Below are 68,885 nucleotides of genomic sequence, written 5' to 3' on the forward strand. Positions count from 1 at the left end.
TAGTGGGGCCCTGGTTTTGATATCCTTCCAGCACCCGAACGCAACAGAGGGAATGCTGGAGGAGGAGGTGGAAAACGCTGTCGCTCCGTTGGTGGAATTCCTGGGAAATGGAAAGCAGCAGAAGCAGCAAGAACAGAGTTGGAAGCAGGCTCCAGCCGGGTAAGGCAGACACCAAATCCTTTGGAATTAGAACTGGGCAGGGGTGGGAAGAATTAATTCTTACATTCCCATGGATTCCTGAGCAGGATCCTGGCAGGGAAGACTGCAGGGATCGGCCTGGGGACTGTTCCCGGCTGGGGGCAGCGAGGCTTGGAATTGGCTGAAGGGAAGAAAGAGGGATCCTTTGAGCACAAGGATCAGCTGTGAAATGTGGAGATGGCATCAGACAATTCCTCGGGAGGGTTCGGTTCCTGGGCCAAATGGATCTCCTGCCTTGTGAAGGAGCTCAGAGATCTGGGAATCTCCCTGGCTATTCCCTGTGTGAGCCTTCATCTCCATCCCGCCTCATCCCGATCAAATAAGGGCCCGAGATGTGTTTAGCAGCAAATGCATTCCTGTAAAGAAAGCCAAGAGCAAAGAGCATCCAGATGCAGAGAAGTCTTTAGAAAAGCATTCCAGACGTGCAAATGAGGGATGTGTCTTCCTGCATCTCCCGTTGTTTTGCTCTGTCAGGTTTTGGAGGGGTTTCTCTCCGTGATTTCCCGCAGTCCAGGTGCGTCCCTTCTTTTGTCCAAATCCAGTGCCAGAGGATTGAACAGCTGATGAGGGGGGTCTGGGATGAAAATGGTTCTCCTAAAATGAGGGAAACAATGCTGGAAGAGAAATGAGCATCCTTTTAATGCCTGGAATAAAAATGCTGGAATGCTGAGGCGTCCCAGGGAAGGCTGAGGCGTCCCCTGCCCGGGGCACTCGGCAGCAAATCCCTGATGTTGAGCGGAAAAAGGAAAGTTCTGGGTTAGTGGGAGGAGGTTTCTGGAATGGAATTGGGACAGGTGCTGATCCACGCAAGGAAAAAGGAAAGTTCTGGGTTAGTGGGAGGAGGTTTCTGGAATGGAGTTGGGACAGGTGCTGATCCACGCAAGGAATCACGGGGTGGTTTGGCTTGGAAGAGCCACCGAGATCGTTTACGCTCTGTTTGTTGTCCGATTCCACAGCAAAGAACATCCAGAACTGGCACCTCACCCTCACGGACAGCAGGAATGTCTTGCATAGCTGTTGTTTTGGAATGGGAAGGGCCGTTGGGAGCTCTGGCAGGACCAGGTAAGAACAGAAATGGGATCATTCCGGCTGCTGCTGGAGGTGGTTTTCTGCTTTCAGGCTGTTCTTCTGACTGATCCTTTCACAGCACTGTTCGAGGGCACATTTGAGGGTAATTCCAGGAATTTCAAAGCAGATGAAAACTGGTGGGGAAAAAATGTGAACCCGATCCATTTCTGGTAATTCCAAGCTTCTCCCACAACACCGTTCCAGGGGAAAGCTGATGAAAGGGTGAAGATGCAGAGGAGCAAGTGCTGTAAACCCCCCTGGCACTCTGACAGAGCAGACCTTGCAGTACTCGCAGCAGATCTCTTGGAGAAAGTGTGGGATGGCAAGGTTTTCCAGGAAAGCAAAAGGAGGGCAGAGATGAGGGAATAGGCTTCCAGTTATTCCTTTAGCTGAAAGCCTGGGGGAATTGAGAGGGGCCACAAGAACTGTTTGTGTAGGAAAATGGGAGTTTGGGGGCTGAATCGGAGTTTCTCTCTGGGGCATTTTTGAGGGAAAAGCTGAGGTGCTGTTTAAGGGAGGGAATGCACATTTTTGGGGTGGAAAAGGTTTAGTCAATATTGTAGAGGAAGTAAAATGTTGGGGGTAAAAGTGGATGCAATCTGGAGGGGACAGAATGAATATTTTGAAGGCAAAATGGGGAACTCAGTAGTGGACAGAGGGGGAACATTTTGGAGGCAACACTTGACAAACTCTCTGGGGTGGAGAACGAAGACATTGAGGGAAAAATGAGGTGGTGAGCGGTGGGCACGTAGGGAAGGTTGTGGGGGTAAATCTTGAGAAAAGCCCCGTGGTATTCAAGAAATTCTTGGAATCAGGACGGAGGAATTCAGCGGTGGAAAAGCAGGGGAATTTTGCGGGGGTAAAACTTTAAAAGATCTAAGAGTTGAGAGTGAGTGTTTTTAGGTGAAAAGGATGTCTTGTTGAAGTTGGGCATCTGGATTGTGGCATTTATGGATCAGAGGGTGTGTTTCCAGAAAGTAGAAGATAAAGAAGACTCCCAAAGCCTCGGTAGCTGTGTTAAGAAATCCCTGCCAGGGAAGAAAGGTACCTAAACCTCCTAGAAGTAGGGACTAATTAGCATGGGAAGGGAAAAACCCAGCCCAGTGGGAGAGAGCAGGCCGGGTAAGGGAAAAGAAGGATGCCCTTAAGAAGAAGCAGGGAGGGGGAATTTCTCGGTTTGCTAAAATGTATCAAAAAGTTTGGAATCTGGGTCTGTGTGGAGGCCGGGATTTTCTCGGCCACATCCAGAGCCCAGCACTAGGAATAAAGTGATTCCAGGCTTTACAACGCCAAAAATGCAGTACCAGAGAGTTCTGTTGTCCCGAGGACTTGGGGGATATTTGGCAAAAATTTCTGGGGGCCCAGGCTGGACCGAGCTTTGCACACTCCCCGGATTCACGGGATCGGGGATTCCAGCGTGCCCTGCACGGGTTTTTCAGGGAAGTCCCAAATCCATGTGAGCACGAAGCAGAATCCCCGGGGAGCTGAAGGCAACGGGATATTTCTTGGGAATTTTGAAGGATTAGGTGAGTCCTCAGTGTTAGGTTGGAATGAACGCAAATTGTCCGGGAGTTGCTGGTTTAGGGATGGCCAGGTCTGGATTTGGATTTGTGGGCACCGAGCGTTCCTTGTGTCAGCTTTAGGTCTGGGTTGGTGGGAATTGTCGGAGAAAAGAGAAGGGAATTGCAATGCAGAGCTCCATTCCTGGAGAAAGGATCAGGATGGGAGAGGAAAGGCTGTGGAGCTGCTGGGAGCTCCTGGAGACCAAAAGGATCTGAGGTCCGGGGGCAAAAGCTGTGGAACAAAGCCTGAAAAGGGTGCGGGGTGGGGCGGGAGGGGGAGGAGGGCACCGCGGGGGGTGGGGGGAAAGAGGGAAAGGATCCCTGCTCCGGGAATCCAGCAGGGACCAGGAGAGGATCATTTTCCATCCACTGCTCTCAGTGGAATCCTAATAAGGAAGGTCGAAGGAAAGTGATTCATTTGTTTGTTCTTAGGTTTGGAATGAAAGGTGCTCTTCCAGAGGGGAATATTCACCTGTTAAAATTCTGTTGGATCCAGGAAAAGAGGGAGGCAGCAGCTGGGGAATGAACGGGTGGATTTTTGGCGGATACAGGCAAAGGCATGGGCAGGGGCACTTAGGTAAAATACACTTCATGGGCAGCACCAGGAAAAGCCTCAACTGCCCTTTTTTTCCAAGCTCTGACATTCCAGAGGAGTAAGCAGTGGTCAGCACATGGCTCTCTAGAATTCCTTGGATGGCCAGTGCTTTATTGGGAAGAGGTGACATTTGGAAAGGAACAAATCCGGGGATATAATTCCTGATAGTGGGGCCCTGGTTTTGATATCCTTCCAGCACCCGAACGCAACAGAGGGAATGCTGGAGGAGGAGGTGGAAAACGCTGTCGCTCCGTTGGTGGAATTCCTGGGAAATGGAAAGCAGCAGAAGCAGCAAGAACAGAGTTGGAAGCAGGCTCCAGCCGGGTAAGGCAGACACCAAATCCTTTGGAATTAGAACTGGGCAGGGGTGGGAAGAATTAATTCTTACATTCCCATGGATTCCTGAGCAGGATCCTGGCAGGGAAGACTGCAGGGATCAGCCTGGGGACTGTTCCCAGCTGGGGGCAGCGAGGCTTGGAATTGGCTGGAGGGAAGAAAGAGGGATCCTTTGAGCACAAGGATCAGCTGTGAAATGTGGAGATGGCATCAGACAATTCCTCGGGAGGGTTCGGTTCCTGGGCCAAATGGATCTCCTGCCTTGTGAAGGAGCTCAGAGATCTGGGAAGAGCCCAACGAGCGCAGGGAATGGACTGGCAGATAAAACTGCTGGGGAACGGTGGGGAAAAGCATCCGAACAGGGGGCCTCGTTTTGTACAGGAATGGTACAAAAAATATCCAAAGAGCAGGAATCCAATGGGATTTACATGTTCCTTGGAGACCACAATCCAGTGGGAAGTCTGAGAGATGGTAACAAAACCTAAAAAGGCAAATGAGCCTAATCTGCTCAAAGCCTCCAATGTCCACATTCCCTGGCATTGCTGAGGAATTCAGCCGAGCTCCAAGCAAAAGGTGAGCCCCTATGGAATCCTTTCTGGGAGACCATATCCAGCTGGGACTCTTCCTGGAGAAGGCCATGGGATATGGGTTATCCCAGGTCCAGAGAATATGTCATTTCCTTGTGAAAAACACTTGGATCACTGCATCACTTATTGTTTTAGGCTCACCAGTCACCCGGGCTATCCAAGTCCGTCCTCCCCAGCGGGGAGAGCGGGAGCATGTCCGGACATGGAGAATTTCTGGGAGAGCCCGGGAGAAGAAAGAAGGCTCCAGCTTCACAGATCTGTGTCATAACCCATCCTGTCGGCCGCTCCTGTTTAAACCTGGTGGATTGGGCCTCTTGGATTGAGCAGCGCTAATTGCTGGGAATGAAGCAGCCTTTGGTACTTGTTTTCCACAAAACCTCTCCATCCTGCCCTTCAATCCTGTTGCAAACACGGGAAAAACCTAAAACTCCGTTTTTCCCCCCCTCTCCCCTTCACTTTGCCTCCTCTTTTCTTGCAGGCTTTGGGCTATCCAGGCTTGGATGTGGATTAGGCAGAGCACCCTGTAAGCTCAGCTCCAGGTGGGATTGCAGCGGTGTTGGAAGCACCAGGGATTCTCCCAAGGTTTGGTGTGAGGAGCTGCATCTTGGGAGGGGCTGGGATTTTGTGCACTTCTGGGGTTTTTTTTTCCTGTTTGCCTTTTGGGCCGGCTCAGAGAAAAAGCTGAAAACCGAAGAAGCTGAGGGGGGTTCCCAAATTCCTTTCCAGCCCTTCAGAGGAGGCACAAAGCCACGTGCAGCTGAGGAAAGGGATGTGAGGAGAATGGCAATAATGGAGCCTCGGGACTCTGCACTTCCTTCTTTTCACGTGTTTGGAGGTGCAGGAAATGCCAAACCCCACAGGAATTCTGTGTCTGTAACATTGGGTGCAACCTCTTGAAACCCAAGTGCTCAGAGTGGGGTTTTCCCAAGGGTAAATCCCGATGTGACATGGCAAAGCTTCAGTGAGGATTTCCAGGCTTGACTGCACAGCTTTTGGGAAAGCTCAGGAGCCAAACAATATCAGATTTCTATGGGATTTGGATCAAACGTGGCGTTTAAATGTGGGACAGCTCAGCTCCCCGGGTGGAAAAGTGCTTGGAGTAGCCAGGCGGAGCCGTTTTTGAGAATTCCAAGCATTGTGTCCTTACGCTCCTTAATACAACATTTAAATAATTGATACAGAATGGAGACAGTATCAGGGGGATTTGTTAGAGTGGCAGGGATGCTTTTTCACCTGGCAGTGTGTCGGGATAGTCAAGACTCCTTATGTCAGAATTAATTGGTCTTCCTTCTTTTCCCTTTTGTTCTTTCTAGATTGTGGCTGAGTGGGGAGAATGTTTGGGATAAAGAAACGAAATGCCCGAGGGAAGCTTCGTGTTGCCGTGGGGCTGCTTTAGGCAGAGACACTGGACATGAAATTCCAGGGATGTTCCCCTTGCTGGAGTGGGAAGCAGTGGAAGCAGTTTGCTGCCAAGTGCAAAGAGCATCCAGATGCAGAGAAGTCTTTAGAAAAGCACTCCGGATGTGCAAATGAGGGATGTGTCTTCCTGCATCTCCTGTTGTTTTTCTCTGTCAGGTTTTGGAGGGGTTTCTCTCTGTGATTTCCTGCGATCCAGGTGCATCCCTTCTTTTGTCCAAATCCAGTGCCAGAGGATTGAACAGCTGATGAGGGGGGTCTGGGATGAAAACGGTTCTGCTAAAATGAGGGAAGCAATGCTGGAAGAGAAATGGGCATCTTTTTAATGCCTGGTATAAAAATGCTGGAAAAGGGCACTTTTTATTTGATATGGTGTTATTCTTCATGCTTTTTTTCCATGGATAAAATTTCATGGTGAGCAATCATAGGAGAAATAGGAAATGCAGGAGTCTTGGAGTCCACAGTGGGATTAACTTTGCTTTTCTGCACTCTTTCAAGACAGGAAAAACCACTGAAGTCGTCCCCAAGAGCTTTGGTATTAGAGCAGCCAAAGCCAGCTAGGGCCCCCCTTGTCCTGCCCATGGTTTGGATAAGTCACAGGCTCCTCTTCTCTGTGTTGGGATGAACTGCCTAGGGAATGCCGTTTCCAGCAGCCTGGTGTGCTGGAAAAAGGGAGAAGGGAAGAGGGAATGTGGTGCCAGAGCTGCGTGCCATCGGGTTGTGTTTCCCTCTGCGGACAGAGAGTGTCTGGGCTGAGGTGAGATTGCTGGGAGTGCTTGGACGAGCTGTGCAGGAGACAGGGAGTTGGGGATTGCAGCTGGGGATTGGAACCACTGCCTTAGGTCTGCTTAGTCAGTGTCTGTGTGAAGTGGGATTTGCGCTGGAGAGGTGCTGTCGGGAACAAAGGACGGAGTAAATCCTCTCCGGGGATGCGCAGGGAGGGAGTGAGTTGCAGGGAAGGAGAGTATTTCTAAGCCGTGTCAATATTTCCCTGAAAGTGGGGCTGGAGCAGTGAGGGGGGTGCTTGGGTTTGGCCTGGGCCTGTCAGGAAGAGCCATAAACGAGCCAGCCCAGGCCCTGACGCCTGCATGGATGTTTGACACACTTCTACAGAAAGCCAAGGCAGTCATGAATGCAGAGGACAAATTGTAGGCGACTGCTTACGATCTGTGGGGAATTTCCTTTGGAATTACCAGTCAGAGAGTGCATGCAGGCAGAGCACATCTTTTGGCTTTTTCTGGTTTGTCGTCTCCTGTCTGGCTATAGAGAGTTTTGTGCGCTGCCGTTCAGGAAGCAGCGTGTTTTCAGCTGGAAATTTGGGGTGGGTTTGTTTCCTCAGGGTCTGGGGTCTTTCCTGAGAGAATCACCCTCCCATAAATCCCCCGGGTTGTTCTGCACAGCTGCTTTGGCCCTGGGTCAGAGAGAGAGAAGGGAAATGACTTTTTAGGGCATTGAAATTTCTCCAGGCAGGAGTGGGACGTGGTCTTGCCCCTCCCCAAAGCCGTGCAGGCGCATGGGAGTAGCTCAGTGCCGGCGCAGCTCTCTGAGCAATAACAACGCTTGGGAGGTTCGAGTGTTGATAACAACTCTCCTTTTCCCCTGGGGATGCGCCCGGGCCGCCGTGTAGCGGCCGCCGTGGGAGCGGTGCCTGCGGGCGGCGGGGTTTCCCGCGTGATTGACGGGGCCAGCGGCCAATAGGAAGGCGGGGCGGGCCGAGGGCTGGCCAATGGGGAGGCGTGGCGCGGCTGCCGTGGCCAGTTTGAGTGGGCAGGCGCGGTCGGCGGGGGACAGGCGGGCATGGACGGGCCCGGGCGGTGAGCGAGGAGCGGGAGAACGGGATGGGGAGCGGGGGAACGGCATAACGGGACGGGGAGCGGCATCGGGGCGGGCCCCGTCCCCCGGAGCTGTGCGGATGCCGCGGCCGTGGGGGTGGCAGAGCCTCCGCCCACCCCGGGCGCTTCCCACCCTCTGCGATCCCGGCCTGAGCCGGCCTCTTCCCTGCAGGGATTACGAGGCTCAGATCCGGAATTACCGAGGGCCCGAGCCGCTGGAGCCGTGGGACAGGGTGTTGCCCCGTCCCTGGCTCGGAGCTGACTCCGGAATGGTTTGCAGGTCCCTGCAGTGGGCAGGGGGATGCCTCCTGCTCCAAGAGAAGCAGAGCCACTGTTTCGGGCTCCTGGTGGAGTGGGTGAAGGTGTTCGTGGGTGACAAGAGGTACAATGAACTGCTGCCAGGCAGCCCAGGATTGTTCCCAAACGTCATCCCCTGGCTCTGTAAGTTGGTAAGGTCTTGTTCTCCCCAAGCCCATATCCAGAGCCTCGCTCTGGGAATAAAGTAATTCCTGGCTTTCCAATACTAAAAACACAGCACCAGAGCAGGGTTCTGTTAACCTGATCATTTGGGGGATAGTTGGCAAAAATTTATGGTGGGCCAGGTTGGACTTAAGCTTTTAACACTCCCTGGATTCACGGGATCGGGGATTCCAGCATGCACCACACAGGTTTTTTTCAGGGAAATCCCTTGATCCCCTAATCCGTATGAGTTCAAAGCAAAAACCCCAGGGAGTTGAAGGCAACAGGGTGTTTCTTGGGAATGTTGAAGTCTTCAGTGTGTCCTAATTGTTAGGTTTGAATTAATGCAGATGGTGCAGGATTGTGTGTTCAGACTTGCTGGTTTAGGCATGGCCAGGTCTGGATTTGCATTTGTGGGCACCGAGTGTTCCTTGTGTCAGCTTTAGGTCTGGATTGGTGGGAATTGTCGGAGAAAAGCGAAGGGAATTGAAATGCAGAGCTCTGTTCTTGGAGAAAGGATCAGGATGGGAGAAAAGAGGGTGTGGAACTGCTGGGAGCTCCTGGAGTGAGGGAAAGGATGCAAGAGTTGGAGACAAGCTGTGGAACAAAGCCTGAAAAGGGGGCAGGGCAGGGTGGTCACCGCGGGGGGGCGGGGGGGGGGGGAAGAGGGAAAGAATCCCTGCTCCAGGAATCCAGCAGGGGCCAGGAGAGGATCATTTTGCATCCACCGTTCTCAGTGGAATTCAAATAAGGAAGGTCCAAGGGAGTGATTTGTTTGTTCTTAGGTTTGGAATGAAAGGTGCTCTTCCAGAGGGGAATATTCACCTGTTAAAATTCTGTTGGATCCAGGAAAAGAGGGAGGCAGCAGCTGGGGAATGAACGGGTGGATTTTTGGTGGATACAGGCAAAGGCATGGGCAGGGGCTCTTAGGTAAAATACACTTGATGGGCAGCACCAGGAAAAGCCTCAACTGCCCTTTTTTTCCAAGCTCTGACATTCCAGAGGAGTAAGCAGTGGTCAGCACATGGCTCTCTATAATTCCTTGGATGGCCAGTGCTTTGTTGGGAAGAGGTGACATTTGGAAAGGAACAAATCCGGGGATATAATTCCTGATAGTGAGGCCCTGGTTTTGATATCCTTCCAGCACCCGAACGCGACAGAGGGAATCCTGGAGGAGGAGGTGGAAAACGCTGTCGCTCCGTTGGTGGAATTCCTGGGAAATGGAAAGCAGCAGAAGCAGCAAGAACAGAGTTGGAAGCAGGCTCCAGCCGGGTAAGGCAGACACCAAATCCTTTGGAATTAGAACTGGGCAGGAGTGGGAAGAATTAATTCTTAAATTTGTAGCCCATGGATTCCTGAGCAGGATCCTGGCAGGGAAGACTGCAGGGATCAGCCTGGGGACTGTTCCCAGCTGGGGGCAGCGAGGCTTGGAATTGGCTGGAGGGAAGAAAGAGGGATCCTTTGAGCACAAGGATCAGCTGTGAAATGTGGAGATGGCATCAGACAATTCCTCGGGAGGGTTCGGTTCCTGGGCCAAATGGATCTCCTGCCTTGTGAAGGAGCTCAGAGATCTGGGAAGAGCCCAACGAGCGCAGGGAATGGACTGGCAGATAAAACTGCTGGGGAACGGTGGGGAAAAGCATCCGAACAGGGGGCCTCGTTTTGTACAGGAATGGTACAAAAAATTGTCCGAAAGAGCAGGAATCCAATGGGATTTACATATTCCTTGGAGACCACATTCCAGTGGGAAGTCTGAGAGACGGTAACAAAACCTAAAAAGGCAAATGAGCCTAATCTGCTCAAAGCCTCCAATGTCCACATTCCCTGGCATTGCTGAGGAATTCAGCCGAGCTCCAAGCAAAAGGTGAGCCCCTATGGAATCCTTTCTGGGAGACCATATCCAGCTGGGACTCTTCCTGGAGAAGGCCATGGGATATGGGTTATCCCAGGTCCAGAGAATATGTCATTTCCTTGTGAAAAACACTTGGATCACTGCATCACTTATTGTTTTAGGCTCACCAGTCACCCGGGCTATCCAAGTCCGTCCTCCCCAGCAGGGAGAGCGGGAGCGCGTCCGGACATGGAGAATTTCTGGGAGAGCCCGGGAGAAGAAAGAAGGCTCCAGCTTCACAGATCTGTGTCATAACCCATCCTGTCGGCCGCTCCTGTTTAAACCTGGTGGATTGGGCCTCTTGGATTCAACCTGTGCAGCGCTAATTGCTGGGAATGAAGCAGCCTTTGGTACTTCTTTTCCACAAAACCTCTCCATCCTGCCCTTCAATCCTGTTGCAAACACGGGAAAAACCTAAAACTCTGTTTTTTTCCCCCTCTCTCCTTTTCACTTTGCCTCCTCTTTTCTTGCAGGCTTTGGGCTATCCAGGCTTGGATGTGGATTAGGCAGAGCACCCTGTAAGCTCAGCTCCAGGTGGGATTGCAGCAGTGTTGGAAGCACCAGGGATTCTCCCAAGGTTTGGTGTGAGGAGCTGCATCTTGGGAGGGGCTGGGATTTTGTGCACTTCTGGCTGTCCAGGTACAGGGATGGGTTCCTGGGCGATCTAATGATATTATATAACGATCGTACAAGGAGATCTATATAAAAAATCTTCCATTGTCATCCTTCTCCCAGCCCCACTGTGTTTTCAGGATCCTAGGGGCAGAGTTTGGGTCTGGACAAGGCTCTCGGGCACAGGGTGGGATTCTTGGGGTGCAGGACCAGGATTTGGACTCGATGCTCCCTGCGGGTCCCTTCCAGCCCAGGGAATGCTGCGATCCTGTGCCCATGGAGGTGAAATAAAGGGGATCGGTGGGGTTTTTGCCCGCTGTGTTCACGGCCCCGCCGGCTCCGTGCGGGTTAAAGGCGCAGCTGCCCCGAGACAGCGGGACCGGCCGGGGCTGCTCGCTCCCGGTGCTGCCGCCTTGTGGGGAGAGCCCGGCACTGCAGCCCGGAACGGCGCTGGACACGGGATCGGCGTGGAACAGCAGCCCAGGGAATGCTGAGGCGTCCCAGGGAATGCTGAGGCGTCCCCTGCGGGGGCACTCGGCAGCAAATCCCTGATGTTGAGCGGAAAAAGGAAAGTTCTGGGTTAGTGGGAGGAGGTTTCTGGAATGGAGTTGGGACAGGTGCTGATCCACGCAAGGAATCACGGGGTGGTTTGGCTTGGAAGAGCCACCAAGATTATTTACACTCTGTTTGTTGTCCGATTCCACAGCAAAGAACATCCAGAACTGCCACCTCACCCTCACAGACAGCAGGAATGTCTTCCATAGTTGTTGTTTTGGAATGGGAATGGCTGTTGGGAGCTCTGGCAGGACCAGGTAAGAACAGAAATGGGATCATTCCGGCTGCTGCTGGAGGTGGTTTTCTGCTTTCAGGCTGTTCTTCTGACTGATCCTTTCACAGCACTGTTCTAGGGCACATTTGAGGGTAATTCCAGGAATTTCAAAGCAGATGAAAACTGGTGGGGAAAAAATGTGAACCCGATCCATTTCTGGTAATTCCAAGCTTCTCGCACAACACCGTTCCAGGGGAAAGCTGATGAAAGGGTGAAGATGCAGAGGAGCAAGTGCTGTAAACCCCCCAGGCTCTCTGACAGAGCAGACCTTGCAGTACTCGCAGCAGATCTCTTGGAGAAAGTGTGGGATGGCAAGGTTTTCCAGGAAAGCAAAAGGAGGGCAGAGATGAGGGAATAGGCTTCCAGTTATTCCTTTAGCTGAAAGCCTGGGGGAATTGAGAGGGGCCACAAGAACTGTTTGTGTAGGAAAATGGGAGTTTGGGGGCTGAATCGGAGTTTCTCTCTGGGGCATTTTTGAGGGAAAAGCTGAGGTGCTGTTTAAGGGAGGGAATGCACATTTTTGGGGTGGAAAAGGTTTAATCAATATTGTAGAGGAAGTAAAATGTTGGGGGTAAAAGTGGATGCAATCTGGAGGGGACAGAAGGAATATTTTGAAGGCAAAATGGGGAACTCAGTAGTGGACAGAGGGGGAACATTTTGGAGGCAACACTTGACAAACTCTCTGGGGTGGAGAACGAAGACATTGAGGGAAAAATGAGGTAGTGAGCAGTGGGCATGTAGGGAAGGTTGTGGGGGTAAATCTTGAGAAAAGCCCCGTGGTATTCAAGAAATTCTTGGAATCAGGACGGAGGAATTCAGCGGTGGAAAAGCAGGGGAATTTTGCGGGGGTAAAACTTTAAAAGATCTAAGAGTTGAGAGTGAGTGTTTTTAGGTGAAAAGGATGTCTTGTTGAAGTTGGGCATCTGGATTGTGGCATTTATGGATCAGAGGGTGTGTTTCCAGAAAGTAGAAGATAAAGAAGACTCCCAAAGCCTCGGTAGCTGTGTTAAGAAATCCCTGCCGGGGAAGAAAGGTACCTAAACCTCCTAGAAGTAGGGACTAATTAGCATGGGAAGGGAAAAACCCAGCCCAGTGGGAGAGAGCAGGCCGGGTAAGGGAAGAGAAGGATGCCCTTAAGAAGAAGCAGGGAAGGGGAATTTCTCGGTTTGCTAAAATGTATCAAAAAGTTTGGAATCTGGGTCTGTGTGGAGGCCGGGATTTTCTCGGCCATATCCAGAGCCCAGCACTAGGAATAAAGTGATTCCAGGCTTTACAACGCCAAAAATGCAGTACCAGAGAGTTCTGTTGTCCCGAGGACTTGGGGGATATTTGGCAAAAATTTCTGGGGGCCCAGGCTGGACCGAGCTTTTCACACTCCCCGGATTCACGGGATCGGGGATTCCAGCGTGCCCTGCACGGGTTTTTCAGGGAAGTCCCAAATCCGTGTGAGCACGAAGCAGAATCCCCTGGGAGCTGAAGGCAACGGGATATTTCTTGGGAATTTTGAAGGATTAGGTGAGTCCTCAGTGTTAGGTTGGAATGAACGCAAATTGTCCGGGAGTTGCTGGTTTAGGGATGGCCAGGTCTGGATTTGGATTTGTGGGCACCGAGCGTTCCTTGTGTCAGCTTTAGGTCTGGGTTGGTGGGAATTGTCGGAGAAAAGAGAAGGGAATTGCAATGCAGAGCTCCATTCCTGGAGAAAGGATCAGGATGGGAGAGGAAAGGCTGTGGAGCTGCTGGGAGCTCCTGGAGACCAAAAGGATCTGAGGTCCGGGGGCAAAAGCTGTGGAACAAAGCCTGAAAAGGGTGCGGGGTGGGGCGGGAGGGGGAGGAGGGCACTGCGGGGGGTGGGGGGAAAGAGGGAAAGGATCCCTGCTCCTGGAATCCAGCAGGGACCAGGAGAGGATCATTTTCCATCCACTGCTCTCAGTGGAATCCTAATAAGGAAGGTCGAAGGAAAGTGATTCATTTGTTTGTTCCTAGGTTTGGAATGAAAGGTGCTCTTCCAGAGGGGAATATTCACCTGTTAAAATTCTGTTGGATCCAGGAAAAGAGGGAGGCAGCAGCTGGGGAATGAACGGGTGGATTTTTGGTGGATACAGGCAAAGGCATGGGCAGGGGCTCTTAGGTAAAATACACTTGATGGGCAGCACCAGGAAAAGCCTCAACTGCCCTTTTTTTCCAAGCTCTGACATTCCAGAGGAGTAAGCAGTGGTCAGCACATGGCTCTCTAGAATTCCTTGGATGGCCAGTGCTTTGTTGGGAAGAGGTGACATTTGGAAAGGAACAAATCCGGGGATATAATTCCTGATAGTGAGGCCCTGGTTTTGATATCCTTCCAGCACCCGAACGCAACAGAGGGAATGCTGGAGGAGGAGGTGGAAAACGCTGTCGCTCCGTTGGTGGAATTCCTGGGAAATGGAAAGCAGCAGAAGCAGCAAGAACAGAGTTGGAAGCAGGCTCCAGCCGGGTAAGGCAGACACCAAATCCTTTGGAATTAGAACTGGGCAGGAGTGGGAAGAATTAATTCTTAAATTTGTAGCCCATGGATTCCTGAGCAGGATCCTGGCAGGGAAGACTGCAGGGATCAGCCTGGGGACTGTTCCCAGCTGGGGGCAGCGAGGCTTGGAATTGGCTGGAGGGAAGAAAGAGGGATCCTTTGAGCACAAGGATCAGCTGTGAAATGTGGAGATGGCATCAGACAATTCCTCGGGAGGGTTCGGTTCCTGGGCCAAATGGATCTCCTGCCTTGTGAAGGAGCTCAGAGATCTGGGAAGAGCCCAACGAGCGCAGGGAATGGACTGGCAGATAAAACTGCTGGGGAACGGTGGGGAAAAGCATCCGAACAGGGGGCCTCGTTTTGTACAGGAATGGTACAAAAAATATCCAAAGAGCAGGAATCCAATGGGATTTACATGTTCCTTGGAGACCACAATCCAGTGGGAAGTCTGAGAGATGGTAACAAAACCTAAAAAGGCAAATGAGCCTAATCTGCTCAAAGCCTCCAATGTCCACATTCCCTGGCATTGCTGAGGAATTCAGCCGAGCTCCAAGCAAAAGGTGAGCCCCTATGGAATCCTTTCTGGGAGACCATATCCAGCTGGGACTCTTCCTGGAGAAGGCCATGGGATATGGGTTATCCCAGGTCCAGAGAATATGTCATTTCCTTGTGAAAAACACTTGGATCACTGCATCACTTATTGTTTTAGGCTCACCAGTCACCCGGGCTATCCAAGTCCGTCCTCCCCAGCGGGGAGAGCGGGAGCATGTCCGGACATGGAGAATTTCTGGGAGAGCCCGGGAGAAGAAAGAAGGCTCCAGCTTCACAGATCTGTGTCATAACCCATCCTGTCGGCCGCTCCTGTTTAAACCTGGTGGATTGGGCCTCTTGGATTGAGCAGCGCTAATTGCTGGGAATGAAGCAGCCTTTGGTACTTGTTTTCCACAAAACCTCTCCATCCTGCCCTTCAATCCTGTTGCAAACACGGGAAAAACCTAAAACTCCGTTTTTCCCCCCCTCTCCCCTTCACTTTGCCTCCTCTTTTCTTGCAGGCTTTGGGCTATCCAGGCTTGGATGTGGATTAGGCAGAGCACCCTGTAAGCTCAGCTCCAGGTGGGATTGCAGCGGTGTTGGAAGCACCAGGGATTCTCCCAAGGTTTGGTGTGAGGAGCTGCATCTTGGGAGGGGCTGGGATTTTGTGCACTTCTGGGGTTTTTTTTTCCTGTTTGCCTTTTGGGCCGGCTCAGAGAAAAAGCTGAAAACCGAAGAAGCTGAGGGGGGTTCCCAAATTCCTTTCCAGCCCTTCAGAGGAGGCACAAAGCCACGTGCAGCTGAGGAAAGGGATGTGAGGAGAATGGCAATAATGGAGCCTCGGGACTCTGCACTTCCTTCTTTTCACGTGTTTGGAGGTGCAGGAAATGCCAAACCCCACAGGAATTCTGTGTCTGTAACATTGGGTGCAACCTCTTGAAACCCAAGTGCTCAGAGTGGGGTTTTCCCAAGGGTAAATCCCGATGTGACATGGCAAAGCTTCAGTGAGGATTTCCAGGCTTGACTGCACAGCTTTTGGGAAAGCTCAGGAGCCAAACAATATCAGATTTCTATGGGATTTGGATCAAACGTGGCGTTTAAATGTGGGACAGCTCAGCTCCCCGGGTGGGAAAGTGCTTGGAGTAGCCAGGCGGAGCCGTTTTTGAGAATTCCAAGCATTGTGTCCTTACGCTCCTTAATACAACATTTAAATAATTGATACAGAATGGAGACAGTATCAGGGGGATTTGTTAGAGTGGCAGGGATGCTTTTTCACCTGGCAGTGTGTCGGGATAGTCAAGACTCCTTATGTCAGAATTAATTGGTCTTCCTTCTTTTCCCTTTTGTTCTTTCTAGATTGTGGCTGAGTGGGGAGAATGTTTGGGATAAAGAAACGAAATGCCCGAGGGAAGCTTCGTGTTGCCGTGGGGCTGCTTTAGGCAGAGACACTGGACATGAAATTCCAGGGATGTTCCCCTTGCTGGAGTGGGAAGCAGTGGAAGCAGTTTGCTGCCAAGTGCAAAGAGCATCCAGATGCAGAGAAGTCTTTAGAAAAGCACTCCGGATGTGCAAATGAGGGATGTGTCTTCCTGCATCTCCTGTTGTTTTTCTCTGTCAGGTTTTGGAGGGGTTTCTCTCTGTGATTTCCTGCGATCCAGGTGCATCCCTTCTTTTGTCCAAATCCAGTGCCAGAGGATTGAACAGCTGATGAGTGGGGTCTGGGATGAAAACGGTTCTGCTAAAATGAGGGAAGCAATGCTGGAAGAGAAATGGGCATCTTTTTAATGCCTGGTATAAAAATGCTGGAAAAGGGCACTTTTTATTTGATATGGTGTTATTCTTCATGCTTTTTTTCCATGGATAAAATTTCATGGTGAGCAATCATAGGAGAAATAGGAAATGCAGGAGTCTTGGAGTCCACAGTGGGATTAACTTTGCTTTTCTGCACTCTTTCAAGACAGGAAAAACCACTGAAGTCGTCCCCAAGAGCTTTGGTATTAGAGCAGCCAAAGCCAGCTAGGGCCCCCCTTGTCCTGCCCATGGTTTGGATAAGTCACAGGCTCCTCTTCTCTGTGTTGGGATGAACTGCCTAGGGAATGCCGTTTCCAGCAGCCTGGTGTGCTGGAAAAAGGGAGAAGGGAAGAGGGAATGTGGTGCCAGAGCTGCGTGCCATCGGGTTGTGTTTCCCTCTGCGGACAGAGAGTGTCTGGGCTGAGGTGAGATTGCTGGGAGTGCTTGGACGAGCTGTGCAGGAGACAGGGAGTTGGGGATTGCAGCTGGGGATTGGAACCACTGCCTTAGGTCTGCTTAGTCAGTGTCTGTGTGAAGTGGGATTTGCGCTGGAGAGGTGCTGTCGGGAACAAAGGACGGAGTAAATCCTCTCCGGGGATGCGCAGGGAGGGAGTGAGTTGCAGGGAAGGAGAGTATTTCTAAGCCGTGTCAATATTTCCCTGAAAGTGGGGCTGGAGCAGTGAGGGGGGTGCTTGGGTTTGGCCTGGGCCTGTCAGGAAGAGCCATAAACGAGCCAGCCCAGGCCCTGACGCCTGCATGGATGTTTGACACACTTCTACAGAAAGCCAAGGCAGTCATGAATGCAGAGGACAAATTGTAGGCGACTGCTTACGATCTGTGGGGAATTTCCTTTGGAATTACCAGTCAGAGAGTGCATGCAGGCAGAGCACATCTTTTGGCTTTTTCTGGTTTGTCGTCTCCTGTCTGGCTATAGAGAGTTTTGTGCGCTGCCGTTCAGGAAGCAGCGTGTTTTCAGCTGGAAATTTGGGGTGGGTTTGTTTCCTCAGGGTCTGGGGTCTTTCCTGAGAGAATCACCCTCCCATAAATCCCCCGGGTTGTTCTGCACAGCTGCTTTGGCCCTGGGTCAGAGAGAGAGAAGGGAAATGACTTTTTAGGGCATTGAAATTTCTCCAGGCAGGAGTGGGACGTGGTCTTGCCCCTCCCCAAAGCCGTGCAGGCGCATGGGAGTAGCTCAGTGCCGGCGCAGCTCTCTGAGCAATAACAACGCTTGGGAGGTTCGAGTGTTGATAACAACTCTCCTTTTCCCCTGGGGATGCGCCCGGGCCGCCGTGTAGCGGCCGCCGTGGGAGCGGTGCCTGCGGGCGGCGGGGTTTCCCGCGTGATTGACGGGGCCAGCGGCCAATAGGAAGGCGGGGCGGGCCGAGGGCTGGCCAATGGGGAGGCGTGGCGCGGCTGCCGTGGCCAGTTTGAGTGGGCAGGCGCGGTCGGCGGGGGACAGGCGGGCATGGACGGGCCCGGGCGGTGAGCGAGGAGCGGGAGAACGGGATGGGGAGCGGGGGAACGGCATAACGGGACGGGGAGCGGCATCGGGGCGGGCCCCGTCCCCCGGAGCTGTGCGGATGCCGCGGCCGTGGGGGTGGCAGAGCCTCCGCCCACCCCGGGCGCTTCCCACCCTCTGCGATCCCGGCCTGAGCCGGCCTCTTCCCTGCAGGGATTACGAGGCTCAGATCCGGAATTACCGAGGGCCCGAGCCGCTGGAGCCGTGGGACAGGGTGTTGCCCCGTCCCTGGCTCGGAGCTGACTCCGGAATGGTTTGCAGGTCCCTGCAGTGGGCAGGGGGATGCCTCCTGCTCCAAGAGAAGCAGAGCCACTGTTTCGGGCTCCTGGTGGAGTGGGTGAAGGTGTTCGTGGGTGACAAGAGGTACAATGAACTGCTGCCAGGCAGCCCAGGATTGTTCCCAAACGTCATCCCCTGGCTCTGTAAGTTGGTAAGGTCTTGTTCTCCCCAAGCCCATATCCAGAGCCTCGCTCTGGGAATAAAGTAATTCCTGGCTTTCCAATACTAAAAACACAGCACCAGAGCAGGGTTCTGTTAACCTGATCATTTGGGGGATAGTTGGCAAAAATTTATGGTGGGCCAGGTTGGACTTAAGCTTTTAACACTCCCTGGATTCACGGGATCGGGGATTCCAGCATGCACCACACAGGTTTTTTTCAGGGAAATCCCTTGATCCCCTAATCCGTATGAGTTCAAAGCAAAAACCCCAGGGAGTTGAAGGCAACAGGGTGTTTCTTGGGAATGTTGAAGTCTTCAGTGTGTCCTAATTGTTAGGTTTGAATTAATGCAGATGGTGCAGGATTGTGTGTTCAGACTTGCTGGTTTAGGCATGGCCAGGTCTGGATTTGCATTTGTGGGCACCGAGTGTTCCTTGTGTCAGCTTTAGGTCTGGATTGGTGGGAATTGTCGGAGAAAAGCGAAGGGAATTGAAATGCAGAGCTCTGTTCTTGGAGAAAGGATCAGGATGGGAGAAAAGAGGGTGTGGAACTGCTGGGAGCTCCTGGAGTGAGGGAAAGGATGCAAGAGTTGGAGACAAGCTGTGGAACAAAGCCTGAAAAGGGGGCAGGGCAGGGTGGTCACCGCGGGGGGGCGGGGGGGGGGGGAAGAGGGAAAGAATCCCTGCTCCAGGAATCCAGCAGGGGCCAGGAGAGGATCATTTTGCATCCACCGTTCTCAGTGGAATTCAAATAAGGAAGGTCCAAGGGAGTGATTTGTTTGTTCTTAGGTTTGGAATGAAAGGTGCTCTTCCAGAGGGGAATATTCACCTGTTAAAATTCTGTTGGATCCAGGAAAAGAGGGAGGCAGCAGCTGGGGAATGAACGGGTGGATTTTTGGTGGATACAGGCAAAGGCATGGGCAGGGGCTCTTAGGTAAAATACACTTGATGGGCAGCACCAGGAAAAGCCTCAACTGCCCTTTTTTTCCAAGCTCTGACATTCCAGAGGAGTAAGCAGTGGTCAGCACATGGCTCTCTAGAATTCCTTGGATGGCCAGTGCTTTGTTGGGAAGAGGTGACATTTGGAAAGGAACAAATCCGGGGATATAATTCCTGATAGTGAGGCCCTGGTTTTGATATCCTTCCAGCACCCGAACGCGACAGAGGGAATGCTGGAGGAGGAGGTGGAAAACGCTGTCGCTCCGTTGGTGGAATTCCTGGGAAATGGAAAGCAGCAGAAGCAGCAAGAACAGAGTTGGAAGCAGGCTCCAGCCGGGTAAGGCAGACACCAAATCCTTTGGAATTAGAACTGGGCAGGAGTGGGAAGAATTAATTCTTAAATTTGTAGCCCATGGATTCCTGAGCAGGATCCTGGCAGGGAAGACTGCAGGGATCAGCCTGGGGACTGTTCCCAGCTGGAGGCAGCGAGGCTTGGAATTGGCTGGAGGGAAGAAAGAGGGATCCTTTGAGCACAAGGATCAGCTGTGAAATGTGGAGATGGCATCAGACAATTCCTCGGGAGGGTTCGGTTCCTGGGCCAAATGGATCTCCTGCCTTGTGAAGGAGCTCAGAGATCTGGGAAGAGCCCAACGAGCGCAGGGAATGGACTGGCAGATAAAACTGCTGGGGAACGGTGGGGAAAAGCATCCGAACAGGGGGCCTCGTTTTGTACAGGAATGGTACAAAAAATTGTCCGAAAGAGCAGGAATCCAATGGGATTTACATATTCCTTGGAGACCACATTCCAGTGGGAAGTCTGAGAGACGGTAACAAAACCTAAAAAGGCAAATGAGCCCAATCTGCCCAAAGCCTCCAATGGCAACATTCCCTGGCATTGCTGAGGAATTCAGCCGAGCTCCAAGCAAAAGGTGAGCCCCTATGGAATCCTTTCTGGGAGACCATATCCAGCTGGGACTCTTCCTGGAGAAGGCCATGGGATATGGGTGATCCCAGGTCCAGAGAATATGTCATTTCCTTGTGAAAAACACTTGGATCACTGCATCACTTATTGTTTTAGGCTCACCAGTCACCCGGGCTATCCAAGTCCGTCCTCCCCAGCAGGGAGAGCGGGAGCGCGTCCGGACACGGAGAATTTCTGGGAGAGCCCGGGAGAAGAAAGAAGGCTCCAGCTTCACAGATCTGTGTCATAACCCATCCTGTCGGCCGCTCCTGTTTAAACCTGGTGGATTGGTCCTCTTGGATTCAACCTGAGCAGCGCTAATTGCTGGGAATGAAGCAGCCTTTGGTACTTCTTTTCCACGAAACCTCTCCATCCTGCCCTTCAATCCTGTTGCAAACACGGGAAAAACCTAAAACTCTGTTTTTTTCCCCCTCACTCCTTTTCACTTTGCCTCCTCTTTTCTTGCAGGCTTTGGGCTATCCAGGCTTGGATGTGGATTAGGCAGAGCACCCTGTAAGCTCAGCTCCAGGTGGGATTGCAGCAGTGTTGGAAGCACCAGGGATTCTCCCAAGGTTTGGTGTGAGGAGCTGCATCTTGGGAGGGGCTGGGATTTTGTGCACTTCTGGCTGTCCAGGTACAGGGATGGGTTCCTGGGCGATCTAATGATATTATATAACGATCGTACAAGGAGATCTATATAAAAAATCTTCCATTGTCATCCTTCTCCCAGCCCCACTGTGTTTTCAGGATCCTAGGGGCAGAGTTTGGGTCTGGACAAGGCTCTCGGGCACAGGGTGGGATTCTTGGGGTGCAGGACCAGGATTTGGACTCGATGCTCCCTGCGGGTCCCTTCCAGCCCAGGGAATGCTGCGATCCTGTGCCCATGGAGGTGAAATAAAGGGGATCGGTGGGGTTTTTGCCCGCTGTGTTCACGGCCCCGCCGGCTCCGTGCGGGTTAAAGGCGCAGCTGCCCCGAGACAGCGGGACCGGCCGGGGCTGCTCGCTCCCGGTGCTGCCGCCTTGTGGGGAGAGCCCGGCACTGCAGCCCGGAACGGCGCTGGACACGGGATCGGCGTGGAACAGCAGCCCAGGGAATGCTGAGGCGTCCCAGGGAATGCTGAGGCGTCCCCTGCGGGGGCACTCGGCAGCAAATCCCTGATGTTGAGCGGAAAAAGGAAAGTTCTGGGTTAGTGGGAGGAGGTTTCTGGAATGGAGTTGGGACAGGTGCTGATCCACGCAAGGAATCACGGGGTGGTTTGGCTTGGAAGAGCCACCAAGATTATTTACACTCTGTTTGTTGTCCGATTCCACAGCAAAGAACATCCAGAACTGCCACCTCACCCTCACAGACAGCAGGAATGTCTTCCATAGTTGTTGTTTTGGAATGGGAAGGGCCGTTGGGAGCTCTGGCAGGACCAGGTAAGAACAGAAATGGGATCATTCCGGCTGCTGCTGGAGGTGGTTTTCTGCTTTCAGGCTGTTCTTCTGACTGATCCTTTCACAGCACTGTTCTAGGGCACATTTGAGGGTAATTCCAGGAATTTCAAAGCAGATGAAAACTGGTGGGGAAAAAATGTGAACCCGATCCATTTCTGGTAATTCCAAGCTTCTCGCACAACACCGTTCCAGGGGAAAGCTGATGAAAGGGTGAAGATGCAGAGGAGCAAGTGCTGTAAACCCCCCAGGCTCTCTGACAGAGCAGACCTTGCAGTACTCGCAGCAGATCTCTTGGAGAAAGTGTGGGATGGCAAGGTTTTCCAGGAAAGCAAAAGGAGGGCAGAGATGAGGGAATAGGCTTCCAGTTATTCCTTTAGCTGAAAGCCTGGGGGAATTGAGAGGGGCCACAAGAACTGTTTGTGTAGGAAAATGGGAGTTTGGGGGCTGAATCGGAGTTTCTCTCTGGGGCATTTTTGAGGGAAAAGCTGAGGTGCTGTTTAAGGGAGGGAATGCACATTTTTGGGGTGGAAAAGGTTTAATCAATATTGTAGAGGAAGTAAAATGTTGGGGGTAAAAGTGGATGCAATCTGGAGGGGACAGAAGGAATATTTTGAAGGCAAAATGGGGAACTCAGTAGTGGACAGAGGGGGAACATTTTGGAGGCAACACTTGACAAACTCTCTGGGGTGGAGAACGAAGACATTGAGGGAAAAATGAGGTGGTGAGCAGTGGGCACGTAGGGAAGGTTGTGGGGGTAAATCTTGAGAAAAGCCCCGTGGTATTCAAGAAATTCTTGGAATCAGGACGGAGGAATTCAGCGGTGGAAAAGCAGGGGAATTTTGCGGGGGTAAAACTTTAAAAGATCTAAGAGTTGAGAGTGAGTGTTTTTAGGTGAAAAGGATGTCTTGTTGAAGTTGGGCATCTGGATTGTGGCATTTATGGATCAGAGGGTGTGTTTCCAGAAAGTAGAAGATAAAGAAGACTCCCAAAGCCTCGGTAGCTGTGTTAAGAAATCCCTGCCAGGGAAGAAAGGTACCTAAACCTCCTAGAAGTAGGGACTAATTAGCATGGGAAGGGAAAAACCCAGCCCAGTGGGAGAGAGCAGGCTGGGTAAGGGAAGAGAAGGATGCCCTTAAGAAGAAGCAGGGAAGGGGAATTTCTCGGTTTGCTAAAACGTTTCAAAAAGTTTGGAATCTGGGTCTGTGTGGAGGCCGGGATTTTCTCGGCCATATCCAGAGCCCAGCACTAGGAATAAAGTAATTCCAGGCTTTACAACGCCAAAAATGCCATACCAGAGAGTTCTGTTGTCCCGAGGACTTGGGGGATATTTGGCAAAAATTTCTGGGGGCCCAGGCTGGACCGAGCTTTTCACACTCCCCGGATTCACGGGATCGGGGATTCCAGCGTGCCCTGCACGGGTTTTTCAGGGAAGTCCCAAATCCGTGTGAGCACAAAGCAGAATCCCCTGGGAGCTGAAGGCAACGGGATATTTCTTGGGAATTTTGAAGGATTAGGTGGGTCCTCAGTGTTAGGTTGGAATGAACGCAAATTGTCCGGGAGTTGCTGGTTTAGGGATGGCCAGGTCTGGATTTGGATTTGTGGGCACCGAGCGTTCCTTGTGTCAGCTTTAGGTCTGGGTTGGTGGGAATTGTCGGAGAAAAGAGAAGGGAATTGCAATGCAGAGCTCCATTCCTGGAGAAAGGATCAGGATGGGAGAGGAAAGGCTGTGGGGCTGCTGGGAGCTCCTGGAGAACAAAAGGATCTGAGGTCCGGAGGCAAAAGCTGTGGAAGAAAGGCTGAAAAGGGTGCGGGGTGGGGCGGGAAGGGGAGGAGGGCACCGCAGGGGGTGGGGGGAAAGAGGGAAAGGATCCCTGCTCCTGGAATCCAGCAGGGACCAGGAGAGGATCATTTTCCATCCACTGCTCTCAGTGGAATCCTAATAAGGAAGGTCGAAGGAAAGTGATTCATTTGTTTGTTCCTAGGTTTGGAATGAAAGGTGCTCTTCCAGAGGGGAATATTCACCTGTTAAAATTCTGTTGGATCCAGGAAAAGAGGGAGGCAGCAGCTGGGGAATGAACGGGTGGATTTTTGGTGGATACAGGCAAAGGCATGGGCAGGGGCACTTAGGTAAAATACACTTCATGGGCAGCACCAGGAAAAGCCTCAACTGCCCTTTTTTTCCAAGCTCTGACATTCCAGAGGAGTAAGCAGTGGTCAGCACATGGCTCTCTAGAATTCCTTGGATGGCCAGTGTTTTGTTGGGAAGAGGTGACATTTGGAAAGGAACAAATCCGGGGATATAATTCCTGATAGTGAGGCCCAGGTTTTGATATCCTTCCAGCACCCGAACGCAACAGAGGGAATCCTGGAGGAGGAGGTGGAAAACGCTGTCGCTCCGTTGGTGGAATTCCTGGGAAATGGAAAGCAGCAGAAGCAGCAAGAACAGAGTTGGAAGCAGGCTCCAGCCGGGTAAGGCAGACACCAAATCCTTTGGAATTAGAACTGGGCAGGGGTGGGAAGAATTAATTGTTACATTCGTAGCCCATGGATTCCTGAGCAGGATCCTGGCAGGGAAGACTGCAGGGATCGGCCTGGGGACTGTTCCCGGCTGGGGGCAGCGAGGCTTGGAATTGGCTGAAGGGAAGAAAGGGGGATCCTTTGAGCACAAGGATCAGCTGTGAAATGTGGAGATGGCATCAGACAATTCCTCGGGAGGGTTCGGTTCCTGGGCCAAATGGATCTCCTGCCTTGTGAAGGAGCTCAGAGATCTGGGAATCTCCCTGGCTATTCCCTGTGTGAGTCTTCATCTCCATCCCGCGTTATCCTGATCAAACAAGGGCCTGAGATGTGTTTAGCAGCAAATGCATTCCTGTAAAGAAAGCCAAGAGCAAAGAGCATCCAGATGCAGAGAAGTCTTTAGAAAAGCATTCCAGACGTGCAAATGAGGGATATGTCTTCCTGCATCTCCCGTTGTTTTTCTCTGTCAGGTTTTGGAGGGGTTTCTCTCCGTGATTTCCCGCAGTCCAGGTGCGTCCCTTCTTTTGTCCAAATCCAGTGCCAGAGGATTGAACAGCTGACGAGGAGGGTCTGGGATGAAAACAATGCTGGAAGAGAAATGAGCATCCTTTTAATGCCTGGAATAAAAATGCTGGAATGCTGAGGCGTCCCAGGGAAGGCTGAGGCGTCCCCTGCCCGGGGCACTCGGCAGCAAATCCCTGATGTTGAGCGGAAAAAGGAAAGTTCTGGGTTAGTGGGAGGAGGTTTCTGGAATGGAGTTGGGACAGGTGCTGATCCACGCAAGGAATCACGGGGTGGTTTGGCTTGGAAGAGCCACCAAGATCATTTACGCTCTGTTTGTTGTCCGATTCCACAGCAAAGAACATCCAGAACTGGCACCTCACCCTCACAGACAGCAGGAATGTCTTGCATGGCTCTTGTTTTGGAATGGGAAGGGCTGTTGGGAGCTCTGGCAGGACCAGGTAAGAACAGAAATGGGATCATTCCGGCTGCTGCTGGAGGTGGTTTTCTGCTTTCAGGCTGTTCTTCTGACTGATCCTTTCACAGCACTGTTCTAGGGCACATTTGAGGGTCATTCCAGGAATTTCAAACCAGATGAAAACTGGTGGGGAAAAAATGTGAACCCGATCCATTTCTGGTAATTCCAAGCTTCTCGCACAACACCGTTCCAGGGGAAAGCTGATGAAAGGGTGAAGATGCAGAGGAGCAAGTGCTGTAAACACCCCAGGCTCTCTGACAGAGCAGACCTTGCAGTACTCGCAGCAGATCTCTTGGAGAAAGTGTGGGATGGCAAGGTTTTCCAGGAAAGCAAAAGGAGGGCAGAGATGAGGGAATAGGCTTCCAGTTATTCCTTTAGCTGAAAGCCTGGGGGAATTGAGAGGGGCCACAAGAACTGTTTGTGTAGGAAAATGGGAGTTTGGGGGCTGAATCGGAGTTTCTCTCTGGGGCATTTTTGAGGGAAAAGCTGAGGTGCTGTTTAAGGGAGGGAATGCACATTTTTGGGGTGGAAAAGGTTTAATCAATATTGTAGAGGAAGTAAAATGTTGGGGGTAAAAGTGGATGCAATCTGGAGGGGACAGAATGAATATTTTGAAGGCAAAATGGGGAACTCAGTAGTGGACAGAGGGGGAACATTTTGGAGGCAACACTTGACAAACTCTCTGGGGTGGAGAACGAAGACATTGAGGGAAAAATGAGGTGGTGAGCAGTGGGCACGTAGGGAAGGTTGTGGGGGTAAATCTTGAGAAAAGCCCCGTGGTATTCAAGAAATTCTTGGAATCAGGACAGAGGAATTCAGCGGTGGAAAAGCAGGGGAATTTTGCGGGGGTAAAACTTTAAAAGATCTAAGAGTTGAGAGTGAGTGTTTTTAGGTGAAAAGGATGTCTTGTTGAAGTTGGGCATCTGGATTGTGGCATTTATGGATCAGAGGGTGTGTTTCCAGAAAGTAGAAGATAAAGAAGACTCCCAAAGCCTCGGTAGCTGTGTTAAGAAATCCCTGCCGGGGAAGAAAGGTACCTAAACCTCCTAAAAGTAGGGACTAATTAGCATGGGAAGGGAAAAACCCAGCCCAGTGGGAGAGAGCAGGCCGGGTAAGGGAAGAGAAGGATGCCCTTAAGAAGAAGCAGGGAAGGGGAATTTCTCGGTTTGCTAAAATGTATCAAAAAGTTTGGAATCTGGGTCTGTGTGGAGGCCGGGATTTTCTCGGCCGTATGCAGAGCCCAGCGCTAGGAATAAAGTAATTCCAGGCTTTACAATGCGAAAAATGCAGTACCAGAGAGTTCTGTTGTCCCGAGGACTTGGGGGATATTTGGCAAAAATTTCTGGGGGCCCAGGCTGGACCGAGCCTTTCACACTCCCCGGATTCACGGGATCGGGGATTCCAGCGTGCCCTGCACGGGTTTTTCAGGGAAGTCCCAAATCCGTGTGAGCACAAAGCAGAATCCCCTGGGAGCTGAAGGCAACGGGATATTTCTTGGGAATTTTGAAGGATTAGGTGAGTCCTCAGTGTTAGGTTGGAATGAACGCAAATTGTCCGGGAGTTGCTGGTTTAGGGATGGCCAGGTCTGGATTTGTGGGCACCGAGCGTTCCTTGTGTCAGCTTTAGGTCTGGGTTGGTGGGAATTGTCGGAGAAAAGAGAAGGGAATTGAAATGCAGAGCTCCATTCCTGGAGAAAGGATCAGGATGGGAGAGGAAAGGCTGTGGAGCTGCTGGGAGCTCCTGGAGACCAAAAGGATCTGAGGTCCGGAGGCAAAAGCTGTGGAAGAAAGCCTGAAAAGGGTGTGGGGTGGGGCGGGAGGGGGAGGAGGGCACCGCGGGGGGTAGGGGGAAAGAGGGAAAGGATCCCTGCTCCTGGAATCCAGCAGGGACCAGGAGAGGATCATTTTCCATCCACTGCTTGTTCGCTGCCTCTCACAGCTTGTACAGTAGTTGTAATCGCAGTGGTGCAGGGATGCACTGGAATTCCTGAGTTAATGTTAAGTCTTGCCAGATGATTTTTCTAGATGATGTTAAATTCCAGTGAATCTGTACCAAAAAACCGGAAGCCTTGAAGCACAGGAAGCTGTGCTGCAAGGCCTGATGGCGTTGGTGTGCTTCTGGCTGTACCTGTTCAGGTGTTTCCCTGCTGTGCTGTCTGTCAGAGCCATGGGGATGGGCAGATCCAAAGAGCTGGAGTTAAACCCCACGGAGGCATTTTGGAGCAGGCGGGTGGGACCAAGGCAGAGCTGCTCAAGAATTGCAGGTAGAAACTGAAGCCCTCACAGGGAGAGCTGTGTAATCATCACAATCCTCTGCTTTTCTTATGACAGAACCTGTTCTTGGTCATTCCTGCAGTTTGCAGGGAGTAAAAATGCCCTTGGGGATTCCCTACTGGGACCAGCAATCCATATTTTGAGGGGAGTCCTTGAAACAGACCTGTGAGAAATGAGGATGCTGCAGCCAGAACAATGGGAATGGCGAGTCTGTCGCTGTTATCCCCAGAGAACAGCGAATCACGACATAGGTCCAGGTTAAAAGATATGGCCAAAGCAGAGTTAAGACCTCATTTAATGAATTTCTCCTCTTTTATAGTGTAGTTCACAATTAAGAAATTACATGATTGGCTTATTCACTCACCACCTCTCAAGGTGATAGGCCGAGCAGTAAGAGACCCATTTCCAAATATTATTCTCACAAGACTGAAAACAATTCTAGTGTTCTGACAACAATAGCAGGTGTAGAAATAGTTTACATTCTTACAAACTGTTACCACCCATCCAGTTCTCATGAGAACGAAAGCTCTCACAGAGAAGTTGTGAGAAGCTGGATTTCTCTGTTTCTCTGCTAAAGGATGAGAAAGGATAAACTTCACAAACTACAGAGCTGAAAAATTTCTCTGCTCCTGCCTTTTAGCATCCACAGAGAGTCCATAGTGAATGTTGTCTGGTGAGTCTCTCAATATCTCTGATCTAATGCTGTGCTGTCAGCAAGTGACCTCATTCTGATTTGAATGGTCCCAGTGTGCTGAAAGTACACACTGAAGTACAAAATGCCTGTGGGAAGGTTCATGCTCCCAAGGGATTGGTCTAGGGATGTGCAGCTTCTGAACTGCACAAATAATTCAGATTGCCGCAGCTGCCTGCTGGGCCATGGTTCTGGGCCAGGAGTATCAGGAAGGTGGCATCTTTGCTGCCAGGTCAACAGTTATTTTCTTTGGAGCTATCAAGACAAAAACAAAATGGTGATCATGCCCCACTTGCAAACCACAGAGCATGATCAGTGCCGTAACTGTATTTTTTTTTCCTGCTCTCTGCAACTCTCTCAAGGATGCCCTGAAGTGCTCTGGCTCATGGCAATATAATCTGTGTGTAACAGCTTCCCTGTGCCTGTCTGTGCAGCTGGGTCAGTCACAGGCTGTCCCATAGAATCCCTGAGGCTGGAAAACCCATTGAGCCCATCAGGTCCAACTGCTGCCCCAGCACTGCCAGGGCCACTCCTTACCCCTGTCCCCAACTGCCACATCAAGAACCATCCACTGACAAAAATTGGGGTGAGGGCTGCAGGCACAGACAGCGCCATTGCTCACTGGCAGGGGGTCTGGGGGTTCCCAGAGGGTGTCCAAAACCCCTGGCCTTCCCAGGCAGGATGGCTGGTGTGGAGAACACAAGGTGCAGGTGGGAGCATCCCAAAGCCAGACTCGGGATCATTTCCCTGAAGTTCAAGGAACCCGTGCTCAGAGCACCTTTAACTCCACTTTGCTTGGGACCTTTTTGTAGGTGTAGGTTTTTATGCACTTGGAAACAGATCTTGGGATCTGCCAGTGAATTCAGTGAATTGTCTCAGCCAGAGGCCTTTTGGCTGACCTAAAAAGTAGATTTTGAACCCTTGAGCCACAGGGTTTGTAGTGTTTTTCAACAGCAGAGCAAGACTCAATGGGTTATCCTGTTCAGCTGACCCCACGAGGGCTGGGTCAGCTGTGACAGCCCTTGCTGTCATGCGTTTTCCTCCCTCAGCAAAAGAGAAACCACTTGGCTTTACTCTGCAGGGTTCACTGAGGCTGTGAACTGTAATCCAGAGCATCTTTAGGCTCCCAGTGCTTGGGACTGTGGTCTTTGGTGTGCGAAACACACCCCAATCTGTCTAACTCGGGTTTGGATGCACATTTCCAGTTACTCAGACTGGGAAGAGGCCAAGAGGGTGGTGGGAAGGGCTTTCTCCTGGGCCTGAACACCCTCAAGGCAGGGACGATTTTTAAATGTTTGTTGTCTTTTGTTTCCCAGCCCAGGGCTAAACTGGTGTTCCCTGAATTCGATACGCAGTTAGGGCATCCAAAGGATCGTGGCAAGCGCAGCACTGAAAATGTCAGGATGAAACAGTTCTCAAGAAACTCAACTTTCTAAAACATTTGGCAAGATAAAACCATACAGGAATGACCTTGAAAGAAAAGCCCCTGTCAAGAAAAGCAGCAGGAGAACAGCTGTGAACAGAAACACTAAGGAATTGCTGCTGGCTCTCGGTCCCGGTGTCCTGGTTTTTTCTGGCAGGTTTTCTACTGAATTGAAAGGCAGTGTTCTTGCCTCTGCGAGGCACCTGCATCCTACCTGCGGAAGGAGAAAGTGTGGAGCGGTAAGTGGGAGGAAGGACCATTTTTAGATCTACCCTTGGATTCCAGTTCCTCGTGGAGGGTCTGTGCTGCCTGAAGTACAAACAAAGTAAATCCTGGAGTACCTGTTCGTTTGCCTGCTGAGCTTGGAAGAGACACACTGGACATGAAATTCCAGGGAAGCTGCACTTGCAGTAGTGTCTGGAGCAAGAAGCAGTGGAAGCTGTTTGCTGTCTGCTTGTTCCCCACCTTCACCTCAGTTTTCTGGGGCCCCAGGTAATCATACATCACCTTTGCTTTTTCCAAAGTCTTTGCTGAAGTGTTTCTAAATGCGGCAGTGAGATTTTCCATAGCTGGAATTTATTTCTGTTTTGGGAAGTCTGTCTCATTGTACAGTCTGTGATGTAACAGTTCCCATGAGAGGATAATCACTGTCAAAGAAGGCAAATGAAGCCGAGAGCCTGGACTAGGATGCCACAGGCCCCTGCCAAGCACAGGTTACAAAATAGCAACCACCCAGGTTACAAAAATACTAAACTAAAAGCCCATGTTACAAAATACAAAAAAAACCAGCCCACAAAAATACCAAAAAACCAGCCTACAAAAATACAAAAAAAAAAAAAATCAGATTCCGAAATACCAGAATAACCTAGTTCCAAAATAATAGAAAACCAAGGTAAAAAATATCAGAAAACTAGGTTTCAAAATCCCAGAAAACCAAGTTTTGAAATACCAAAGTTATCCAGTTCCAAAATACCAAGTCCAGAAATACCAAAGTAATTCGGTTCCAAAACAGTAGAATACCAAGTCCCAAATTGCCAAAGTAATCCAGTTCTGCAATACCAGAAAACAAAGTTTCAGAATAGCAAAGTAACCTACTTTCAAAATACCAGAATACCAAGTTCCAAAATACGAAAATATTTCCCTTTCAAAATACCAGAATATTAAGTTCCAAAATACCAAAATAATTCCCTTTCAAAATACCAGAATATTAAGTTCCAAAATATCAACATGTCCCCATTTCAAAATATCAAATTCCAAAATACCAATTTTCAGATGCCCTATATGGGCAGGATTTCCAAACGCAAAGAATGCATTATTGTCAAAATGGGATCTGTGCTATCAAAATGGTTATTTTCTGTTCTGAAAAGCTTTCGCCCAATGACCATCAATACTTGTATTTATTTTGCTCATTTAGCCAGATGTAATAAGAATTTTACTTTAAAAGCCAACACTTGTAGCAGTTTTCTGCTTAGTTCTTGTCTGTGAGAACCAGCATTTGGGCAGGAGAGCTGTGGTCAGGAGCAAAGGATGGAGTAATCTGCTCCCTGGATGGACAGGGAAAGACTGAGTAGCAGGCAAAGGGAGTATTTATAAACTATATCAATATTTCACGGAAATTCGGGGTAGACCAGCGATGGGGAGCTCGGATTCTGTCGGGGCCTGTCAGGATGAGCCATAAAAAACCCGGCCAAACCCTCGTCCCCTCAAGGGATGTGTCAAACACTTCACAGAAACACAATTCAGTAATGATTGCAGAGGAAAAATTACCTGTAATCGCTTATGATCTGAGGGAAATTTCCTCAGTAATTACAAAGCTAGGACATAGGGAGTTTTGGAGGCAGAATCCCAATTTTGGCCACAGGCACCTGGCTGAGAAGGCCGGTTCTTTTCCACAGAAAGGAAAGCCCGGCACCCCAGTGTTTCAGGGACAGACAATGGCCCATGAATGGGAGGGAACAACCGGCAGGATCTTTCTCCACCTCACCCCCCCCCGCTCCAAGGCACAGCAGGTCCAGGCATGACCAGCTGCCTTCAGAGGGTTGCCTGGGCACACCTGCACAGGGAGCTACTAGTTCAGAGGGACTGATGAAGGTATCCCACGTGTCCCTCCAGGAACAACAGTTGGAGCATCCTAGCAGGAGCTAGGGAGCAGCCAGATGCACCTGGGCACCCGAGCATGCCGGGCGCCACAGGGAAACTTTCAACTTTCCCCTTTTATCTTGTCAGTCCCTCCCCAGAGGCCCCAGAAAAGAGAGGTATTATTAGGAGAAAAGGGGCTTAAATTGAGGGAAAACACTTCCTTTTCTATAATTGTCTCTATCAAAATTGAGGGGGAATCCCATTCCCCTGCAATTTTAATAGTATCATTTGAAGGAAACCCCACCCCTTCTATGCTGTTAGGGGTATCAATTGACAGCAAATCCCCATTTCCCATTATTTTCTAGTTTAAATGGAAAGGGAAAACCTTGACTGTGCTATTTTATGGGTTTGAGTTAAGGGTAACTCCTGCATTTTCATCATCCAAATGTGTAAATGGAGGGGGAAGCCCAGTTGTCCCCCCTTTTTAAGGGTTTGAGCTGAGGGAAAAATTACTCTTTCTGTATCATTTGCGAGATTTAAAGTGAGGAAACCCCCTCTTTTCCAAATATTTTGGGGGATTAAATTAAAGGGGAGAAGCCATTTATTTGCCATCATATTAGCTTAAGTGGAAGTAAACACCCCATCTCCTCATTTTAGGGGTTCAGTTAAAGGAAGTGCTCCCTTTTTCAGCATTTTAAGGGTTTAAATCTGCATTTCAGGGCACTTCTACCCATGCCCCGGTACCAAATATCTCCTATGGGAGTAAGACCAGCACATATGTAACCCTAACAGCACCCAGGAGTCTATTAGTTTTGTTATTTTTATTTATAATGTATCTAGCCCTAATTAGAGGTCCCAATGAGAGCTTCACCATTCATATAATTACTACTCTTTTCCACCCTACTTAGTCACATGTGAAGTACTACTTACTAATCACTAAGGAACAACTGTGCAAATTAACAGCTAGTTATCCCACTTAGCTATCTACACTGCCAAAATACAAAGTTTTATTTGTTACCTGGTCTCTGCCCTTTTACTTGATGTAGCTGTAGTAAAAAAGAAGGTATTACCAAGTCCCTGAAGAGCTTTTTTTCTCTCTCCAGCCCTTTACTCACTTTGAATTTAAATCAGAGGAGCCAAGCAGCTATAGCTCCTTTGACAGCTTTTATACCTTGTGGTAATTACCTCCTCCCTTTTCTGGGGCATGATGGGAATGAGAGGCGGACCCAGCCAGGGGTATATTAACCCCAGCCTTTGCCAAAGGGCTTCATTTCCTCCCTGGGATTGACTGGGATGGGAGATGTCCTCTCATTTCAATGAAGGGGGCCTTTCAGCTTATATCAGTTTTTTTTCCCCTCAGTAGATGCTTTTGGTCTCTAAAGCAACAGAGGTTTTGAAGACATTGGGAAGAAGATGGTGTTGAACACAGGGAGTATTTAGGCTTGTAATTTTGGCCTGAGTGTTCAGGGGTGGTAAGGTGCTTTTCTAAATTCAGGGTTTTTTCTTGTTTTTTTTTTTTCTTTAGGAGCTTTGTAACTTCCAGGTTGTATTGAGTATGAAGCTTCAAATTTTTTTAGTGCATTCATTGCATCATAAAAGGGACCTTGCTCATATCAAAGATGATACCCAAAATTGTGGCTTCCAATAGGTAAGTTATGGATTGCAGCTGGGAGAGTGTGAGCAGGGTAGCTGGTTTAGGAAGTGCCAGAAGGGGTTTTGAAGGCTATAGGGTGGGAAAAGGTGTCTATTTAGGGCTACCTAAGGCTTTTTCCCAAGCACAGCAGATGCATTTATGCATCTTAAAGCACACAAATGCATCCACCATACTCACAGAAATACCCTATAACTTTGCCCCTCGCTGTCTTACGTGTCTATTGAAATAATGGCCCCAGCTTTTGATTCTGGGTGAAGCCAGAGACCCGAGGACCTGGATGTGCTTAGGAGGTGGTGAGTAGCCAAATTGTGGGCATTTGGCCTATATGCCACTAGATTTGTGCATTGATGTTGTGTTTTTTTTTTCTATTGTAGGTGACTTTGAGGCTAACCTGGCTATTATGGGGCCTTCTGAGACAACTGAGGAGGACTCATTTCACATCCAATGTGGATTCATATTGCCGGTCATCCGAAAGATAAGTCAGGGGCTATGACCTGGAGATGGGATGGCAGCAGCGTAGTGAGTTGGAAATTCCTGGGAAAAACTTAATAATTAGTGTAGGGGTAAGGGATGCTCTCTAAGGGGCCTCTTAGGACAGCTAAAGGGAGAGGCTCCACATTTGATTGCAACTGTAGGGTATGCAGTGCAGAGCAGTTCCAGTCTGTGTTGTGTTGTCTGGTGTGTTGTGTTGTCTAGCATGTCTTCAGGATCCCTTGGATCAGATATGTCTGCCTTTTATCCTCAAGGACCTTATGGCAAGTGTCAGCCATCATCTCTAGGTTCTCAAACATTTGTATTTCTCGGCATGTCACCGATATCATTTGTTCTCTTACCGATGGGCTCAGCCATGTCTCGGAATCGCATCTCAGAAGTGTTGAGTCAGATGTCTTTTGAGGCCTCATTCCTGGCTGTATTGCCATACATCCTTTCCAGCTGTGAGTTGTAATGTCCTGGGGCTTATAACATTGTAAGGATACAGGGAGCATTCTGAACATAGCATTGTTTTGCAGCTGTCTTGATCATCGTGACTGACAGTTCTTATAATAGGTCACTGTATTACAGTCTTTTCTTCCGCTCCTTAGAGCCGCTTCCGTCTACTGTCGCTACGCCATCGGTCATCTCTTTTGGCGTCATCTCGGTCCTCACCGTCATTCTTCTCTCAGAGAGCTTTTTTTATCATCCTTGCGTCCCACTGTTTGTAGCATAATGTGTTGTTTGAGTTTGTGTTTAGCCTGGAACTGCTCTGCCCTGTGGAATAGACTGGGGGGTAGGTGGAATAGAAAGAAGGCTTTACGGGTAACCTTTACCTTTGCATAACCACCTGAGCCACACCTCAGATGGAGCAACCACGGCCGGTCGGTGCGGGGTTCGGCGGGAGTGGTATGGTGGCATCTTGCAGTTTTCTAGTCCCAAGTTATCATGCAGCCCTTTAACTTTTGTCATCACTTCCTTTCAGATGCAGATGCGTTAAATCGGTGGCAGAGTGCCCCATACCGGGTGAGAGGGCTTGCACAGGAAGGTCAGTCGCCATTTGTCTTTGCAGGGCAAGTGTAAATGGTGACTGTGTTCTAGCATTGTTCTTTGTCTTTATTTTTAGGAGGGAAAGCTAGATCTCAGCAGTCAAGGTCAAGTGAGCAAGGTAAGCAGTGACTGGTGGAAAGAAAAAGTTGTTATTCCTTGGATGCCAAGTTCTGGTACAGCTCTAAGCATCCACTGTCATTTGTGTGTTTTAGAGGGTCCACTTGTATTGTGCTGAGCCCCCTCACCGACTGGCCGATGTACCTGGCTCACTGCCCTCATGAGCCCTCCCAAAGCATTATGGGACTCTGCAATGAAGCCCTTACCTTTTCCATGCGAAGATACCGTCCGGGCAGACTTTGGCAACGGCCGAGAAGTTGGGGCGAGTTGGGGAGGGAGGGGGGAGGAGCGAGGGTCTGCTCAAGTCTCAGCAATGCTGCATCACCTTGTCTCCTCTTAACCCTACGATGACGGTGCCATCCTTGGAGCGCAGCCAAAGTGTGTGGCCCCAGGACCCCGGGCTTCTTAGGAGATGGTGAGTAGTGGAATTGTTGGGTTTTGGCTAACATGCCACTAAGTTGAAGCCTTGATATTTGGTTTTCTTTATTGTAGCTGACTAAGAGACAACAGGCTGGCAATGGTAGGAGCTTCCTGGATGGCAAGGTGGCCCTCTTTTGCACCCAAAGAGGATTCACATCCCTGGATGTCTGAGAGATAAGTCAATGGGATGAAAGCGGGGTGTTGGGTAGGGGGTTGCTGGGAGCGATTTTTAAGTCAGCTTTGGAGACGGGGCTACCCACAAAGGGGCCCCTTAGGCCACATAAAGGGAAAGTCTCACTTTTGATCACAGTGCTGAGGTGTGCAGGGCAGAGCAGTCCCAGTGCATGTTGTGTCACTTCTCTATTGTGTGTTCTGTGTCTTTTGGGCATCTTGTCTCATGTCTTTTGCTTTAGCCCTTTGATGTGCTTGTGGTCATTCTTCTTGCCGAGAGTTTTCTCTTCTCGTTGTGTCCCCTCCTTTGTCATCTGCTGCATGCAAATCCTGCATGGGATTTGGCCCGGAGCTGCTCTGCCCTACTGCACAGTCTGGCCTATAGGTGTAATAGGGCAAGGCTTGGAGATGTGGAATTTGTTTTGTAGGGTGTAGTTTGGCCTCTAGATGATATTCCTAGATTGACACAGGATGCCTGGAGCTGTGAAGTTCTCACGCAGCACTTTGACTTTTGTCATCACTTTCTTTCAGATGCAGTTGGGTTAAATCTGGGGCAGAGTGCCCCACACCGGGTGAGGGGGTTCCTGCAGGAAGGTCAGTCACCATTTGTGTTTGCAAGGCAAGTGTGAATGGTGACTGTGTTCCAGCATTGTTCTTTGTCTTTATTTTTAGGAGGGAAAGCTAGATCTCAGCAGTCAAGATCAAGTGGGTGAGGTAAGCAGTGACTGGTAGACAGAATGACTTGTTATTGCTTGGGTATCAATTTCTGGTGCATCCATTGTTATTTGTGTGCTTTAGGGGGTCTACTTGTATTATGCTCAACCTCCTCACCAACCGGCCGACAGACCCAGTTTGCTGCCCTCGTGAATCCTCCGGAAGCATTACAGGACTCTGCAATGAAGTCTTTACATTTTCCATTCGAAGCTACCATCCTGTTGCCTTTGGCAACGGCAGAGGAGTTGCAGCAAGTTGGGGATGGAGGGAGGAGGATTGAGAGTCCGCTCAAGTTTCAGCCATGCCACATTACCTTGTCTCCTCTTAACCCCAGTATACCCCGCAACGATGGCGTCAACCTCGGAGTGTGGCTGAAGTGTGCGGCCCGAGAACCCCGGCCTACGTAGGAGACGGTGAGTGGCAGAATTGTTGGGTTCTGGCCGAGGTGCCACTAACTTTGTGCACTGTTGTTTGGTTTGGTTTTGTTTATTGTAGCTGACTGAGAGAACAGCCCGGTGATGGCAGGAGCTTCCTGGACGGTGAGGCCGCCTTCTTTTATGCCTGAGGTAGATTTGCATCCCTGGATGTCCAAGAGATGAGTTGAGGGGGTGAAAGCAGAGTGTCAGGTCAGGGCTTGCCGGGAGGGAACATTGAGCCAGCTTCAGAGATGGGGATGTCTAAGAAGGGGCCCCTTAGGCCCCATAAAGGGTAAGTATCACTTTTGATTAAAACACTTATGTGTGCAGAGCAGTCCTGGTGCATGTTATGTCACTCGTCTGTTGTGCGTTCTGTCTCGTTTGGGCATCTTGTGTCTCATGTATTTAGTCTTAGCCCTTCAATGTGTTTGCAGTCATTCTTCTTGCCAAGAGTTTTCTCTCCTTGTTGTGTCCCCTTGTTTGTCATCTCCTGTGTCACGGGTGCCTGCATGGGTTTGGCCCAGAACTGCTATGCCCTGCTGCATAGCCTGGCCTATAGGTGTAATAGGACAGGGCCCTGGGACTTGAGATTTGTTATGTAGGGTGTAGTTTGACCTCAAGATGTTATTCCTAGATTGACACAGGATGGCTGGAGCTGTGAAGTTATCATGCAGCCCTTTGACTTTTGTCATCACTTTCTTTCAGATGCAGATGGGTTAAATCCATGGCAGAGCGCCCCCCACCGGTTGAGGGGGTTCCCGCAGGAAGGTCAGTCACTGTTTGTGTTTGCAGGGCAAGTGTAAATGGTGGCAATGTTCCAGCATTGTTCTTTGTCTTTGTTTTTAGGAGGTAAAGCCAGATAGCAGCAGTCAAAGTGAAGTGAGCGAGGTAAGCAGTGACCGGTGGAAAGAAAAAGTTGTTATTCCTTGGGTGCCAAGTTCTGGTACACCTCTAAGCATCCACAATCATTTCTGTGTTTTAGGGGGTCCACTTGTATTATGCGGAAGCACCTCCATGACTGGCCAACAGACCCGGTCTGCCACCCTTGTGAGCCCTCCAGAAGTGTTACGGGACTCTGCGACGGAGCCTTTACCTTTTCCATTCAAAGCTGCTGTCCGGGCACCCTTTAGCAACGGCTGGGTAGTTGTGGTGAGTCAGGGAGGGAGGAAGAGTGAGGGTCTGCTCAAATTTCAGCAATGCTGCATCACCTTGTCTCCTCTTAACCCAGGAATATGTGGCGACGATGGCGTCGGCCTTGGAGCACGGCCAAAGCGTGCGGCCTGAGAACCCTGGCCTTCTTAGGGGATGGTGAGCGGCGGAATTGTTGGGTTCTGGCCGAGGTGTCACTAAGTTCGTGCACTGATGTTTGGTTTGGTTTTCTTTATTGTAGCTGACTGAGAGAACAGCCTGGCGATGGCAGGAGCTTCCTGGATGGCGAGGTGGCCTTTTTGTGTGCCCGAGGAGGATTTGCATCCCTGCACATCTGAGAGATAAGTTGAGGGGATGAAAGCGGAGTGTCGGATTGGGGCTCACTGGGAGGGAATATTGAGTCTGCTTCAGAGATGGGGATGTCTAAGAAGGGGCCCCTTAGGCCTCATGAAAGGAAAGTCTCACTTTTGATCACAAGGTCGAGGTGCGCCAGGCAGAGCAGACCCAGTGCATGTCATGTCACTTGTCTGTTGTGCACCCTGTCTCTTTTGGGCATCTCATGTCTTCTGTCTTAGTTCTTCAATGTGCTTGCAGTCATTCTTCTCACTGAGAGTTTTCTCTCCTCATCCCTTCACCTCGTTTGTGATCTGCTGTGTCACAGGTGCCTGCATGGGTTTGGTCTGGAGCTGCTCTGCCCGGCTGCACAGTCTGGCATATAGTTGTAATAGGACAGGGCCCTGGGACTTGAGATTTGTGATGTAGGGTGTAGTTTGGCCTCTAGATGTTATTCCTAGATTGACACAGGATGGCTGGAGGTGCGAAGTTCTCATGCAGCACTTTAACTTTTGTCATCACTTTTTCAGATGCAGACGGGTTAAATCTGTGGCAGAGCGTCCCCCACCGGTTGAAGGGGATTCCCGCAAGAAGGTGAGTCACTGTTTGTGTTTGCAGGGCAAGTGTAAATGGTGGCAATGTTCCAGCATTGTTCTTTGTCTTTATTTTTAGGAGGTAAAGCTGGGTAGCAGCAGTCAAGGTAAAGTGAGCGTGGTAAGTGGTGACCGGTGGAAAGAAAAAGTTATTCCTTGGGTGTCAAGTTCTGGTACAGCTCCAAGCATCCATTGTCATTTGTGTGTTTAAGGTGGTCTGCTTGTGTTCTCCGAACCTCCATGACTGGCAGACCCGGCTCGCCACCCTTGTGAGCCCTCTGAAAGTATTATGGGACTCTTTGACCAAGCCTTCACCTTTTCCATTTGAAGGGTCTTTCTGAGCAGCCTTTAGCAATGGCTGGGGAGCTGCAGCATGTTGGGGAGGGAGGAGGAACAAGGGTCTGCTCGAGTCTCAGCAATGCCATATCACCTTGTCTCCTCCTAATCCAGGTAAACCCTGCAATGCCAGTGTCAGCCTTGGACCATGGCCAAAGCGTGTGGCCCAAGGACCCTGGCCCTATTAGGAGACTGTGAGTAGCAGAATTGTCGGGTTTTGGCTGAGGCACCACTAAGCTAATGTACTGATGTTGGGTTTGGTTTTTTTTTGTAGCTGACTGAGAGAGAACAGCCCAGTGACGGCAGGAGCTTCCTGGATGGCAAGGCGGCCTTCTTTTGCGTCCAAGGCAGATTCATATCCCCAGGCGTCTGAGAGATAAGTCGAGGCTTGTGACTCACAGAGGGGGTGACATCAGGTTGTTGAGTTGGGACTCACCAGGAGGTATTTTTGAGTCAGATTTGGAGGTGGGGATACCCAAGAAGGGGCCCCTTAGGACCTATAAAGCAAAAGTTTTGCTTTTGATCACAGAGCTGAGATGTGCTGGGCAGAGCAGGCCTGGTACATGTCACCTGTCTATTGTGCGTTCTCTGTCTTTTGTGCATCTCGTGTATCAGGTCTTTTGCCTTAGCCCTTTGAGATGCTTATTGCAAATGCTGGGCATTATTCTTAGCATCTCTGTTCTTGGTGTTCCTCAATGTGGTGCCGATACCATTGATCCTTTGACTCGTGATCTTGGAGCTGCATCAGAATCACATCTCTTTAGCAATGTTGAGTCAGGTGTCTTTTCAGGTCTTGTTCTGAGCTGCATTGACGGCTGTGCACCACAACAATCCACTAAAGGGGATGAGGACTTGTGAAAATGAGAAGATAGCTAGAGGATTCCACCCGTACAACTCAGGCATCCATTTTTGCGGTTCTTGGATAAAGCCTTTGTGTTAGCATCCTCTTCTGCCAGGGTTCTTGGAGCCCTGTCGGCTCACTGTCGGTCTCACCTAAGTTGTCTCATTCCTCATTCTCTTGGTCCTTGTGATCATCTAGCCCAGAGTTTTCCCTCCTTGTTGTGTCCCCTTGTTTGTCATCTCCTGTGTCACGGGTGCCTGAGTGGGTTTGGCCCAGAGCTGCTCTGCCCTGCAGCATACTGTGGAGTATGGGTGTAATAGGACAAGGCCTGGGGATGTGGAATTTGTGATGTAGGGTGTAGTTTGGCCTCAAGATGGTATTCTGAGATTGACAACAGATGGCTGGAGCTGTTAAGTTCTCATGCAGCACTTCGAATTTTGTCCTCAGTTTCTTTCCGATGCCGAGGGATTAAGTCTGTGGCTGAGGGCCCCCGTATCAGTTAAGGGGGTTCCTGCAGGAAGGTCAGTCACTGTTTGTCTTTGCAGAGCAAGTGTAAATGGTGGCTGTGTTACAGCATTGTTCTTTGTCTTTGTTCTTAGGAGGTAAAGCCAGATCTCAGCAGTCAAAGTCAAGTTAGTAAGGTAAGTGGTGACCGGTGTACTGAACCGGTTGTTACTGTTTCGATGCCAAGTTCTGGCACTCTAAACTTTAAGCATCCATTGTCATTTGTGTGCTTTAGGCAGTCCCCTTGTATTATGCTGAAACTCCTTGCCAGCTGGCTGATGGACCTGGCTCGCTGCTGTCGTTAGACCTTCGGAAGTATTATGGGACTCTGTGACAAAGCCTTTACCTTTTCCATTTGAACGTGCCGTCCAGGTTGCCTTCGGCAACGGCCGAGTAGTTGCAGTGAGTTGCGGAGGGAGGGAAGAGTGAGGGCCCCCTCAAGTTTTGGCAGTGCCGCATCACCTCGTCTCCTCTTAACCCAGGTATACCCTGTGACGATGACGATGGCGTTGGCCTCAGAGCGTGGCCAAAGCATGCGGACTGAGGATCCCAGCCTTTTTAGGAGACGGTGAGTGGCAGAATTGACAGGTTTTGGCTGAGGTGCCGCTAAGTTCATGCACTGATGTTTGTCTGGTTTTCTTTATTGTAGCTGACTAAGAGATAACCAGCCTGGTGAAGGCATGAGCTTCCTGCATGGTGATGCAGCCTTCTTTTGCACCCGAGGCAGATTGACATCCCCAGATATCCAAGAGATAAGTCGAGACCTGTGACCCACAGGGGGGTGAAAGCGGGGTGTTGAGTTGGGACTCACCAGGAGGTATTTTTGAGTCAGATTTGGAGGTGGGGATACCCAAGAAGGGACCCCTTAGGCCCCATAAAGCTTAAGTCTTGCTTTTGATCACAGTGCCGAGGTGCGCAGGGCAGAGCAGTCCTGGTACATGTCACCTGTCTATTGTGCGTTCTCTGTCTTTTGTGCATCTCATGTCACAGGTCTTTTGCCTTAGCCCTTTGAGATGCTTATCGCAAACGCTGGGCATTATTCTTAGCATCTCTGTTCTTGGTGTTCCTCAGTGTGGTGCCGATACCATTGATCCTTTGACTTGTGAGCTTGGAGGTGCATCAGGATCATGTCTCTCTTCAGCGACGTTGAGTCGGGTGTCTTTTCAGGTCTTGTTCTGAGCTGCATTGTCAGCTGTGCACTGCAATGATCCATTATAGAGGATGAAGGCTTGTAAGAATGTGAAGATAGCTAGAGGATTCCACCCGTCCAATTCTTGGGCATCCATCTTTGCGGTTCTTGGAATAAGCCCTTCTCTTACCATCCTCTGCTGCCAGGGTTCGTGCAGCCTCGTTGGCTCACCGTCGGTCTTGCCGTGGTCATCTCATTCCTCATTTGCTCGGTCCTTGTGATCATCTAGCCCAGAGTTTACCCTCCTTGTTGTGTCCCCTTGTTTGTCATCTGCTGTGTCACGGGTGCCTGAGTGGGTTTGGCCCAGAGCTGCTCTGCCTTGTTGCATATACTCTGGCATATAGGTGTAATAAAACAAGGCCCAAGGCCTTTAAATCTGTAATTTAGGGTGCAGTTTGTCCTCTAGATGATATTCTGAGATTGACACAAGATGGCTGGAGCTGTGAAGTTCTCATGCAGCACTTCGACTTTTGTCATCACTTTCTTGCAGATGCAGACGGATTAAATCCATGGCAGAGCGCCCCATACTGGGTGAGGGGGTTCGCGCAGGAAGGTCGGTCACTGTTTGTCTTTGCAGAGCACGTGTAAGTGGTGGCTGTGTTACAGCATTGTTCTTTGTCTTTGTTCTTAGGAGGTAAAGCCAGATCTCAGCAGTCAAGGTCAAGTGTACGAGGTAAGAAGTCACTGGTGGAAAGAACCACTTGTTATTCCTTGGGTGCCAAGTTCTGGTACAGCTCTAAGCATCCATTGACATTTGTGTGTTTCAGGCGCTCCTCTTGTATTACACTGAACCCCTCACCGACTGGCCGACAGACGCGTCTTGCCGCCCTCTGCAAGTATCATGGGACTCTGTGACGAAGCCTTTACCTTTTCCATATGAAGGTACCCATCCAGGTAGCTTTTGGCAACGGCCGAGGAGTTGCGGCAAGTCGGGGAGGGAGGGAGGAGGAGCAAAGTTCCACTCAAGTTTCAGCAATGCCGCATAACCGTGTCTCCACTCAACCTAGGTATACCCTGCGATGATGGCGCCAGCCTCGAAGTGTGGCCTGAGGATCCGGGCCCTCTTAGGAGTCGGTGAGTAGTGGAATTGTTGCGTTTTGGCTGATGTGCCACTAAGCCTGTGTACCGATGTTTGGTTTTCTTTATTGTAGGTGACTGAGAGACAACAGCCTGGCAATGGCAGCAGCTTCTGGGACAGCGAGAGGTGGCCTTCTTTTGTGTCCCAGGAAGATTCACATCCCTAGATGTCCGAGAGATAAGTTGAGGGCTGCGACCCATGGAGGGAATGAAAGCGGGGTGTCCGGTCGGGGTTGCTGGGGGGGAGTTTTGAGTCAGCTTTGGAGATGGGAATACCCAAGAAGGGGCCCCTTAGCCCGCATAATGGAAAAGTCTCACACTTGATCGCAATGCTGAGGTGCGCAGGGCAGAGCAATCAGAGTGCATGATGTGTCACTTGTTTATTGTGCATGCAGTGTCTTTTGGGCATCTTGTGTCACAGGTCTTTTGCCTTAGACCTTTAATGTGCTTGCAGTCATGCTTTCTGTGGAATGTTCCCTCTCCTTGTTGCATCCCCTTGTTTGTGTCTTCTCCTGTGTCGCGGGTGCCTGCATGGGTTTGGCCCAGAGCTGCTCTGCCCTGCAGCATACCCTGGCATATCAATGTAATAGAACAAGGCCCAAGGCCTTTAAATTTGTAATGTAGGGTGCAGTTTGTCCTCTAGATGATATTTCTAGGTTGTCAGAAGATGGCTGGAGCTGTGAAGCTCTCATGCAGCACTTTGACTTTTGTCATCACTTTTTTGCAGATGCAGACGGATTAAATCCATGGCAGAGCGCCCCATACCAGGTGAGGGGGTTCCTGCATTAAGGTCGGTCGCTGTTTGTCTTTGCAGAGCAAGTGTAAATGGTTTCTGTGTTACAGCATTGTTCTTTGTCTTTGTTCTTAGGAGGTAAAGCCAGATGTCAGCAGTCAAGGTCAAGTGAATGAGGTAAGAAGTCACTGGTGGAAAGAACCACTTGTTATTCCTTGGGTGCCAAGTTCTGGTACAGCTCTAAGCATCCTTTGTCATTTGTGTGTTTCAGGCGCTCCCCTTGTATTACGCTGAAACTCCTCACCAACTGGCTGATGGACCCGTCTTGCCGCCCTTGTGAGTCCTCTGCAAGTATCATGAGACTCTGCGATGAAGCCTTTACCTTTTCCATGTGAAGGTACCATCCGGGTAGCCTTCGGCAACGGCCAAGGAGTTGCGGCAAGTCAGGGAGGGAGGAGGAGCGAGCATCCCCTCAAGTTTCAGCAATGCTGCATAACCGCATTTCCACTCAAGACAGGCATACCCTGCGATGATGGCGTTGGCCTCGGAGCGCGGCCAGAGTGTGCGGCCCGAGGACCTGGGCCCTCTTAGGAGTAGGTGAGTAGTGGAATTGTTGCGTTTTGGTTGACGTGCCACTAAGCTCGTGTACTGATGTTCGGTTGTCTTTATTGTAGCTGACTGAGAGACAACAGCCTGGCAATGGCAGCAGCTTCTGGGATGGCAAGAGGTGGCCTTCTTTTGCACCCCAGGAAGATTCACATTCCCAGACGTCTGAGAGATAAGTTGAAGGGCTGCGACCCACGGAGGGAATGAAAGCGGGGCGTTGGGTCGGGGCTCTCTGGGAGGGAGTTTTGAGTCATCTTTGGAGATGGGGATACCCAGGAAGGGGTGCCTTAGCCCACATAATGGAAAAGTCTCACACTTGATCGCAATGCTGAGGTGCGCAGGGCAGAGCAACCTGAGTGCATGATGTGTCACTTGTCTATTGTGCATGCTGTGTCTTTTGGGCATCTTGTCACAGGTCTTTGGCCTCAGCCCTTTAATGTGCTTGCAGTCATGCTTTCTGCTGAGAGTTCTCTCTCCTTGTTGCATCCCCTTGTTTGTGTCTTCTCCTGTGTCACGGGTGCCTGCATGGGTTTGGCCCAGAGCTGCTCTGCCCTGCTGCATACCCAGGCATATAGGTGTAATAGAACAAGGCCCAAGGCCTTTAAATCTGTAATGTAGGGTGTATTTTTGCCTCTAGATAATATGCCTAGATTGTCCCAAGATGGCTGGAGCTGTGAAGTTCTCATGCAGCCCTTTGACTTTTGTCATCACTTTCTTGCAGATGCAGGCAGATTAAATCCGTGCCAGAGCGCCCCATACCAGGTGAGGGGATTCCTGCATTAAGGTCGGTCTCTGTTTGTCTTTGCAGAGCAAGTGTAAATGGTTTCTGTGTTACAGCATTGTTCTTTGTCTTTGTTCTTAGGAGGTAAAGCCAGATGTCAGCAGTCAAGGTCAAGTGAACGAGGTAAGAAGTCACTGGTGGAAAGAACCACTTGTTAATCCTTGGGTGCCAAGTTCTGGTACAGCTCTAAGCATCCACTGTCATTTGTGTGTTTTAGATCTTCTGCTTGTATTACATCAAAACCTCTCGCTGACCGGCCGACAGACCCAGCTTGCTGCCCTGGTGAGCCCTCCAGAAGCATTACGGGACTCCGCAACGAAGCCTTTACCTTCTCCATGTGAAGGCACCGTCTGGGAAGCCTTCGGCAGCGGCCAAGTAGTTGCAGTGAGTTGTGGAGGGAGGGAGGATTGAGGGCCCCCTCAAGTTTCGGCAGTGTTGCATCACCTTGTCTCCTCTTAACCCCAGTATACCCTGTGACAATGGCGATGGCATTGGCCTTGGAGCTTGGCCAAAGCGTGCAGCCCGAGGACCCCAGCCTTTTTAGGAGATGGTGAGTGGCAGAATTGACAGGTTTTGGCTGAGGTGCCGCTAAGTTCATGCACTGATGTCTGTTTCGTTTTGTTTATTGTAGTTTGCCAAGAGATAACCAGCCCGATGAAGGCATGAGCTTCCTGCATGGTGAGGTGGCCTTCTTTTGCACCCGAGGCAGATTGACATCCTCAGACATCCAAGAGATAAGTCGAGACCTGTGACCCACAGAGGGAGTGAAAGCTGGGTGTTGAGTTGGGACTCACCGGGAGATATTTTTGAGTCAGATTTGGAGGGGGGGATACCCAAGAAGGGGCCCCTTAGGCCCCAGAAAGCTTAAGTCTTGCTTTTGACTACAGTGCCGAGGTGCGCAGGGCAGAGCAGGCCTGGTACATGTCACGTGTCTATTGTGCGTTCTCTGTCTTTTGTGCATCTTCTGTCACAGGCCTTTTGCCTTAGCCCTTTGAGATGCTTATTGCAAATGCTGGGCATTATTCTTAGCATCTCTGTTCTTGGTGTTCCTCAGTGCGTTGCTGGTACCATTGATCCTTTGACTCGTGAGCTTGGAGGTGCATCAAAACCACATCTCTCTTCAGTGATGTTGAGTCGGGTGTCTTTTCAGGTCTTGTTCTGAGCTGCATTGTCAGCTGTGCACTGCAATGATCCATTATAGAGGATGAGGACTTTTAAGAATGTGAAGCTAGCTAGAGGATTCCACCCGTCCAGTTCTTGGGCATCCATCTTTGCGGTTCTTGGAATAAGCCCTTCTGTTATCGTCCTCCTCTGCCAGGGTTCTTGCAGCCTCGTTGGCTCACCGTCGGTCTCGCCGCGGTCATCTCATTTCTCATTTGCTTGGTCCTTGTGATTGTCTAGCCCAGAGTTCTCTCTCCTTGTTGTGTCCCCTTGTTTGTCATCTTCTGTGTCACGGGTGCCTGAGTGGGTTTGGCCCAGAGCTGCTCTGCCCTGCAGCATACTGTGGAGTATGGGTGTAATAGGACAAGGCCTGGGGATGTGGAATTTGTGGTGTAGGTTGTAGTTTTGCCTCAAGATGGTATTCCTAGGCTGGTACAGGATGGCTGGAGCTGTGAAGTTCTCATGCAGCTCTTTGACTTTTGTCTTCACTTTCTTGTAGATGCAGACGGATTAAATCCATGGCAGAGCGCCCCATACTGGGTGAGGGGGTTCCCGCAGGAAGGTCGGTCACTGTTTGTCTTTGCAGGGCAAACATAAATGGTGGCTGTGTTACAGCATTATTCTTTCTTTGTTCTTAGGCGGTGAAGCTAGATCTCAGCAGTCAAGGTCAAGTGAACTAGGTAAGAAGTCACTGGTGGAAAGAACCACTTGTTATTTCTTGGGTGCCAAGTTCTGGTACAGCTCTAAGCATCCATTGTCATTTGTGTGTTTCAGGCGGTCCCCTTGTATTACACTGAAACCCCTCACCGACTGGCTGACGGACCTGGCTTGCTGCCCTCATGAGTCCTCTGCAAGTATCATGGGACTCTGCGATGAAGCCTTTACATTTTCCATGTAAGGGAACCGTCTGGGTAGCCTTCAGCAATGGCCGAGGAGTTGCAGGATGTCAGGGAGGGAGGAGGAACGAGGGTCCACTCAAGTTTCAGCAATGCTGTATACCTCGTCTCCACTCAACCCCGGTATACCCTGCGATGATGTCGTTGGCCTTGGAGCGCGGCCAGAGCGTGCGGCCTGAGGACCCAGGCTCTCTTAGTAGACAGTGAGTAGTGGAATTGTTGGGTTTTGGCTGACATGCCACGTAGCTCATATACTGATGTTTGGTTGTCTTTATTGTAGCTGACTGAGAGAAAGCAGCCTGGCAATGGCAGCAGCTTCTGGGACAGCGAGAGGCGGCCTTCTTTTGCGCCCCAGAAAGATTCACATCCCCAGATGTCCGAGAGATAAGTTGAGGGATATGACCCACGGAGGGAATGAGAGCGGGGTGTCGGGTCGGGACTTGCTGGGAGGGAGTTTTGAGTCAGCTTTGGAGATGGGGATGTCCAAGAAGGGGCCCCTTAGCCCACATAATGGGAAAGCCTCACATTTGATTGCAATGCTGAGGTGCGCAGGGCAGAGCAATCGCAGTGCATGTTGCGTCACTTGTCTATTGTGCATGCCGTGTCTTTTGGGCATCTTGTGTCACAGGTCTTTTGCCTTAGCCCTTTGATGTGCTTGCAGTCATGCTTTTTGCCGAGAGTTCTCTCTCTTTGTTGCGTCCCCTTGATTGTCATCTCCTGTGTCGCGGGTGCCTGCATGGAATGGCCCAGAGCTGCTCTGCCCTGCTGCATACCCTGGCATATCAATGTAATAGAACAAGGCCCAAGGCCTTTAAATTTGTAATGTAGGGTGCAGTTTGTCCTCTAGATGATATTTCTAGATTGTCAGAAGATGCCTGGAGCTGTGAAGCTCTCATGCAGCCCTTTGACTTTTGTCATCACTTTCTTGCAGATGCAGACAGATTAAATCCATGCCAGAGCGCCCTATACCGGGTGAGGGGGTTCCCCCAGGAAGGTCAGTCACTGTTTGTGTTTCCTCAGCAAGTGTAACTGGTGGCTTTGTTACAGCATTGTTCTTTGTCTTTGTTCTTAGGAGGTAAAGCCAGATCTCGGCAGTCAAGGTCAAGTGAATGAGGTAAGAAGTCACTGGTGGAAAGAACCACTTGTTATTTCTTGGGTGCCAAGTTCTGGTACAGCTCTAAGCATCCTTTGTCATTTGTGTGTTTCAGGCGCTCCCCTTGTATTACACTGAAACCCCTCACCAACTGGCTGATGGACCTGGCTCGCTGCCCTCCTGAGTCCTCTGCAAGTATCATGGGACTCTGCGATGAAGCCTTTACCTTTTCCATGCGAAGGTACCGTCTGGGTAGCCTTCAGCAATGGCCGAGGAGTTGCAGCATGTCGGGGAGGGAGGAGGAACAAGGGTCCACTCAAGTTTCAGCAATGCTGCATAACCTCGTCTCCACTCAACCCAGGTGTACCCTGCGATGATGGCGTCGGCCTTGGAGCGCGGCCAGAGCGTGCGGCCTGAGGACCCGGGCTCTCTTGGTGGACGGTGAGTAGTGGAATTGTTGGGTTTTGGCTGACATGCCACTAAGCTCATATACTGATGTTTGGTTGTCTTTATTGTAGCTGACTGAGAGACAACAGCCTGGCAATGGCAGGAGCTTCTGGGCCGGCGAGAGGCCGCCTTCTTTTGTGCCCCAGGAAGATTCACATCCCCAGATGTCCGAGAGATAAGTTGAGGGATATGACCCACGGAGGGAATGAGAGCGGGGTGTCGGGCTTGGTCTCTCGGGGAGGGAGTTTTGAGTCAGCTTTGGAGATGGGGATGTCCAAGAAGGGGCCCCTTAGCCCGCATAATGGGAAAGCCTCACATTTGATCGCAATGCTGAGGTGCGCAGGGCAGAGCAATCGCAGTGCATGTTGCGTCACTTGTCTATTGTGCATGCCGTGTCTTTTGGGCATCTTGTGTCACAGGTCTTTTGCCTTAGCCCTTTGATGTGCTTGCAGTCATGCTTTTCGCCGAGAGTTCTCTCTCCTCATTGCATCCCCTCTTTTGTCGTCTCCTGTGTCACGGGTGCCTGAGTGGGTTTGGCCCAGAGCTGCTCTGCCCTGCTGCATACTCTGGCATATAGGTGTAATAGAACAAGGCCCAAGGCCTTTAAATCTGTAATGTAGGGTGTATTTTTGCCTCTAGATGATATTTCTAGGTTGTCAGAAGATGGCTGGAGCTGTGAAGTTCTCATGCAGCCCTTTGACTTTTGTCATCACTTTCTTGCAGGTGCAGACAGATTAAATCCGTGGCAGAGCGCCCCATACCAGGTGAGGGGGTTTCCTGCCGGAAGGTCAGTCACCGTTTGTTTGCGGGGCAAGTGTAATTGGTGGCTGTGTTACAGCATCGTTCTTTGTCTTTGTTTTTAGGAGGTAAAGCCAGATCTCAGCAGTCAAAGTCGAGTTAGTGAGGTAAGTGGTGACCGGTGTACTGAACTGGTTGTTATTGTTTCGATGCCAAGTTCTGTCACTCTTAAGCTTTAAGCATCCATTGTCATTTGTGTGCTTTAGGCAGTCCCCATGTATTATGGTGAAACTCCTTGCCAACTGGCTGATGGACCTGGCTCGCCGCTGTCGTTAGCCCACCGGAAGTATTACAGGACTCTGTGACGAAGCCTTTACCTTTTCCATTTGAACGTGCCGTCCAGGTTGCCTTCGGCAACGGCCGGGTAGTTGCAGTGAGTTGCGGAGGGAGGGAGGAGCGAGGGCCCACTCAAGTTTCGGCAATGCCGCATCACCTCGTCTCCTCTTAACCCAGGTATACTCTGTGACGATGACGATGGCGTTGGCCTCAGAGCGTGGCCAAAGCGTGCGGCCTGAGGAGGCCAGCCTTTTTAGGAGACGGTGAGTGGCAGAATTGACAGGTTTTGGCTGAGGTGCCACTAAGTTCATGCACTGATGTTTGTCTGGTTTTCTTTATTGTAGCTGACTAAGAGCGAACGAGCCCGGTGAAGGCACGAGCTTCCCGCATGGTGATGCAGCCTTCTTTTGCACCCGAGGCAGATTGACATCCCCAGACATCCAAGAGATAAGTTGAGACCTGTGACCCACAGTAGGGGTGAAAGCGGGGTGTTGAGTTGGGCCTCACCAGGAGGTATTTTTGAGTCAGATTTGGAGGTGGGGATACCCAAGAAGGGGCCCCTTAGGCCCCATAAAGCTTAAGTCTTGCTTTTGATCACAGTGCCGAGGTGCGCAGGGCAGAGCAGGCCTGGTACATGTCACCTGTCTATTGTGCGTTCTCTGTCTTTTGTGCATCTCGTGTCACAGGTCTTTTGCCTTAGCCCTTTGAGATGCTTATCGCAAACGCTGGGCATTATTCTTAGCATCTCTGTTCTTGGTGCTCCTCAGTGTGGTGCCGATACCATTGATCCTTTGACTCGTGAGCTTGGAGGTGCATCAGGATCACGTCTCTCTTCAGCGACGTTGAGTCGGGTGTCTTTTCAGGTCTTGTTCTGAGCTGCATTGTCAGCTGTGCCCTGCAATGATCCATTATAGAGGATGAAGGCTTGTAAGAATGTGAAGATAGCTGGAGGATTCCACCCGTCCAATTCTCGGGCATCCATCTTTGCGGTTCTTGGACTAAGCCCTTCTGTTATCATCCTCCTCTGCCAGGGTTCTTGCAGCCTCGTTGGCTCACCGTCGGTCTCGCCGCGGTCATCTCACTTCTCATTTGCCCGGTCCTTGTGATAATCTAGCCTAGAGTTTTCTCTCCTTGTTATGTCCCCTTGTTTGTCATCTTCTGTGTCACGGGTGCCTGAGTGGGTTTGGCCCAGAGCTGCTCTTCCCTGATGCATACTGTGGAGTATGGATGTAATAGGACAAGGCCTGGGGCTGTGGAATTTGTGGTGTAGGTTGTAGTTTGGCCTCAAGATAGTATTCCTAGACTCATACAGGACAGCTGGAGCTGTGAAGTTCTAATGCAGCTCTTTGACTTTTGTCATCACTTTCTTGCAGATGCAGACGGATTAAATCTGCGGCAGAGCACCCCATACCGTGTGAGGGGGTTCCCACCTGAAGGTTGGTCACCGTTTGTCTTTGCAGGGCAAACTTAAATGGTGGCTGTGTTACAGGATTGTTCTTTGTCTTTGTTCTTAGGCGGTAAAGCCAGATCTTAGCAGTCAAGGTCAAGTGAATGAGGTAAGTAGTCACTGGTGGAAAGAACCACTTGTTATGCCTTGGGTGCCAAGTTCTGGTATAGCTCTAAGCATCCATTATCATTTGTGTGTTTCAGGTAGTCCCCTTGTATTACAGCGAACTCCTCGCCGCCTGGCTGACAGGCTTGTCTTGCCGCCCTCATGAGTCCTCCGCAAGTATCATGGGACTCTGCGATGAAGCCTTTACCTTTTCCATGTGAAGGTACCGTCCCGGTAGCCTTTGGCGACGGCCGAGGAGTTGCGGCGTGTCGGGGAGGGAGGGTGGGGGAGCGAGGGTCCGCTCAAGTTTCAGCAGTCCCGCATCACCTCCTCTCCTCTTAAGTCAGGTATACCCTGCGGTGACGGTATCGGCCTCGGGGCGTGGCCAAAGCGTGTGGTCCGAGTTCCCCGGCCTTCTTAGGAGACGGTGAGTAGTGGAACTGTTGGGGGCTTGGCCAATGTGCCACGAAGTTCCTGTACTGATGTTTGGTTTTCTTTATTGTAGCCGTCTAAAAGACAAAAGCCCGGCGATGGTAGGAGCTTCCGGGATGGTGAGGCGGTCTTCTTTTGCGTCCCAGGTGGATTCACATCTCAGGACGTCCGAGAGATAAGTCAAGGGGATGAAATCGGAGTATCGAGTCGGGCCTCGCTGGGAGGGATTTTTGCGTCAGCTTTGGAGATGGGGAAACCCAAGAAGGGGTGCCTTAGCCCGCATAAAGTGAAAGTCTCACATTTGATGACAATGCTGAGGTGCGCAGGGCAGAGCAATCGCAGTGCATGTTGTGTCACTTGTCTATAGTGCATGCCATGTCTTTTGGGTGTCCTGTGTCACAGGTCTTTTGCCTTAGCCCTTTGATGTGCTTGCAGTCATGCTTTCCACCCTGAGTTCTCTCTCCTTGTTGTATCCTCTCGTTTGTCATCTCCTCTGTCATGGGTGCCTGCATGGGTTTGGCCCAGAGCTGCTCTGCCCTGCAGCATACCCTGGCATATCGGTGTAATAGAACAAGGCTTGGGGACTTGAAATTTGTAATGTAGGGTGCAGTTTGTCCTCTAGATGATATTTCTAGATTGTCAGAAGATGGCTGGAGCTGTGAAGTTCTCATGCAGCCCTTTGACTTTTGTCATCACTTTCTTGCAGATGCAGACGGATTAAATCCGTGCCAGAGCGCCCTATACCGGGTGAGGGGGTTCCCCCAGGAAGGTCAGTCACTGTTTGTGTTTCCTCAGCAAGTGTAGCTGGTGGCTTTGTTACAGCATTGTTCTTTGTCTTTGTTCTTAGGAGGTAAAGCCAGATCTCGGCAGTCAAGGTCAAGTGAATGAGGTAAGAAGTCACTGGTGGAAAGAACCACTTGGTATTCCTTGGGTGCCAAGTTCTGGTACAGCTCTAAGCATCCACTGTCATTTGTGTGTTTCAGGCGGTCCCCTTGTATTACACTGAAACCCCTCACCAACTGGCTGATGGACCTGGCTTGCTGCCCTCATGAGTCCTCTGCAAGTATCATGGGACTCTGCGATGAAGCCTTTACATTTTCCATGCGAAGGTACCGTCTGGGTAGCCTTCAGCAACGGCTGAGGAGTTGCAGCATGTCGGGGAGGGAGGAGGAACAAGGGTCCACTCAAGTTTCAGCAATGCTGCATAACCTCGTCTCCACTCAACCCGGGTGTACCCTGCGATGATGGCGTCGGCCTTGGAGCGCGGCCAGAGCGTGCGGCCTGAGGACCCGGGCTCTCTTAGTGGACGGTGAGTAGTGGAATTGTTGGGTTTTGGCTGACATGCCACTAAGCTCATATACTGATGTTTGGTTGTCTTTATTGTAGCTGACTGAGAGACAACAGCCTGGCAATGGCAGGAGCTTCTGGGCCGGCGAGAGGCCGCCTTCTTTTGCGCCCCAGGAAGATTCACATCCCCAGATGTCCGAGAGATAAGTTGAGGGATATGACCCACGGAGGGAATGAAAGCGGCGTGTCAGGCTTGGTCTCTCGGGGAGGGAGTTTTGAGTCAGTTTGGAGATGGGGATGTCCAAGAAGGGGCCCCTTAGCCCGCATAATGGGAAAGCCTCACATTTGATCGCAATGCTGAGGTGTGCAGGGCAGAGCAATCGCAGTGCATGTTGCGTCACTTGTCTATTGTGCATGCCGTGTCTTTTGGGCATCTTGTGTCACAGGTCTTTTGCCATAGCCCTTTGATGTGCTTGCAGTCGTGCTTTTTGCTGAGAGTTCTCTCTCCTCATTGCATCCCCTCTTTTGTCGTCTCCTGTGTCACGGGTGCCTGAGTGGGTTTGGCCCAGAGCTGCTCTGCCCTGCTGCATACCCTGGCATATCGATGTAATGGAACAAGGCCCAAGGCCTTCAAATCCGTTATGTATGGTGTAGTTTGGCCTCTAGATGATATTCCTAGGTTGTCACAAGATGGCTGGAGCTGTGAAGTTCTCATGCAGCCCTTTGACTTTTGTCATCACTTTCTTGCAGATGCAGACAGATTAAATCTGTGGCAGAGCGCCCCATACCAGGTGAGGGGGTTTCCTGCAGGAAGGTCAGTCACCGTTTGTTTGCGGGGCAAGTGTAATTGGTGGCTGTGTTACAGCATCGTTCTTTGTCTTTGTTTTTAGGAGGTAATGCCAGATCTCAACAGTCAAAGTCAAGTTAGTGAGGTAAGTGGTGACCGGTGTACTGAACCGGTTGTTATTGTTTCGATGCCAAGTTCTGTCACTCTAAGCTTTAAGCATCCATTATCATTTGTGTGCTTTAGGCAGTCCCCATGTATTAAGGTGAAACTCCTTGCCAACTGGCTGATGGACCTGGCTCGCCGCTGTCGTTAGCCCGCCGGAAGTATTACAGGACTCCTTGACAAAGCCTTTACCTTTTCCATTTGAACGTGCCGTCCAGGTTGCCTTCGGCAACGGCCGAGTAGTTGCAGTGAGTTGTGGAGGGAGGGAGGAGCGAGGGCCCACTCAAGTTTCGGCAATGCCGCATCACCTCGTCTCCTCTTAACCCAGGTATACTCTGTGACGATGACGATGGCGTTGCCCTCAGAGCGTGGCCAAAGTGTGCGGCCTGAGGAGGCCAGCCTTTTTAGGAGACGGTGAGTGGCAGAATTGACAGGTTTTGGCTGAGGTGCCACTAAGTTCATGCACTGATGTTTGTCTGGTTTTCTTTATTGTAGCTGACTAAGAGATAACCAGCCCGGTGAAGGCACGAGCTTCCCGCATGGTGATGCAGCCTTCTTTTGCACCCGAGGCAGATTGACATCCCCAGACATCCAAGAGATAAGTTGAGACCTGTGACCCACAGTAGGGGTGAAAGCGGGGTGTTGAGTTGGGACTCACCAGGAGGTATTTTTGAGTCAGACTTGGAGGTGGGGATACCCAAGAAGGGACCCCTTAGGCCTCATAAAGCTTAAGCCTTGCTTTTGATCACAGTGCCGAGGTGCGCAGGGCAGAGCAGTCCTGGTACATGTCACCTGTCTATTGTGCGTTCTCTGTCTTTTGTGCATCTTGTGTCACAGGTCTTTTGCCTTAGCCCTTTGAGATGCTTATCGCAAAGGCTGGGCATTATTCTTAGCATCTCTGTTCTTGGTGCTCCTCAGTGTGGTGCCGATACCATTGATCCTTTGACTCGTGATCTTGGAGGTGCGTCAGGATCACGTCTCTCTTCAACGATGTTGAGTCGAGTGTCTTTTCAGGTCTTGTTCTGAGCTGCATTGTCAGCTGTGCACTGCAATGATCCATTAGAGAGGATGAAGGCTATGTGAAGCTAGCTCGAGGATTCCACCCGTCCAGTTCTTGGGCATCCATCTTTGCGGTTCATGGAATATGTCCTTCTCTTATCATCATCTTCTGCCAGGGTTCTTGCAGCCTCGTTGGCTCACTGTCGGTCTCGCTGCCGTCATCTCATTGCTCATTTGCTTGGTCCTTGTGATCATCTAGCCCAGAGTTTTCCCTCCTTGTTGTGTCCCCTTGTTTGTCATCTGCTGTGTCACGGGTGCCTGAGTGGGTTTGGCCCAGAGCTGCTCTGCCCTGCTGCATGGTCTGGCATATAGGTGTAATAGGGCAAGGCCAAGGGACTTGTAATTTGTAATGTAGGGTGTAGTTTGGCCTCTAGATGATAGTCCTAGATTGACACAAGATGGCTGGAGCTGTGAAGTTCTCATGCAGCACTTTGACTTTTGTCATCACTTTTTTGCAGATGCAGACGGATTAAATCTGTGGCAGAGCGCCCCATACCGTGTGAGGGGGTTCCTACAGGAAGGTCGGTCACTGTTTGTCTTTGCAGGGCAAGTGTAACTGGTGGCTGTGTTACAGCATTGTTCTTTGTCTTTGTTCTTAGGAGGTAAAGCCAGATCTCAGCAGTCAAAGTCAAGTGAACAAGGTAAGAAGTCACTGGTGGAAAGAACCACTTGGTATTCCTTGGGTGCCAAGTTCTGGTACAGCTCTAAGCATCCATTGTCATTTGTGTGTTTCAGGCGCTCCCCTTGTGTTACGCTGAAACTCCTCACCAACCGGCCGACGGACCCGTCTTGCCGCCCTCATGAGTCCTCTGCACGTATCAGGGGACTCTGCAACGAAGCCTTTACCTTTTCCATGTGAAGGTACCATCTGGGTAGCCTTCGGCAACGGCCAAGGAGTTGCGGCAAATCAGGGAGGGAGGGAGGAGGAGTGAGCGTCCACTCAAGTTTCAGCAATGCTGCAACTACTCGTTTCCACTCAACCCAGGCATACCATGCTATGATGGCATTGGCCTTGGAGCGCGGCCAGAGCGTGCGGCCAAGGACCCGGGCCCTCTTAGAAGACGGTGAGTAGTGGAACTGTTGGGTTTTGGCTGACATGCCACTAAGCTCGTGTACTGATGTTCGGTTGTCTTTATTGTAGCTGACTGAGAGACAACAGCCTGGCAATGGCAGCAGCTTCTGGGACAGAGAGAGGTGGCCTTCTTTTGCGCCCCAGGAAGATTCACATTCCCAGACGTCTGAGAGATAAGTTGAGGGGCTGCGACCCACGGAGGGAATGAAAGCGGGGCGTTGGGTCAGGGCTCTCTGGGAGGGAGTTTTGAGTCATCTTTGGAGATGGGGATACCCAAGAAGGGGTGCCTTAGCCCACATAATGGAAAAGTCTCACACTTGATCGCAATGCTGAGGTGCGCAGGGCAGAGCAACCTGAGTGCATGATGTGTCACTTGTCTATTGTGCATGCTGTGTCTTTTGGGCATCTTGTCACAGGTCTTTGGCCTCAGCCCTTTAATGTGCTTGCAGTCATGCTTTCTGCTGAGAGTTCTCTCTCCTCGTTGCATCCCCTTGTTTGTCATCTCCTGTGTCACGGGTGCCTGCATGGGTTTGGCCCAGAGCTGCTCTGCCCTGCTGCATACCCAGGCATATAGGTGTAATAGAACAAGGCCCAAGGCCTTTAAATCTGTAATGTAGGGTGTATTTTTGCCTCTAGATAATATGCCTAGATTGTCCCAAGATGGCTGGAGCTGTGAAGTTCTCATGCAGCGCTTTGACTTTTGTCATCACTTTCTTGCAGATGCAGGCAGATTAAATCCGTGCCAGAGCGCCCCATACCAGGTGAGGGGGTTCCTGCATTAAGGTCCGTCACCTTTTGTGTTTGCAGAGCAAGTGTAAATGGTTTCTGTGTTACAGCATTGTTCTTTGTCTTTGTTCTTAGGAGGTAAAGCCAGATCTCAGCAGTCAAGGTCAAGTGAATGAGGTAAGAAGTCACTGGTGGAAAGAACCACTTGTTATGCCTTGGGTGCCAAGTTCTGGTACAGCTCTAAGCATCCATTGTCATTTGTGTGTTTTAGATGTTCTGCTTGTATTACATCAAAACCTCTCGCTGACCGGCCGACAGACCCAGCTTGCTGCCCTGGTGAGCCCTCCAGAAGCATTACGGGACTCCGCAACAAAGCCTTTACCTTCTCCATGTGAAGGCACCGTCTGGGAAGCCTTCGGCAGCGGCCAAGTAGTTGCAGTGAGTTGTGGAGGGAGGGAGGATTGAGGGCCCCCTCAAGTTTCGGCAGTGTTGCATCACCTTGTCTCCTCTTAACCCCAGTATACCCTGTGACAATGGCGATGGCATTGGCCTTGGAGCTTGGCCAAAGCGTGCAGCCCGAGGACCCCAGCCTTTTTAGGAGATGGTGAGTGGCAGAATTGACAGGTTTTGGCTGAGGTGCCGCTAAGTTCATGCACTGATGTCTGTTTCGTTTTGTTTATTGTAGTTTGCCAAGAGATAACCAGCCCGATGAAGGCATGAGCTTCCTGCATGGTGAGGTGGCCTTCTTTTGCACCCGAGGCAGATTGACATCCTCAGACATCCAAGCGATAAGTCGAGACCTGTGTCCCACAGAGGGAGTGAAAGCTGGGTGTTAAGTTGGGACTCACCGGGAGATATTTTTGAGTCAGATTTGGAGGTGGGGATACCCAAGAAGGGACCCCTTAGGCCCCAGAAAGCTTAAGTCTTGCTTTTGACTACAGTGCCGAGGTGCGCAGGGCAGAGCAGGCCTGGTACACGTCACACGTCTATTGTGCGTTCTCTGTCTTTTGTGCCTCTTGTGTCACAGGTCTTTTGCCTTAGCCCTTTGAGATGCTTATTGCAAATGCTGGGCATTATTCTTAGCATCTCTGTTCTTGGTGTTCCTCAGTGCGTTGCCGATACCATTGATCCTTTGACTCGTGAGCTTGGAGGTGCATCAAAACCACGTCTCTCTTCAGTGTCGTTGAGTCGGGTGTCTTTTCAGGTCTTGTTCTGAGCTGCATCGACAGCTGTGCACTGCAATGATCCATTATAGAGGATGAGGACTTTTAAGAATGTGAAGCTAGCTAGAGGATTCCACCCGTCCAATTCTTGGGCATCCATCTTTGCGGTTCTTGGAATAAGCCCTTCTGTTATCATCCTCTTCTGCCAGGGTTCTTGCAGCCTCGTTGGCTCACCGTCGGTCTCGCCGCGGTCATCTCATTTCTCATTTGCTTGGTCCTTGTGATTGTCTAGCCCAGAGTTCTCTCTCCTTGTTGTGTCCCCTTGTTTGTCATCTTCTGTGTCACGGGTGCCTGAGTGGGTTTGGCCCAGAGCTGCTCTGCCCTGCAGCATACTGTGGAGTATGGGTGTAATAGGACGAGGCCTGGGGATGTGGAATTTGTGGTGTAGGTTGTAGCTTGGCCTCAAGATGGTATTCCTAGACTCATACAGGATGGCTGGAGCTGTGAAGTTCTCATGCAGCTCTTTGACTTTTGTCTTCGCTTTCTTGCAGATGCAGACGGATTAAATCTGCGGCAGAGCGCCCCATACTGGGTGAGGGGGTTCCCGCAGGAAGGTCGGTCACTGTTTGTCTTTGCAGGGCAAGCATAAATGGTGGCTGTGTTACAGCATTATTCTTTCTTTGTTCTTAGGCGGTGAAGCTAGATCTCAGCAGTCAAGGTCAAGTGAACGAGGTAAGAAGTCACTGGTGGAAAGAACCACTTGTTATTTCTTGGGTGCCAAGTTCTGGTACAGCTCTAAGCATCCATTGTCATTTGTGTGTTTCAGGCGGTCCCCTTGTATTACACTGAAACCCCTCACCGACTGGCTGAGGGACCTGGCTTGCTGCCCTCATGAGTCCTCTGCAAGTATCATGGGACTCTGCGATGAAGCCTTTACATTTTCCATGTGAAGGTACCGTCTTGGTAGCCTTCAGCAATGGCCGATGAGTTGCAGCATGTCAGGGAGGGAGGAGGAACGAGGGTCCACTCAAGTTTCAGCAATGCTGTATACCTCGTCTCCACTCAACCCCGGTATACCCTGCGATGATGTCGTCGGCCTTGGAGCGCGGCCAGAGCGTGCGGCCTGAGGACCCAGGCTCTCTTAGTAGACAGTGAGTAGTGGAATTGTTGGGTTTTGGCTGACATGCCACTAAGCTCATATACTGATGTTTGGTTGTCTTTATTGTAGCTAACTGAGAGAAAGCAGCCTGGCAATGGCAGCTGCTTCTGGGACAGCGAGAGGCGGCCTTTTTTGCGCCCCAGAAAGATTCACATCCCCAGACGTCTGAGAGATAAGTTGAGGGATATGACCCACGGAGGGAATGAAAGCAGGGTGTCGGGTCGGGGCTTGCTGGGAGGGAGTTTTGAGTCAGCTTTGGAGATGGGGATATCCAAGAAGGGGCCCCTTAGCCCACATAATGGGAAAGCCTCACATTTGATCGCAATGCTGAGGTGCGCAGGGCAGAGCAATCGCAGTGCATGTTGCGTCACTTGTCTATTGTGCATGCCGTGTCTTTTGGGCATCTTGTGTCACAGGTCTTTTGCCTTAGCCCTTTGATGTGCTTGCAGTCATGCTTTTCGCCGAGAGTTCTCTCTTTGTTGCATCCCCTTGATTGTCGTCTCCTGTGTCACGGGTGCCTGCATGGAATGGCCCAGAGCTGCTCTGCCCTGCTGCATACCCTAGCATATCAATGTAACAGAACAAGGCCCAAGGCCTTTAAATTTGTAATGTAGGGTGCAGTTTGTCCTCTAGATGATATTTCTAGATTGTCAGAAGATGGCTGGAGCTGTGAAGTTCTCATGCAGCCCTTTGACTTTTGTCATCACTTTCTTGCAGATGCAGGCAGATTAAATCTGTGGCAGAGCGCCCCATACCAGGTGAGGGGGTTTCCTGCCGGAAGGTCAGTCACCGTTTGTTTGCGGGGCAAGTGTAGTTGGTGGCTGTGTTACAGCATTGTTCTTTGTCTTTGTTTTTAGGAGGTAATGCCAGATCTCAGCAGTCAAAGTCAAGTTAGTGAGGTAAGTGGTGACCGGTGTACTGAACCGGTTGTTATTGTTTCGATGCCAAGTTCTGTCACTCTAAGCTTTAAGCATCCATTATCATTTGTGTGCTTTAGGCAGTCCCCATGTATTATGGTGAAACTCCTTGCCAACTGGCTGATGGACCTGGCTCGCCGCTGTCGTTAGCCCGCCGGAAGTATTACAGGACTCCTTGACAAAGCCTTTACCTTTTCCATTTGAACGTGCCGTCCAGGTTGCCTTCGGCAACGGCCAGGTAGTTGCAGTGAGTTGCGGAGGGAGGGAGGAGCGAGGGCCCACTCAAGTTTCGGCAGTGCCGCATCACCTCCTCTCCTCTTAACCCAGGTATACTCTGTGACGATGACGGTGGCGTTGGCCTCAGAGCGTGGCCAAAGCGTGCGGCCTGAGGAGGCCAGCCTTTTTAGGAGACGGTGAGTGGCAGAATTGACAGGTTTTGGCTGAGGTGCCACTAAGTTCATGCACTGATGTTTGTCTGGTTTTCTTTATTGTAGCTGACTAAGAGAGAACCAGCCCGGTGAAGGCACGAGCTTCCCGCATGGTGATGCAGCCTTCTTTTGCACCCGAGGCAGATTGACATCCCCAGACATCCAAGAGATAAGTTGAGACCTGTGACCCACAGTAGGGGTGAAAGCGGGGTATTGAGTTGGGCCTCACCAGGAGGTATTTTTGAGTCAGATTTGGAGGTGGGGATACCCAAGAAGGGGCCCCTTAGGCCCCATAAAGCTTAAGTCTTGCTTTTGATCACAGTGCCGAGGTGCGCAGGGCAGAGCAGGCCTGGTACATGTCACGTGTCTATTGTGCGTTCTCTGTCTTTTGTGCATCTCATGTCACAGGTCTTTTGCCTTAGCCCTTTGAGATGCTTATCGCAAACGCTGGGCATTATTCTTAGCGTCTCTGTTCTTGGTGCTCCTCAGTGTGGTGCCGATACCATTGATCCTTTGACTCGTGAGCTTGTTGGTGCATCAGGATCACGTCTCTCTTCAGCGACGTTGAGTCGGGTGTCTTTTCAGGTCTTGTTCTGAGCTGCATTGTCAGCTGTGCACTGCAATGATCCATTATAGAGGATGAAGGCTTGTAAGAATGTGAAGATAGCTAGAGGATTCCACCCGTCCAGTTCTCGGGCATCCATCTTTGCGGTTCTTGGAATAAGCCCTTCTGTTATCATCCTCCTCTGCCAGGGTTCTTGCAGCCTTGTTGGCTCACCATCGGTCTCGCCGTGGTCATCTCATTCCTTATTTGCTCGGTCCTTGTGATCATCTAGCCTAGAGTTTTCTCTCCTTGTTGTGTCCCCTTGTTTGTCATCTCCTGTGTCACGGGTGCCTGAGTGGGTTTGGCCCAGAGCTGCTCTGCCCTGCAGCATACTGTGGAGTATGGGTGTAATAGGACAAGGCCTGGGGATGTGGAATTTGTGGTGTAGGTTGTAGCTTGGTCTCAGGATGGTATTCCTAGACTCATACAGGATGGCTGGAGCTGTGAAGTTCTCATGCAGCTCTTTGACTTTTGTCATCACTTTCTTGCAGATGCAGACGGATTAAATCTGCGGCAGAGCGCCCCATACCGTGTGAGGGGGTTCCCACATGAAGGTCGGTCACTGTTTGTCTTTGCAGGGCAAACATAAATGGTGGCTGTGTTATAGGCTTGTTCTTTGTCTTTGTTCTTAGGAGGTAAAGCCAGATCTCAGCAGTCAAGGTCAAGTGAATGAGGTAAGAAGTCACTGGTGGAAAGAACCACTTGTTATGCCTTGGGTGCCAAGTTCTGGTACAGCTCTAAGCATCCATTGTCATTTGTGTGTTTTCAGGTAGTCCCCTTGTATTACACCAAACTCCTCGCTGACTGGCTGACAGACTTGTCTTGCCGCCCTACTGAGTCCTCCGCAAGTATCACGGGACTCTGCGATGAAGCCTTTACCTTTTCCATGCGAAGGTACCATCCCGGTAGCCTTTGGCGACGGCCGAGGAGTTGCGGCAAGTCGGGGTGGGGGGGGGGGGGGGGGCGAGGGTCCGCTCAAGTTTCCGCAGTCCCGCATCACCTCCTCTCCTCTTAACTCAGGTATACCCTGCGATGACGGTATCGGCCTCGGGGCGCGGCCAAAGCGTGGGGCCCAAGGACCCCGGCCTTCTTAGGAGACGGTGAGTAGTGGAACTGTTGGGGGCTTGGCCAATGTGCCACGAAGTTCCTGTACTGATGTTTGGTTTTCTTTATTGTAGCCGTCTAAAAGACAAAAGCCCGGCGATGGTAGGAGCTTCCAGGATGGTGAGGCGGTCTTCTTTTGCGTCCCAGGTGGATTCACATCTCAGGACGTCTGAGAGATAAGTCAAGGGGATTAAAGCGGAGTATCGAGTCGGGCCTTGCCGGGAGGGATTTTTGCGTCAGCTTTGGAGATGGGGATACCCAAGAAGGGACGCCTTAGCCTGCATAAAGTGAAAGTCTCACATTTGATGACAATGCTGAGGTGCGCAGGGCAGAGCAATCCGAGTGCATGTTGTGTCACTTGTCTGTAGTGCATGCCATGTCTTTTGGGCGTCTTGTGTCACAGGTCTTTTGCCTTAGCCCTTTGATGTGCTTGCAGTCATGCTTTCCACCCTGAGTTCTCTCTCCTTGTTGTATCCTCTCGTTTGTCATCTCCTCTGTCATGGGTGCCTGCATGGGTTTGGCCCAGAGCTGCTCTGCCCTGCTGCATACCCTGGCATATCGGTGTAATAGAACAAGGCTTGGGGACTTGAAATTTGTAATGTAGGGTGCAGTTTGTCCTGTAGTTGATATTTCTAGATTGTCACAAGATGGCTGGAGCTGTGAAGTTCTCATGCAGCCCTTTGACTTTTGTCATCACTTTCTTGCAGATGCAGACGGATTAAATCCGTGGCAGAGCGCCCCATGCCGGGTGAGGGGGTTCCCACCTGAAGGTCGGTCACTGTTTGTCTTTGCAGGGCGAACATAAATGGTGGCCGTGTTACAGGATTGTTCTTTGTCTTTGTTCTTAGGAGGTAAAGCCAGATCTCAGCAGTCAAGGTCAAGTGAATGAGGTAAGAAGTCATTGGTGGAAAGAACCACATGTTATTCCTTGGGTGCCAAGTTCTGATACAGCTCTAAGCATCCATTATCATTTGTGTGTTTCAGGCCGTCCCACCGTCTTATGCCGTACTCCTCACCGACCGGCCGACGGACCTGTCTCGCTGCCCTCGTTAGTACTCTGTGAGTATCATGGGACTCTGTGACGAAGCCTTTACCTTTTCCATGTGAGGGTACCCTCCAGGTTGCCTTTGGCAATGGCCGAGAAGTTGCAATACGTTGGGGAGGGAGGGAGGGGGAGCGTGGGTCTGCTCAAGTTTTAGCAATGCTACATCACCTCGTCTCCACTCAACTCAGCTATACCCTACAACGATGGTGTTGGCCTTGGAGCGCGGCCAGAGCGTGCGGCCTGAGGACTCCAGCCTTTTTAGGAGACGGTGAGTGGCAGAATTGATGGGTTTTGGCTGAGGTGCCACTAAGCTCATGCACTGATGTTTGTTTGGTTTTGTTTATTGTAGCTGACTAAGAGATAACCAGCCTGGTGAAGGCACCAGCTGCCTGCATGGTGAGGCGGCCGCCTTTTGCACCCGAGGCAGATTGACATCCCCAGATATCCAAGAGGTAAGTCGAGACCTGTGACCCACAGTAGGGGTGAAAGCAGGGTGTCGAGTTGGCACTCACCGGAGATATTTTTGAGTCAGATTTGGAGGTGGGGATACCCAAGAAGGGACCCCTTAGGACCCATAAAGCTTAAGTCTTGCTTTTGATCACAGTGCCAAGGTGCGCAGGGCAGAGCAGTCCCGGTACATGTCATGTGTCTATTGTGCGTTCTTTGTCTTTTGTGCATCTCATGTCACAGGTCTTTTGCCTTAGTCCTTTGAGGTGCCAAGCATGTACCTTTTCACTTTGCGGGTATTGTCCAGGCCCCCTCCAGAGTCGGATGAAGATTTGAGGTGCGCCAGGGCAGCAGTGTAGAGGAGCCCTGGGGATTAATCTTCTGGAGGGTGATAGTCACGTTTTCTGTTTTGTCGTCTTAGGTACCATGAGCCAGTGTGGAGCCGAAGTTTGGAAACGGCCAGTAAGTGATTAGCCTTTGCAGTTACGAGGGAGGGGGGCGTTGCACAAGGGGTCATTTTTGGGACGTCTCATCGCAGTCTGAAGTTTCTTTCTGAATTTTTGCAGCCTCCAAAGCAGACTACAGGGACTGTACTGATGTCCACAGCGCCCACGTGTTCTTTTCTGTCGAGGATGGATTTTTTCCTCTCGTCTCTGAAAGCTAAGTGTTGGGACTCATGGTTGGGAGAAGGGAAAAACCTTTGGAATCACAGGAGGCAATCTGAAGTTAGCTTAGAGGAGAGGGCTGTAGTGGGATGGGCCCCTTGGAAGTAAAGGGAGAGGGTTTCTCCTTAGCATCACCTGACCCTTTGCCGGGCAGAGCAGTTCCATACCCATGTTTTTGCAAGCTTTGTGCTTTGAGTCTTGATGTCATTGCAGATCTTTTTGCCTGAGGAGCCTGCCTTTGGGTCCGGAGCGGTTGCCCAGCAGTCATCACCTCTTTCTCTAGGCCTACTGAACTTCTTGAGCATCCTCTTAACAGCTTTGGCACTAACTTCTCGTAAGGAGTTGTTTCACTGTCACGTGCTATTGCCATAGAGCCGTCTTTCCTTTGGCATCATCACTTTCTGGCTCATCTTGCAGCAGGAATCTTGGGTCCATCAGGTGAAACTGCTGGGCAGTTTTAACTTCTCTCTGTGTTATGTAGTTTGTGTCCATCCTCTTCTGTGTCCTAGGGCTTTGTTATGTCTTGATGCTTTATCGGCATTGTTCTGGGCCGTGTTGGCAGCGGGGGGGGGGGTCTCTCCTTGTGTACTTTCCCAGATTGGGCTTATTCCAGCATCTTTACATTTTTACTTTTTGAGACCAGAGGAAGTGCAGGAGATGTTCTCATCCATCTTCCTTCTCACTTTTGGTAGTGCCTTCTGTTCACATCCTATTCCCTTAGATTTCTATATGGAGCATATTAGACCCTCCTCACATGACCGCGGTAGTTCTGTAGGTTTTGTTGCCTTAAAGCATATCGGGCTCAAGAATTAATCTTCCAGAGAGTTATCTCAAGCCGTCGTGTCGTCTTTGCTTATATTCGGCGCACCACCTTGTCCATGTGCTCTTTGCAGTTGGAGCTGCCCTGCCCTGGCAGGGTAATGGTTAAGAAGAACAGTTATAAAACTTAAAGGTTCATATCTTTTCTATGGGGTTTTGGGTAGAAAATTTATGGGCCTAGCGTGGAGATAACTCCTAGCCTTCGGCCCCTCACTGACCGCCTCATGTTGTCTCTCAGGTCCCTGAGGTGGCTTTGGATCTCTGTGGTCACTGATGCTACCAATTTTCCCAGAATCTACCGTTTGATGTCGAGGAGCAGCAGCTGGAAGATGTGCTGAAGCATCTTCATCCGTAGAGTTTTTTGAGTAAGGGCTGCAGAACAAAGGAAGCAGGAAGCTGAAGAGTGTGTGACTGTGTGTGTCTGTGAGAGTTGTCTGTCTTTCTACTTCTGTCTGCCTGTGAGAGCATGTGTGTTGATGGGTTCTAATGTTGTATGTGAGATTTTTGCCTTTCAGGTTTTTCAACACATTTTTAAATTTTGAATTAAAAAAACCCCAGCCAGGTTTGTTCCCCCCCCCCCCCCAGGTTTTTTTTCCTTTGGTCCTGGCCGGTCTGCGAGGCGATGTTCATCGCCAAGGTTTGGGTGCGGACCGTGCCGGTGATGGGGTTTTGTGAGGGAGGATGATTTGGAGGCTCCTGGGAACCACATTCCCATAGAGCGCCGAGGGTTAGTGGAGCGGTCAAGATGAGAGCAAGGGTGGGTTTGTGTGTAAGCTAAAGGAGGTGTGGGTGGTGGATGACTGTTATGTTCTCTACATGTTGCTGTTTTGGGTTTCTTATAACAATAAAAGAAAATGTAATAAACTTTCCAGAAACAGTAGCATTGTTTTATTGCATTGATATGTATTTGGCTTGCATTGCCCTGTATTGTTCTGTATTGGTGTTTGCCACTGAATTTCCATGTATTGCTCTGTGTGTAAATTGGACTTTTGCCAGCATGTATATGGATTGTATTCGTACTTGTGTTTGTATATGTTATTTCCACATTTTGCTGAAGTGTAAATAAAAAAATTCAATGAAGAAAGAAGTTCCAAAGAACTCGCTCAGAACAGGGAAAGAAGAGAAAGCGCACAGACTTTCAATGCAGTACTCTAAAACCGGTGAGAGATTTAGTCTCTGTCGGAGCAAAAGCTCCTCTGGACTCAGGCCCAGAGGGAAGCCAAAGCACGGGGATTGAATTTAAACCTTTGGACAGGCTGAGATACATGAAGCCACACCAAAGTGAAATAGAAACATAGATTTTTAACTTCAGTAGAAATATATGCTAAGTGCCTTCAACATTAAAAAGCTGTAGCAGAGACCTTAAACACAGTTCTTGCTGCAGCAGTGTTACCTTTTCACAGAATTCTTTACTTTAGACAAAATATAGATAGAATTACACTGTTCATATTTTTTAGATAGACTGTTCACATAAACAATAAGAGCCGATAGAAACTGCATACGCAAATCTGTGTAATACCTATGTAGTACTTGTGTAAGGCTTACGACTGTTAGAATCAGGCCAGGATAGGTTAAGAGAAACTAGAATCGTGTATTAATCTTATTGGTCAGTTAACAAATATAATCCACACTTCTGTAAGAAAAAATATAGAGTGTATAGTACATTGTATAGAGTGCATCAAGTATAGTGTGTATAGTATATAAAGCATATAGAACATATAGAAGAGGCTGTTTTTGCCTGCTGTTGCTGCTTGGCTTTGTCATGTAGCCCCCTCTGAACTCTGCCTTCAAGAAAACTATGAGACTATGAAATAAAGAACTTAGCAGAACAGCAGCCTCCTCTGCTCCGTTACCCCGGTCCGAGAAGGAAGGGTACCCCGTCAAAAGCTCAACAAGTCTCGTATATCAAATCTCAAAAGTCACATGCATACTTATGGAACACTTTCTAGTTTAAAAAAATATTTCAAAAACCAACCCTGACAGTTTACCTGCACCTGGCATCAACTATCTATTATCTATGGAAAGGAAAGCCCAGTGCCTCAGCGTGTCAGGTGCAGACAATGAGCCGTCCAGGGAAGGAGCAGCAAATCCTTTCTGCACCTGCCCTCACACTTGGACTGGCAACAACCCCAGGTGTGAGCCGTGAGAATGATGAGGGGGCAGAGCAGCCCCAGGTGTGAGCTGTGACGGTGAGGAGAGGGCGGCTCCTGCCGGGGCCTGTTTTAGGAGGGGTTACCTCAGCTCACTTTTGCAGGGCTATGTTGGAGGAGAGGGGCTTACGGTGAGGTCCTGGGGGGGTCTCTCACGAAAGGACGGTGAGAGCATCTCACAGGGTCTGGGGGAGCACTCGGATGCAGTTAGATGCGGAGCATTGCCAAAGGAGGCGCCAGGCAGCTGCAGCTAAGCAGGTGAGCCGGTGCGTGGGTTTGCGGGGGGGGTTCTTTCTATTTTTCCCTTCCGATTTCATCTTGCCAGTCCCTCCCCCCGTGCCCTCAGAAAAAAATGGGGATTACGAGAACAAAAGGAGTTTAAATGGAGGGAAGAAACTCCTCCTTCATTATTGTCTGTGTTTGAACGAGGGGATCCCCCTTCCATTTTAAATGGAAGGGGAAAGCACAGATGTTACCATTTTATGGGTTTGAATTGAGGGTAACCCCTCCATTTTCATCAACCTAAGTTCTAAATTGAGGGGGAAGCCCTGCTGCCCCTGCTTTTTGAGGGTTTTAATGAAGGTAAAAATCGCCCTTTCCCCATCATTTGAGAGAGTTGAGGAAAACTCCTCTCTTTCTGATATCTTAGACCATTAAATAGAAAGGGAGAACACATTTATTTACCATTGTATTGGTTTGAATTGAGGTGAACACCCCCCGTTGCCTCAGTTTCAGGGGTTAAATTGAAAGAAACTCCGGCTTTTCCAGCACTTGAAAGGTTTGAATCGGAGCGTGCCACCGCATTTGAGGTCGCTTCCGGCCATGCCCCGGCACCGAATGTCTCGCGCGGGAGCACTCCCGGCCCCTGGGGAATTTCTAAGGAGGAGTGGGAATTTGGGGGCTGGGCCGCCGACAGGGACCGACGGAGCCGCGCCGGTCCGAGCCGCGCGGAGCCGAGGTGAGCGCCGCCGGGCCGGCCGGCGGGAGATGCGGCACGGAGCCGCGCCGCCCCGGGTCGTCCCGCCCGCTCCGTGCCGTCCGTGCGCGGGGCTCGGGCGCCGCCGGCTCCCCTTCGGTCAGGCGCCGGTGCCGGTGCCGTTCGGCAGGCGCCGGGGGCGGGCGGGGGTCTCCCGGCGCGGGACCGCCCCCGCCTGCCGGAGGAGGCGCTTTCGTGCCGCGAGCCGCGCGCCGCCGGGTCCCCCTCGGCCCGGCGCCGGGGGCGGGAGGGGTCTCCCGGTGTGGGGCCGCCCCCGCCTGCCGGAGGAGCCGCTTCCGTGCCGCGAGCCGCGCTGCGCCCGGTTCCGGGAGCGCGGGGCCGTCCCCGGGCGGCGAGTGCCGCCGGTTCCGTGGGTCGCGTGGCTTTTCCGGTCCCCTCGCACCGTGGAACAGCGCCAGCCCGGAGCGAGTCCCAGCAAGGGGCACTGTAGCACGCTTGCGGCTTGTCCGCTTCATAGTTTGCTTGCAAAAAGCCACCGAAAGGAACAATGGGAAAAAAACCAACCCCGATCTCCCAGGCTTTTTATCCAGGAGCTTAATTGGTATTGCTCTTTAACTGAGCCACGGCTTTAAATAATGAATGATTTAGCAGCCTCTGAGATAATCCTTGTCCCCTCTATCTTGACAAGATTAAGTTGAATTTGGCCTCTTAGGTTGTGTTTTTAGCATCTGCTGTCTGAACTAACATTTGCTGTCTCCCACTAGTTAACTTGTGCTTACATGAGTTAGTTATTGACTGCCCCTTCTTCAATCCCCCCCTTTTCTTTGGGTATTTGTAATTCTTTACAAATCTTGCATGTCTTTAAAGTAAGAACCCTTCTCTATCTTAGTTCTAAGTTTATGCTTGTGCCATGGAGCATAGGCATCTCGATTCCAGGTACATAATATCATACAACAGTAACTACTAATACAAACACTAAGTAACAATGCAATAACACAAATAGCTATTACAAACAATTGTTTAAGCCGGGTAAGTTGGGTAACCATGCTGTAAGTTTGTCTCATACCTCCTCAAACCTTCAAG

At 50.6% G+C, this 68,885-nt stretch overlaps 1 protein-coding gene and 6 long non-coding RNA genes across 11 annotated transcripts in view; all 7 read left to right on the forward strand.

Moving 5' to 3' along the window:
- The first annotated feature begins 32,992 nt into the window (after nt 1-32,992).
- On the forward strand, nt 32,993-33,595 carry LOC138116519 (uncharacterized). Its single transcript, XR_011154184.1, has 3 exons — nt 32,993-33,109; nt 33,354-33,408; nt 33,490-33,595. It is a non-coding gene; the product is annotated as an uncharacterized lncRNA (long non-coding RNA).
- Nucleotides 33,596-35,877: 2,282 nt separating this feature from the next.
- Nucleotides 35,878-36,290, forward strand: LOC138116538 (uncharacterized). The gene is made up of 3 exons (XR_011154191.1): nt 35,878-35,938; nt 36,017-36,058; nt 36,143-36,290. It is a non-coding gene; the product is annotated as an uncharacterized lncRNA (long non-coding RNA).
- Nucleotides 36,291-37,181: 891 nt separating this feature from the next.
- On the forward strand, nt 37,182-38,792 carry LOC138116537 (uncharacterized). Its single transcript, XR_011154189.1, has 6 exons — nt 37,182-37,242; nt 37,321-37,362; nt 37,457-37,623; nt 37,703-37,782; nt 37,865-38,550; nt 38,629-38,792. It is a non-coding gene; the product is annotated as an uncharacterized lncRNA (long non-coding RNA).
- A 5,903-nt stretch (nt 38,793-44,695) lies between these two features.
- On the forward strand, nt 44,696-45,106 carry LOC138116241 (uncharacterized). Its single transcript, XR_011154085.1, has 3 exons — nt 44,696-44,739; nt 44,834-45,000; nt 45,082-45,106. It is a non-coding gene; the product is annotated as an uncharacterized lncRNA (long non-coding RNA).
- A 17,348-nt stretch (nt 45,107-62,454) lies between these two features.
- On the forward strand, nt 62,455-63,892 carry LOC138116370 (uncharacterized). Of its 4 annotated transcripts, none has more exons than XR_011154123.1 (8): nt 62,455-62,509; nt 62,588-62,629; nt 62,724-62,842; nt 62,973-63,052; nt 63,134-63,236; nt 63,475-63,568; nt 63,653-63,693; nt 63,798-63,892. It is a non-coding gene; the product is annotated as an uncharacterized lncRNA (long non-coding RNA). The 4 variants fall into 4 exon arrangements; XR_011154121.1 differs by having other exon boundaries at nt 62,724-62,798; XR_011154124.1 differs by having other exon boundaries at nt 62,724-62,787.
- A 23-nt stretch (nt 63,893-63,915) lies between these two features.
- LOC138116371 (uncharacterized) lies at nt 63,916-65,292 on the forward strand. Its single transcript, XR_011154125.1, has 3 exons — nt 63,916-64,334; nt 64,718-64,848; nt 64,954-65,292. It is a non-coding gene; the product is annotated as an uncharacterized lncRNA (long non-coding RNA).
- Nucleotides 65,293-66,913: 1,621 nt separating this feature from the next.
- LOC138116499 (tyrosine-protein phosphatase non-receptor type 1-like) overlaps nt 66,914-68,885 on the forward strand; it is a 10,033-nt gene continuing 8,061 nt past the window's right edge. Inside the window, exons 1-2 of one of the 2 annotated variants that reach the window (XM_069025874.1) lie at nt 66,914-67,123; nt 67,595-67,823. In XM_069025874.1, coding sequence (XP_068881975.1) covers nt 67,688-67,823 — 136 coding nt within the window. In that variant the 5' untranslated portion in view covers nt 66,914-67,123; nt 67,595-67,687. The remainder of the gene's footprint in view (nt 67,124-67,594; nt 67,824-68,885) is intronic. The other variant, XR_011154177.1, reaches the window with a different exon arrangement.

Source organism: Aphelocoma coerulescens, chromosome 10 (assembly GCF_041296385.1).
Source record: "Aphelocoma coerulescens isolate FSJ_1873_10779 chromosome 10, UR_Acoe_1.0, whole genome shotgun sequence".
Taxonomy (NCBI): Eukaryota; Metazoa; Chordata; class Aves; order Passeriformes; family Corvidae; genus Aphelocoma; species Aphelocoma coerulescens.